This window comes from Peromyscus maniculatus, chromosome 11 (genome assembly GCF_049852395.1).
Source record: "Peromyscus maniculatus bairdii isolate BWxNUB_F1_BW_parent chromosome 11, HU_Pman_BW_mat_3.1, whole genome shotgun sequence".
Taxonomy (NCBI): domain Eukaryota; kingdom Metazoa; phylum Chordata; class Mammalia; order Rodentia; family Cricetidae; genus Peromyscus; species Peromyscus maniculatus.
The window spans coordinates 73,983,762-74,055,850 of NC_134862.1; the positions used below are offsets into that span (position 1 = coordinate 73,983,762).

Here is a 72,089-nt window from a genome sequence, read left to right on the forward strand (position 1 = left end):
CAGTGAGAAGACAGCATTGGAGCGGCACTCAGACTCTGGGGAAAAGACAGTCGATACCAGTGGCACCATTTCAGAACATGAAATGTCTGCCTGCCTGTACTGCCACTCCAAGAAGCCATCAAAGACAGGGAAGGCGTGATAAGCATTCGTTTACCAATTTCCCTTCATTAGCAAGAAGCCTGTGTCTCTCCTGGGGTAAGACAGAGATAGCTCATCTGCATTTTGATTGCTGCCTTTGGATAAGGACAACCGAAAATAGATTCTGAACTCCCCCTATGATCAGTTCCCATTAATTAGGCTTAATGATGTGACCCAAGCAAGGAAAAGAGATCTCCTTGCCTGTCCACGCATAAATCATATTCGAGTCATCACAGTGTGTTTTCTTCTCCTTCTCCTTGGTCTCTCCCCAACCCCATCACGTCACCGAGAGTTGCAACCCAGGAGCCCATCTGCCACACCTCATCTCCAGTCCCCCCAGTGGTGGCCTTGAGAAACTGGCAGTCTAATCTCAATTTAGCCCACGAATTGTTTGAGGGACATCATACTCATCCGTCTGTAAGTGACACCCAGTGTGGCTGTGGTTTGGTTTCTAAAGCTAGGAGAAAATTCCCCCAGGCTCTTCATTGGTCTATTTCTCATAATTGTCAAAGTGGTATGCAAAGTCACAACACTTACTTTTCTGCCATTCCGTGACAGAGACTGAAAATGTTAATATAGATATGGAGGGAATGGAAACCGATGGTGTTGGTATGGATACCAGCCTCTCAGGATCTTCATGGTGGAGATATGTTAGCCTAAATGGGACTCAGGGAATCTCGGAAGAGAAAGCTACACTATTCTGTGACCCACTAGCTTAGCACTGATTCATGTGTCTGGGGTCTAAGTCTCCTCTGCCCTTGGATCCTCCATACCTGCGGAGGCTGTGGTGCTTAGAGAGAAATCAATAGACAACAGCTTCTCTCTAAGCAGCCGGTCAGCAAAGGCCAGTGATTTCTCCAGGGATTTCTCCAATGCCTCACATCTTAAGGATGGTTGGTGGTCTTGCTCCTAGACACCCAAAATGTTTTTTAAGATGACATCACAAGCACAGCCTCTCCTCCAGTCATCCAATCAGCAGGCTTTTCACTTGGACATCTTTCCTGTCTCCAAGTCCAAAGGCGTGTGGTCCTCCGGCTCATCTTTAACGATGAAGGCCTGTTCAGTGGCAGAGTGGGCACGGCCAAGGGGTCTCCCTGGGACTGATTCTATCGGCTGTGCACCCTGGCTGCTATGATTGACCTAGTAGTTTTACAACTCTGAGGAACTAGACATTAAGTTTGAAGATTTAATGGCAAAGTAAATGGTTTTCATCTATAAAACATGTATTTTTGTCTGGAACAGATTTGATTTCCATCTTGTGAGAATGCAAAAGCGATTTCACACATTCTACTTTATTCCACTATAGGGTGTGTGTGTGTGTGTGTGTGTGTGTGTGTGTGTGTGTGTGTGTGTGTTGTGTGTTCTTCATAATTTTCCTTTGAACTCATTTGGCATCCTGCTCATTCCCTAATTATTTAATGGGTTATGTAAAATCTCCATCGTGTAGTCATGTGACATTTGTGAGTCATGATTTTATCTTGTTAAAAAGTGTGTTTTAGCACAAATTTTCCACTTAATATTGGTAGCTGTTATACTACATCAATAGTGATTCACTGTAGCAACTTCAGTTCCATTTTCTTAAAAGTGCCGGAAAAAGACAAAAGGTCATTTCGCAGATGAGGCGGTAAGCCAAGACACTTGCACAATACCAAGCAAGCCAGGGCCACGCGAATTGCTGTCGCCAAGGCTGTAATTTTAACGGAAAGCTTTCTCTGCCACGTTAAAAAGAGAGCAGCTATATTGATTGGGATAAATGAGGTGTACAGACAGCCTCGGCCCTACTGAAAACCCCATCGGATTTGCAGAGACCGGACGAAACGATCCACACCTTGTTCCCCTAAAACAGAAAAGCAGCCGCAGGGAAAGAGGCGATAGGTATAGGAACCTCCAGAAAAACACACCTCTTTGCATTTCCCCCAAGGCACTCTGGCGCTGTGTTCTGCAGAGGCTTCCTTATCCGGGCCTTGTCCTATTTCTTGTCACGCTCTAAGCCCTAGAGGGCAGCAGCGCGCCCTGAAGGACCTAGCCCAGTTCCTCCTGCAAAACGACTCAGTGAATCCTCAACACTCTCCCACACTGTACACCCCTCCCATTGTCACAAGCAAACCCCAACAAGGCAGCCCACCCGCAGCCCCGTGCCTGAGCATTGTGGGATTGGGCTCTGGGTTCCATCACTGTGTTGGTGGGCGCCCGCCGCGGGCTCCTGGGACCTCTGCACCGCTGCATTGCAGCGCCAGCTCCGCACTGTGCCGCCACCCCCGCAGCTCTGCGCAGCCGCCGCAGCCGCAGTTTACATAAGCCTGGCACACACACAGCCGAGAGCTCACCTTCTCGGGGATCGGGATGGAAACGCCCTCCGAGACAGTGAAAGCTGAACCGCAACTAGATTACAGCTCACATCACCCCCCAGGAACTGTCAAACGGTCATGTCCCGAAACTGCGAAGCCAGAGCAGGAAATACCTGGTGGCAAGATGGAAAACATCCCACCATGGACAGCGAACTCTTCTCCCTAAGGAAACAGCCACACTTGGCATGGCAGTACGCGCCTTGACCTCTGCTAAGGCAGCGTTTCCTCTAACCCGCTGCGACTGGCAGGGTTAAAGCCAGCCAAGGGCATCAAACCCAGTTTGCCAAGAAAAATGAAGGACAAACTGGTTTGTGCCGGATCCTCTTAACTACCTCACTTTACTGACTGACTGACCTTGTAGGTAATTTCCCCACCCTTCTCTCCTAGCTTTTCTAGAATGTTCAGTGGAAACAAGGAGAGTTTTTCCTGGGGCAATAGGCCCGTCCCAATTTCATGCTAACAACAATAAGTGGCACTACCATCTCCTCTCATCTCCAGCCAGCCTCAGCTGCTATCTCCCACTCCCAGAGGACTTGGAATCGCACCCCCAAGGAGCCTAGGCCCTAAAATCCTCTGCCTTCCGCCTCCATTCTTGCCCTACAGAGCTTTTAAGGGATGCAGATCAAACCACAGATGTGTGGTTCATCCCCTCCAAGGAAAAAGAAGGAATTCCTAATCAATACCATAGTGCCTAGTCAGGCAGTACCATAAATATGTTTTTCCAGGGAGATTGCTCAGCAGTGAACATGCTTGCCACAAAGCCTGACAACCTGAGTCCTATTCCTGGGACCCACATAGAGAGTACTCACTCCCACAGGTTGTCCTCTGGCTTCTACATCTGTACTTTGGCACACACACACACACACACACACACACACACACACACGTAAATAAATCATTAATTAATTTAAAATTTTAAATGGCATCTCCCTCTGCTAAGAACTAGGACTGCTATTTGCTATTATCAGGCTTTCTACTCCAGCAGGGTCAGATGGGGAGAACTTGGACCTGGTACAGAAAATCCGGGCTGCCCAATTTACCCTGGATTAAGGAGAGGACATGGGACCTTCAGCCTGGAATGTCATGGGCAGCCTGGGACAAGCTGGTCACCCGGGGCATGGTGCTAAATGGATTTTTTTTCTTCCCTTAGAAACTTGAGCTCTGGATTAAAAAGACTTTCATTTTTTCCCCCAAAATATATGAGTGTTTTCTTCCTGTGGAATTACAGTAAGACCGAAGACAATGCTCCATGAGCATTTTAGAAACTTGATCAACAGAAGCTAAAGAGAGCTGTAAACAGGGCAGAGTTCTAGAAGTAGGTGTCAAGACATCTAATGGGCTAATAATGTTCAGGACATTTAATCTTCAGCTATGCCTTGTTTATGCCAGTTGGAGTGCCACAGGCAGAAAAAAGAACTCCAAATCCAGGATGGCATCCCCACATATGCCCCTGGCTGCTGCTACCCCCACCTGAGACTTAGAATAGAAACGGCCATCTTCCGTGTGGCATTTCCTGGGCATCATCAGATGCCGTCTCTCAGAAGCAGCCAGATGCACCATCATGGAACGAGCAGCCCTGGCCTACATTCAAACACCTGAGTTCTATTTTCAGGCTGGTCCCTATGACTATATGACCTTAGTTAAGCACTTGACCTTCTCGGATGAACTATAAAATGTGGGATAAAATGCTTTCCATGCCCTCTTCTCCTCTTATTGTGAGGATTAAGTGAAATGAAATTGACTCCCAATGATTTGTAATGCCATAGACCTTAACCAACAATTCCAGGGTGTCTTAAGTCCTAGTTTTCCTGGATATCTTGTTTTTTGTCCCAGTTTTGGGAGTCATAGATCCACTGTAGGTGAATCTTTGATGGTTTTGAGCATTTTCTTCTTGTACATCTTCATCTTCTTAAATCAGAACCCTTTTACTCTGGTATTAAATCATTTCCTAGACTTCTGTGGATTGCATTCACACAACAGATCTTCAAATACCCAAATGAGAGCAGGGTGGTGGCCATTCATAACCAGAAGTTATGAGGTAACAACAGGGGCACTTGTAGAGATTGGTTGACCTTGTTAGATTTTCCTGGGACTTGAATCCCCAAAAGGATCAGCCTACAAAAGTTGAGCAAAGAATGTAAGGGCTTTGTAGGCTGTCTCTTCAACTTAGGGTGTGGACACTCTAAACAGGTTGTCAGTATCAAAACAGATTGGGTGGGGTGTATAGAAGGAATGGGTAGTATTCTGTCCAATTCAAGAGGCTGCCAGTACTAAATGAGATAGTGGAACAATTCATCATAAATTACTCAATGGAATCCCATTTACATGTGAAGATCAATGGAGGCTAGAGAGATGGCTCAGTGCTTGCTGCACAAGTATTAGGGCCAGAGTTCGAATCCCAGCGCTAATACAAGTCAGGCATCTCATACAAACTGGCAACCTTAGCTGTGAATGGAGTGGGAGGAGAGGCAGGAGGATTCCTGGGTCCTGGTGGCTTCCACTCTAGCTGAGAAAATCAGATTCCCTGGTTCTTAAGAGCCCTTACTTCAAGGATACGCAAAAGATGGTAGAGGAGGGCACCCAGTGCCTTTTTCTGGCCTCCACATGTGTGCTTTCAGACATGCACAGCTGTACACACAAGTACACATAACTCATAGGCAGATAAACATAAATAAATATTTTAAAAGATCAGAGTAAATAATTTTGTAGCTTTATATATAGTACAAATTTATAGCTACTGTTAATGTATAAATTGGTATCATTAATTGTATTCAAATATTATGCAAACAATATCATGATCTTTTCCCTTAACATTTTCAGTCATTCCAAACAAAAACTACCAATTTATTGCATTTAAACTACCTAGTTCCTGCCTTTAGCCCCAGATACATATAATCTACTTCTGTTTCTATGAACTTGCTAATTCTAGCTATTCCATAGAAGCAGACTAATAAGATCTGTTACATTCTGTCTGGGTTATTATGCTTGGCATAATATCTTCCTAGTCTCTCCATTTTTTGGTTGCTGGGTATCTGAATTGTTTTTACTTTGGGATTTTTATAAATATACTATGGTGAACATCAGCATGTGAGCATCGGTTCAAATTTTGTTTTCAATCCTTTTTTTCTTCGGATGCACTTCCTGGGTCATATGGTAATTCTATGTTTAGCTCTTTGCAAAACTGCCAAACTATTTCCCATGGGAGTTAAATCATTTTATATTCCCACCAGCAATGGGAGCTTTCCATTTTTTCTACACCCTGACCAATACCTATTATTTTCTGCTTTTACTTTGTATGGTGGTAAATGGTATACAGATGCTTAAAGGCACACAAACACATGTAATCAGGCAAGTAGGTAAAGGTCATCAATCAGTACATTCATGCAAATTGAGAATCAACTATACATAGGGTACTTCATTCATAAAATGCTTCCAAGGAAGGTACATTGCATGTCTACATAGGTGAGAAAGCTGGAGACAAAGATGGATGTGGAATTTGACCAGAAAGTTTGCCCCAACTGATCGTGCAGAAGAAAGACCTTTGCCAATACATATGGCTGTTGAACAAGGACTCAAGACTCCTGGGGGCTAAACCTGTTTTTTTGCATATAGTGCTAATCTAGAAAGCTTGTACCAGTCTTTATTCATTTGGACAGTAACTTGGAAAATTGTATTATAGTAATTGTTTGCTAGTTGTACGCTTGAGGTTGAATTCCTGAGTTTATAGATCCGCTGGTGTGTGTCTTTCGATGAAAGCCCCCATGGGCCGTCCGCATTAGCTTCTGTGACTTGTGAGATGAAAGTTAGATTATTATAACTGAGATGTTTTGTGGAGACCATCCCTGGTCATTCTTTACTTGCTGCATGGAGATCTGTCTTCCATTCCTCATCTCTTGGTTTCTTTCCTTGTTTCCTGAGATTTGGGTGCATCCTCCTTCTTCATTTGTCACAGAAAGTTGGTAAAGCAAACTCCCAGGCTCACAACTCCCCAGCTGCCTTGGAGTGTTATTCTCAGATCAATTGATCACCACACAGAGGCGTGCGACTAGAACAGAAAGCAGGGTGTGAGAACTTACAGCCATTTGAAGTCCAAGATGAATTTTAAGCATCTCGAAAGTATAATCTATGTCAATGGGAAAGCAGACTCTAATTAAAGGAAAGGGGGAAATAGCCGACCGTCCACACCACTGTGTTTACTATATAAAAGGGTAACATAAGCACTCCAGGAAAAAGAAACCGTGGGTAATTTCAGAACAGATATCACATCTTGTGCTTCCATGATTCCAGAATAGCTGCTTCTATTTTTTTCTTTCTACCTGTTCTTTATTTAGCTTTCTCATTTTTAGTCGAGAAATGATCACTTGGAATAAAGACTGCCTTTCTCAACCTTCTGTGAGGGCTGAGCCTACCAAGACTACTACACTTTGAGATTGCATATGCACTTCTGAAAATGTCTCTGGGAATAGAAAGTGAAAACCCTGGGTTCCAAGGATTTCACACCAGCCTTGGCCTGAGTGATCCCCAATTTATACTGCTAAGGAGAAAAAAGGAAAATAAGTTTGAGTTCCTACTGCTCTGGACTTCTGGCCACTATGGATAAACCTCTTCCTTGGTGATGGACACCTTCCATCTCTGGAAGAAAGTCTTTCATTCAACAGTTGCAGTTATGACTGTTACGGCTAACTAATATGCCAGGCGTGTTGTCTTTCTCATATATATGGAAGGTCAGTGTTTGAGATTCTCAGGGATACACATACACATATGTAAGGATTGAGACATGATTCATTCTAGTATGGTTAGCAAAGCAGACTGTGGAATACACACACACACACACACACACACACACACACACACACACCATGAGGTCTAGACAGATAGATAGGGTACTATGCAGTGCAGAATGTAGCAATCCAAAGGAAAAAAATCAAGGATTGTCACTGATTGCTGAAGTATAAATCGATGCAATTTTAGGGATCAACTTACTAATAATACACATTGTAATTTAAAGACCATCATCCTTTGTTCCACAGTACTTTAGGTTTTAGAGACCCACTCTAAGGAAATCATGTGGGAAAAGAGCGATGCTCAAAACTTTCACTGAAGCCCTAAGTAGAGAGATAGTTTCTGCATTCAGTCAATAAGTACATCTGTCAGAAGTGTAGGATTGGTGGCAAGCTGGCATCCTCCTTCCCCATAAGTTGGCTTTCATGAAGGAAGAGATTCCAAGAGGATAGAAAAAGAATTGAGATGGGGAATGGCAGGCATCTGCCTCCCACCCAGTCCGTAGTGCATCCTTACAATGGGAGAGGCTTACCTAGAGGCCAAAGAAGCTATTCCCAGAAATAAGGCAGTGTTGTTCAGTACTCAGGGATGAAATGAAAGACCATGTAAGAAGTCTTCACTTGGGGGAAGAAGCTCGGTTGGAGATATGCATTGCAAACCCCGGGGATCTGCAGCTATGAGGAGATGAAGAGGCCTGTTGGGAGACAGCCTCGCAGTGGAGGGCCGCAGCTGCAGTGGCAGTGAGCAGGTGCTGCCCCCAAGCGGCTCTGCAGGCAGCACACATGCTTCAGGGCAGGAGCCGCAAACCAGCTCCCTCCTGGTGTAAATCAAATGGGAGGAGTTGTTGCGGTGCATGCAGATGGGGGACATGAGCCAACTAGAGGTGTCGCCACAGGGGCTCGGTGCAGGGTGCCCAGCTAATCACGATTTGCCTCATGATCTGTGAGCCCATTGTCTACAGGGACTCAGTTTCCTTCCCTATTCGTCTCAGCTTTCTCCTGTCCGTCATCTCTTAGATTTCCAGGGCACGTGTCCATTTGCGCCTACTCAGAAAGCGGTACTTTGTGAGGTTCACAAGGCAGAAGGACGACAGGCCGCTGTTTCTGTTGGAAGATCTCTTCATATCTATGAGTATCGATACAGGGCAGACGAGGGGTCTGACCGGAAGCTCTCAGGTCTAGTAGTCAGCTGTGCTCAGCTGCAGAAGCAGCACTTACAATATTTGTGTATTTCAGTTTAAGTTCTTCCTGAACACTGCTTCCTTCTTTGTTTATTGTTTGAGAATTTCATACATGCTCTCTGATCAAATCCACACTGCTTTCCCTCCCTTCCAGTTCCTCCGCTGTCTTTTCCCACTCCACGTGCTCTTTTCTTAAGCCCACTGAGTCCTCTTAGAGCTACTCGTGGTGTGCAGGGGCATATGGAGATTGACTGGTGAATGTGTTACCTCTCAGGGGCTGCATCTCTGAAGAAAACTGATGAGGGTTGAGAGGTCTGTGGATCTATGGTTAGACCGTTAATAACATAGGGAGTTTATTATTATGTCCATTTAAAAGACTAATAGTACGGGAGGCGACATAATCGTTGTATAAGCCCTCCATTCTTTGTATGAATTTGTGGCTTAAAAAAAAATGGGAAATGCAATGGAGTCTGATTTTGTGACTGAAGTCGGACCACACGGCCTAGAGCTTGAGCACCTGAGCTACAGTATTACTCAGACTTGGTTCACACACCAGGTCTGCGTTTCTTTGTAATGAAATCTTAAGCAAGGCCCCATGCGATCTTACCCCAGCTTCTTCATATGTAAAATGGTAAAGGTGCCTACTTCACAGGACTGTCACGTGGATCAAATCAATGATATATGTGTATATAAAACCACTCGTAAACTATCATGAGGTGTCATAATTGAATATTACAAAATTAAAATGTGATGACTTCAGATACAAGGAGGTAAAATACATATACAGCCTAATCTTAACTATCTAAAATGCACATATGGAAATATACCAGTATCTTGGGCTTACTAATATACATCCAACATCTTCAGCAATTCATTTCCTCACTAAGTACTGAGTTTCCAGATGGTATCATATTCTTTAGTGCATTCTTTTATATTTTTCTAATTATCTGAAATGAGTATATAAGTGCTGCTATACAGAAAGCATACATGTGATATTAGAAAATGGCTTTCAGAAGTCACTTAAGTATAAATTCAGTCCCCAGAATCATTCACAAATCCAAAGCCTCCTGAAAAGAAGAAACACACCCAACCAATTCTGTTTCTTTGTTAAGGAAATTTCACCATCTTTCTAAAATACTTTTCCCACCAGGTGAAGTGTTGCTGGAAGGCTTCTCTCCAGGTTCCATCAAGCCCCGCAGTCCCACAATCCACGTATAAAAATCCACGGATAATCACTCAGACGCTATATCACTTATAAACTGTATGGCCGTGGCAGGCTTCTTGCTAACTGTTCTTTTATCTTAAATTAACCCATTTTTATAAATCTATACCTTGCCATGTGGCTGGTGGCTTACCGGCATCTTTACATGCTGCTTGTCCTGGTGGTGGCTGCAGTGTCTCTCCTCCTTCTTCCTGTTTCCCCAATTCTCCTCTCTCCTTGTCCCGCCTATACTTCCTGTCCGGTCACTGGCCATCAGTGTTTTATTTATATAGAACGGTATCCACAGTAGTGAAGAGCAAGTAAATGTTACTCCAGATCTGGTAATAGCAAGGCCCAGTTCAGGGAATTTACGAAAGTTCAAGTCTGGAGGGACAGTCAAGTTTGTGGGATAACTCTGGAGACAGTCTGTTTTACTCACTGCCGATGGGAAGAGAATTTGCAGGTGAAACTGATGTTTAACATCTCAGTTCAGGAACAGTTCTGGGACTTTGCATTTCAGCCTTTAAATCCTTTCTAGTCCCTCTGGTGGTCCTGAAAAACTAAAGTGGCTTATGTTCAGATCCACACCTCCTTTTGTCCCACCATAATTATGAATGGTGCTTTTGTTCTCAGAAGGTCTTTGTTTAGACAGCTAGGTGTGCATATGTGGGTCCTTACGCAAGACCTGTGCAAACAGCACTGCTCCATTAGAGTTTTTTTTTTTTTATTGAAAATAGCTTCTTCTCTCATACAATATGTCCTGACCACAGTTTCCCTCCCCTCCTCTCCTCCCAGCTCACCCCTACCTCCTGCTCCCCCAGATCCTAGATTTTAATAGCTGTCTGGACCCAGCAGTCTGTACGTTGTTGCTCCCTAACTACCCATGAACAGCCACTGGTTTGTTTTTGTCTCTGCCCTTGGATGTATTGGCTTGAGTGACTGAAGCTTACTTCCAGTCCAACTAATGCTACTGGGGTTTCTTCTCAAGAACCTGCTTTATACGGAAGGATTTGAGAAAAAGATGGTCTCTCTGCTTCTGACTATGTCTGACAAGCACGTGCACCTGACACATTCTGAGACCTCACGGCAGGTCTTACTGTTCTCTTCATCTTCAGGGCTGTGTAGTATGCATTTGTAGAAGTGTAGTGAATTTCTGGTGAAGCAAATTCAACTTGCTAAGGTTTACTAACAAAGAGAAGACAAGGATATCCACTCTTCACACTTACCCATCAATCACGTTCATGAAATTGTTTCCTAATCACATCTTCAGGAATTCATGTCTAGTTTTTTTAATTTCCTTTTCATCTCTTCATTGTATTTTGGAATTAGGTCAGCATACAGCAGAGGCCCCACCACTGGATGAACCACTGAACTCTCTGCTGATAGAAACATCTGGAAGACACCTGCAACAATGTTGCCTTTGAGTTTACAATACTAGGAGGTGTGTGTGTGAGTTTGAGTGTGTGTGTGTGTGAGTTTGAGTGTGTGTGAGTGAGTGTGCTGTGTGAGTGTGTGTGTGAGTTTGAGTGTGTGTGAGTGAGTGTGTGTGAGTGTGTGAGTGTGTGTGTGTGTGTGTGTGTGTGTGTGTGTGTGTGTGTGATGTTTTCACATACTCTTCCTAGGCCTGCGGCTGCTTTCTTCAGCTCTAGGAGAGAACATGAGTAAATTTGTTTTTAAAATGCAATACTACATTATTTGTGGACAAGTCAATGTTAATCTGAATGTAAAGAGAACAAAATTCATTTCTGTAATGTTCTGCATAGATTCATGGAAAGAGAGAGAAGATCTGTGCATAATCACTTCTAGAGATGAGTATTATAATTGTAAATGAGAAAGGCAGACTGCCTTTACAGTCGCAAGAGAGGACTCCTGAAGGACCTGAGATATGAACTAGACATTGGAAACTGGGACGAGCTTCCTGATGGCTCTTTCAAGGAGTGTAACAATATGTAGATAGGTCCTTTGGCCCCAAGTAGAAATTCTGGGACCCCTAACGAGGCACAAAAACAGCAGGATAACTTCAAACCTCAGAAGGAAAGAGTCCCAGGGGCTGGATTCCTGGATGTTGCATAGTGACTTGTGTGGAACAAGGGATGCCTTGTGAACGAAGGTTGGCTAGTGCCTTTCCCTGGTGAGTCAACTGTGCTCACAGCTCTTAAAAATGTAGCCTTCCCTCCTGGTGGGAATGGCAACAGGAAGGAAAGGCAGCAAAAATGTCTGGTCCTGGTGAGGAGCTCTTGAAACCAACCCCCCTAAACACTGAAAATTATCCCAGACCCAAAACCCATTAAAAAGACCAAAAAACCACCTGCCCCACACCACCTCTTTGGGAATGTGGGTGTCGTATTCTTAAAATTGCTTCCTGCTGGGTATGAGTGAAGGTTTCTTTATCCTGAAAGAAAAATTTTAGGTTAATTGTCAAATTCTAGGAGAGGTAACTATATCCTTCATTATCCAGTCTGTGTATAATGCCAAAGTTCAGGGTTTATCTCAAGTCAAGTTAAGTAGAGAACTGTCAAGTGGAGACAATTGTTAATGCTATACTTTTCCTGGCGGGGGGCACTAAGATGTGTGTGTGTGTGTGTGTGTGTGTGTGTGTGTGTGTGTGTGTGTGTGTGTGTTGGCAGTCAAATGACTGTGAACTTACCAACTGTGTGTGCTGCAGGCTTGAGGACAGAACAGGGTAGGTAGCACTGTCTCCGGGCCTTAGTGTGCCCAGGCCTTACCTGAGTTTGGCTTGTGAGAGGCCTGGGGGTTGGCAGGGAGGGGAAAGGGTCAAGAGAACTTCCAAGTCACAAGAAGGCAAACCCCAGTCCAGACACTTTCCTATTATTACCCAAGTGAACTTGGTACAAACTTGACCCAATCCGATTTGAGCTGCAGAACCGGGCCACAAATCTCAGAAAGGCAGCCAGCTTTACCTGTCAAATTGTCAAGACACCATTTGCCTCAGCTCCCGCTGAACCAAATGAACAGTTGTACCTGTGGTGCTTAATTTGACATTTCTGTTCTCAATCTAAGTACAGAGAAGTTGTTAAAATAGCAAAATGCCAAGGGTCAGTGAGACACGGGCATTCAAGAAATCCGCATGCAGAATGCCTTTACCAATAAACCTATTGGCATTAGTATATAATTTCCAAAAGTAAATATATGTTTTTGAGGAAAATTCCCATTAACGGTTTCTTATTACACCAGATTTTTGTGCCTAAATCTCTTGTCAACATAAAGCTGGTTAGCTAATTTCTTACATGAAGGGATTCTGACACAAGGAAGTCAAAGGCCTTCCAGTGGAATGAACAGCAGCTGAACTTGCTGCTCTCAAAAAAAATTATATATATATATATTTTATATATATATATATATATATATATATATATATATATATATATATATATATATATATATTGTCAACATCAACCTGGAAAATAGGTAAACCCTGTCTCCATAAATCCCCTTTTCTCAACTCTCTTGAAATAGGAGTCAGACAAGCCAGTTCAGGTTAGCCATGAATCACTGTGTAGACATCTCTGGGTAGAGATAGAAATCTCACTAAAATCAGAATCGTTGAGCGACGCTGATGATTTGTTCCTTCCCTCAATATCCCAGGGTTATGGAGACCCGACCAATCACAGCAACTGCCCACTTACTCACACAGAGTGAAGGCAAAGGGCTTCCATTACACTGAGGAAGGGCAGAAATGGAAAAACATCAACTCACAAGTTTTGTTTTATTGTTTTTGTTTTTCCCGTGGCTGTAGGTCAGGCTGTATGTCAGGCAGGAGTCAGTCTCTGAAGGAGATTCCAGGGTCCCTTCCAAGAGAAGAGTGACAGTAGCTGCTGTGCTTCCCCTATGGTATAATCTTACTTTTTATCTGTGCAATTCTTCAATCACAAGAATAATAAGGTCTTAAGGAAATACGTAGTTATAATTTAATATTTTTAGAATAAGTAAAAAAGATTACAGTAGTCTCCTTTTCTTTCTGCAGATTCAATTATCTTCAGCAAACCATGGTTTAAAAAATACGAAACGGAAAAATTCTAAAAATAAACAATTCACAAGTTTTAAATTGCATATCATTCCGAGTATCTTGATGGAACTCATGGCCTCCTGCTCCATCCTGCCTGGGACATGAATGATCCTTTTGTCCTGTGAATTCACACTGTATACACTACTCCCCCCATTGGTCATTTAGCAACCATCGTGGTTATCAGCTTGGCTGTTGCCAGATGGCAAAGGCTGTGCAGAGGATGCAGCATTTTCTAGTTAGCTGTCTTGGAACATTTCTCTATGGAGAAGGGGGCACCACTGTAGTCTGATCCTAATTCTATAATTCTATTTTTAAGAGTCCCAAAGGCATAGTAGGACGGCAATACAGAAACAGGAGCAACTCTGTCATATCTATAGATGGCAGAATTATAGGATTTTTTTTTAAACCGTTGTGTGCTCTCCAGGTTTACTACTATAATGATGCATTTAGCTTTTGTGTCTCAGGAAAAGGAAGAAATCTGTAAGTATCTGTGAGGGGGAAAATGTGCTTTAAAAACATAAATTTTCGGGTTGGAAAGATGGCTCCATGGATCAAAGTGCTCACCACACAAGCATGAGGCCCACGTTGAAATGTTCAGAACCCACATAGGAGTCTAGTGTAGCAGACTGTGCCAGGAGGCAGAGACAGGAAGATCCCACGAGCTTTGGGTAGCCAGCCAGTCTAGCTGAAATGACCAGTTCAAGTACAGTGAGAGAACCTGGCTCAAAAATAAGGTACAAAATAATAAGGAAGGAAGCCAATATCGACCTCTGACCTCTACATGCACACACACTGGTGAATGAACCCCCATACATGTACACTCATCATACACACACATGCGTACACACACACACACACACACACACACACACACACACACACACACACACAAACACACCATAAACTTTGGGTATTATTTCCATGCACACGGACATCACAGGTCCAGGTACATCACCATGAGAGGTTTATACCATATGACAGGGCTAGCAGAGGAAACAGCCCCCAGGCCAGAGCACACTGCATGGAGCAAATGGAATCATCAATTCGACTGGCTGCACAACAACTGAGATTCCGCAGGACAAAGATCCCAGCAAGACACACGCTGGGCTTTCAGAGTGCTGCAAAGGGTCCCTGGAGAGCTGCCCAGATCACTGTGGAAAGGGCTTTGCAGCAGTCCCAGGTGCTGTATTCGAGGGTGGGATCAAGAGCCAGCCTCAATCTACTGGAGCAGTATTAGACCTGAACACTTGACTCTGCCTGAGATGTCAGAGAACGCAACATCAGGCAAGAGAAGCTCGGTTTTCCTCCCTCTTCTGTGATGCGATGGCACAGAGGAAAGGGAGTTCAAAGTCACAAGAAGAGAATTCTGAGGAGAAATGCTGATTTGTAAGTTGCTTTGTGAGTACTCTGAATGATTGCTTTGTGTAAGTATGTGGGTGGTTGTATGTAATTAATTGTGTGTGTGTGTGTGTGTGTGTGTGTGTGTGTGTGTGTGTGTGCACGCGTGCACGTGCCCGCGCAGTCTTCTTCATTTAAAGTGGATGAATCTTGTGGTCTATAAGTCATGTTTCAACAAAGTATATTTAAATTATGGACAAAAATAAGTCCAGAATATGATCATTTCTGAGTCTGTCTCCTGCTCACCACTCCATCCATGACCATTTTTCTTTTTTTTTTCTTTTACAATACAATTCAGTTCTACATATCAGCCACGGATTCCCTTGTTCTCCCCCCTCCCGCTCCCTCCCCTTCCTCCCAGCTCACCCCCCCATTCCAACCTCCTCCAGGGCAAAGCTTCCCCCGAGGACTGAGGTCAACCTGGTAGACTCAGTCCAGGCAGGCCATGACCATTTCTTACCTAAGGTCATTTTAATAGTCTAATTGAAATCGCTGCTTCCACCATTTACCCCTTAGGCTCTACTCTTCACCGAATTAGCAGAAGGACACTTTTAAAATATAAAACCTTTGTAAGGTCTCTCTTTCCGCTATGAATGAACTTCAGCACCTTCCCGTGGCCAGCAAGATCCTGTGTACTTTGCTGTCTTCCTGTGGCCAGCAAGGCCCCAAGTGCATTGCCTACCAAGCGCCTGACATGGGCATTTGCAGAGTCTTCATCTGCCCAGAAAGTTTTTGCTACAGATACCCTTTTCCCTTTGGGGAATTACTTTTTGAGACAAGGTCTTACTCTGCAGCCCAGGTTAACCATATCTGACTTTTAACTTGAAGTAATCATCCTGCCTCATCTTCCTAGTATTACAGTTGTCTGCCACAACACTTGGCTTCTAGAAATAGCTTATGATCACTCTCACTTCGTTCTAGTACCCTGGTTATTCCCGGAGAATGCACCTGATTCTACTCTACTTAAAATAGAATGCTGCACCTTGCTTCTGATCCCCATATGACATCTCTACTCTACCCGACTACTCTCTCATTTTCTATATAGTATTCATCACCTTCTGAAACATTTTGACTGAGAAATGTGTGTGTGCATGTGTGTGTGTGCGCATGCGTGTGCATGCGTGTGTGTTTCTCACTATCCATCTAGAATGGAAGTCCCATGAGAACAAGGGTCTTACCTGTTACTGACTTGTCCCAACCCATATCTCATTTGAGGCCCATAGGCACCATGGAAGTTAGGTCATCTTATTTACAGAAGACAATGGGGCCCAGAGAGATAAAGTTGTTTATTAATAGTAACACAGCCAGTGATGATCCAGGCTAGTCTTAGAGGCTGGGGCTAGCTGACTCCTTAAGTTACACTCAATATATCAAGTGCTATGCACATCACACCAAGACAGCATCCAAAGAAAAGCAGCTAAGCCAGATCCCACTAAACAAAATTCTGTTATTCTGTCCCCATTAAATCATAGTTAATGCCATTCCTGACTCTGAATTCCTTGATTCAGTGCATGTGCTCAAGATCTATATAAAACACAAAGAGGCTATAATGACTTAGCTTCCTCACAGCCACCCCTTTCAAGAATCCAGCCCCTATCATCCTTTAACCTGAAACAAACATACTTCAGAAGAATTAAACATTCTGCACACTCACAAATCCAATTTAACATCAAGATCATATGGGCAGAGATAAGAAAGATAGATGACCCCAGTTCATCACAATTTTTCCTCCCTTCAGAGGCTAATACATCACATATCTTCATAGCAATCTGTGTGATTTATTTGTGTAATCAGAAGAGAACCACACTTTCAAAGTTGTATCTTTGGTCAAATCTGTAAATACAAAATGTAATCAAGAAAATTATAATGTTATTTAGACCCACTCTCATTACATGGGAAGGGACTCTGTTCTGGGTTTCCTTTCTTCAGTGTCTTTTTATATGGTGTGTGTGTGTGTGTGTGTGTGTGTGTGTGTGTGTGTGTGTGTGTGTGTGTGTAGGCCAGAGGACATTCCTTGGGAAGCACACATCTTTTTTTGCTGAGACAGGTTCTCCCATTAGCCTGGTGCTCCCTTAGTAGGATGGGTTATCTAGCCAGCAAGTCTTAAATATCCTCCTGTCTCTTTCTCCTCCATGCTGGGATCACAAAATCATGCCCATCGATCACTCCCATGAGTGGCTTTTTTAGATATGTTCTGAGATCTAACTCAGGTCTTCTTGATTGCATGGTAAGCTGCATCCCCAGTGCCTTTGTGTTTTCAATAGCTACAATATAGAGATATACCAGGGACCATGATCCTAAGATGGCCTGACCATTTCAGTGATGGAGAAAAAAAAAATACAACACCCATGGCAATGGCAGCATGGTCTACCTCCCCAACACTCACGTAGAAAGCCATTACTGTTTCTATGGAAGGGCTGTGCTTGCACTAAATCTTGAATCTACAGATACAGTCCTAATCAGAAAATGGTCTGCCTACAGGATCTCACCAATTCTGTAGAAACATAAGCAAATTCTTCTTCCTTCATCTCCTCTAGAAAGTAGGGGATAAGATAATGGAACTGAAGCTGAAAGTCATCACTATGGTTACCTCTGGAGTAAGAATGAGCATCCTTCAACCAACCAATCCCAGTCCTTAAGTAAGAACTTGGCACAAATCAAACATGATGCTTAATATATATGTGCATCATGCCATAATCACAGCTGATGAGGAAAAAGCTGATTATATATTTCAGAGTTACTGGATTCTCCGCCAAAAAAGATCATTTCCCCTCTTCTTAAGCTACAACTATCTTTATAAAATAGTTTAAGCTCTTTGCAGAACATTCATATGGAGTCTCTAGCGTTCTTCTCTCAGGGTCCCTCAGAGTCGGCCTGCTATGAAGACAAAGGCTGACATCATGGATTCTTTCCCAAAAAGAGAATAAAAGAAACTACATTCTGACAGAAAGCAAGGAATCAACCTTGATGGTAGCGGTTGTCAGAACTCGTTGCCCCTTCCCATTAACTGGTCATCCCTAATCCACTCACTTGATCCGGCTGTGCTGTTTGGGGGGGGGGGTTACTTCCCCATAGTTGCACACGAACTTCGGCATCTTGGGTCATCAAAGCTTCAAACATAGAATGTTTTCCAGTATCTCAAGGGAAAGCATAATGCAAGAGCTATTGCAGCTCTTCTTATGGTTAGCAAAACCTAGCCCACCCCAATTTCCGGGAAAAATATCACAGAGGAAGAGATCACAAATCAGGGGGAAGGCTTTGTTGACGATCTCCAATGTCCACGGCACCTAGCGTTCTGCTTTGTAAATAGTGGAAACTCAATATAAGTGTGTGTGTGTATGTGTGTGTGTGTGTGTGTGTGTGTGTGTGTGTGTGTGTGTGTGTGTGTGTTGTGAGGCAACTCTTACTTACATTTTTTCTATTTATAAAAATAATAGAGAGATAGAGAGGTTTGGTTCCCAACACTCAAATGGCAGCAACTCCAGTCCCAGAAGATCCGGTGTGGCATTCTGGACTCCATGAGCAACAAGCACACTGGCAGTGGCACTTACGTATATGCAGGCAAAACACTTATAGACATAAAAATAAACAAATCTTTAAAACACAATAAATACTTAGTGCAATATAATTGAAAAACTGTGGACCAGCAAGATGGCTGTGGATAAAGGCACTTGCTACTTGCAAGCCCAATGACATGAGTTCTATTCCCCAAAACAGTATAAAGGTAGCAGGAGATACTGATTCCCAAAAGCCCCTCCCTGGCCTGGCCTGGCCTGCACATGCATGCTGCAGCACACATTCCCACATATGCATCGTGACTGCGTTTTTGTCTTGACTCTGTAGCCTGGAACAAGCTGCTCACCTCCCTTTCTCTTTATCTACAAACATTACCATTACTACTCTTCCTACATCTTCTCTCCTGCCTTTTGCTGTGAAGCTTTGGGGGATTAATCTAAGTCCAAAAGACACTTGTAGACAAGGGCACTGGACATTCCTTATTTTCAGGGCATCAAGATAATGTACCGGCAAGGTGTGCTGGGACCTTTTCAGTTGCATGCAATTTTCTTTTGTTTACTGACCTTGCTCCATATTGACAAGATAGATGGAGAAACACATCAGCAGGCAAAATGAAAAAGACTCTTAATCTTTCATCTTTACCCACAATTCTGTTCTATCTGAAGCACATGGGTGATTATGATTAATAACACACTAACACCATGAAATTATTTTTTCAAAGTAAATATGACTCAAAATTAGCTTCTCTGCATTTCCCACAACCCTACACCTTGAAAATAATTGCCTAACCTCAGTTAGGTCACCTTCAACTATGTCCTTAGTGAATTCCAGTCTTGAGCGTAATAAAAAACACAGGGAATTAAGCTGCCAATCCCTTTCAACTTTTTGTTAAAGTACAATATGCAAGTTAGGAAGCATACATATATAGATGTAACCAACCGTCTTATTAAATAAGAAACACAGAAACAATGCAAAAGAGAAAGCCGAGAGGTCAGAGCTCAGAGCTAAAATCTCACCCTTCCGCCTGCGGTGTCCCAGCTTCCCGAATGAGGGTTCTATTTCCTGTCTGTTCGTCTATTTAAAGTATTTTGTTCTGCCTTCTCATTGGTTGTAAACCCAAACACGTGACTGCCTCGTCACTGTCTGAATGTACAGCCCCCTAGGTCTTAAAGGCATATGTCTCCAATGCTGGCTATATCCCTGAACACACAGATATCTATGGGATTAAAGGCGTGTGCCACCACCGCCACACTCTTGCTATGGCTCTAATAGCTCTGACCCCCGGGCAACTTTATTTATTAACATACAATCAAAATCACATTTCATTACAATTAGATTACCACCACATTTCCCCTTTTCTATTTTAATAAAAAGAAAAAAAAAAGCAAAAGGTTATAACTAACAAAAGAAAAACTATATACAAAAGTACAATAACTATATACAATATATACAAATAATAAATACCTAAACAGGTATTGGACAAATCAGAGAAAATAATTCCATTATCTATCCTATTTTGGTAAATCCAAGATGTATCTAATGCACTTTCTATCCTAATTAATTTTTCAACTATAAGTAACTAATCTTCAACCATAACTAACTAATCTTCAACTCCCTCAGAGACCCAAGAAGGAAATAATATTAGCTAACAAAAATAAAAAACAGGAAGTGCATGCAAGCAACTTCCAAAAAATTTGTGAGTTGACAGAAACAGCCAGCTGCCTGGGCAGTCACCTGAGGTTTCTCCGCAGTGTTGGGGCATCATCTTCAGCCTATAGGCTTAGTGTATCTGACAGACTCATTTGTGAAGTAGGATGTACACAAGGTCAACAGTTCAATCTCACATTGGGTGAGAGCAGTCCATGTACCAGAAACACCTGAATTCCACTAGTGTCCTGTCATGATTCAGGATTTTAAATTCTGGAAATTGTTGACAGTTTTTTAATTCAGCTGTCCATTCTTCTTGGCTGTGTATATATGGCTTCATCTCAGCATCCCCTTCTTCTCCACATCCCTCTATTAAATGCCAGTCTACTTTCGAGAGGCATGAACTTTCAGCTGCTGTTCCATTGCACAACAGAAGCCATCGGCCCTCTGCCTATTAAGCTGCCTTCGAAGAAAAGGGCACCGTACCTTTTCTGGATGCGAAGGCCACTTCAGGGATGGGGCCATATTGTCCTGGCCTCAGAAGATGCCTTTTGATAAAGCCATAACCACACTTGTTTTGGCAAGAATCAGTAGTCCCTTGTTTTGTGTTCTGTCTGTCCATTTTGTCCTGTTGATTTGAGGATACTTTGTTGTCCAGTGGCTAACTTTTGCCACAAGGAAAGTTGACTCCATATGCAGTTTCTTCAATGCCCATATTTTCTCTGAAGTAGATTAGTACTGCCAGGAGCTGACATGTCTCAAAAAAGAAAAATTTTCTAAGTTATTAAAACATTTTAAATGCCATATTCTGTAGATCTCTGAAGGGTTTGAAGATGACCTGTCTAAAACATCTCTGCTCAATTTTTAAAACATATCTAATATGACTACAAGTTCTATCGTAATGTCTAACTACTAACTTTCATTTCTTTATATCCTAGTAGTTGGTAATAATAACATTCAAGGATCAGAAATTTGTATTACATTGTTAAATGAATGGTATAAATACAATTAGAAATATACATATAACATTTTCTAACAATATCAGTTTCAAATTTGTATACAATATAAAACAATTCAATCCAATGTAAAGTATTAGTAATTGTCTTTTTCTTTTCTTTCTTTCTTTCTCTCTTTTTTTTTTAAACAAGAACCTTAAATCTAATCTCCTTTGCTTAGCCTTTTTCTTAACCCTTGACAATAACTTGTAACCAACCCCCCTAAATACTGAAAATTATCCCAGACCCAAAACCCATTAAAAAGACCAAAAAACCACCCGCCCCACACCACCTCTTTGGGAATGTGGGCGACGTAGTCTTAAAATTGCTTCCTGCTGGGTATGGGCGAAGTTTTCTTTATCCTGAAAGAATGCTCTGAGCATCTTGTAGTTCAAAGCTGATCTGTGGATGATGTTTGTCAGCTTAATGATATCATTATTGTCCACGTGGAATTGTTGTTGTTGTGGGGCCCCATCTTCTTTCTGGAGACTTCAGTTGATGTTAGGCCTGGCCATGATTTCCTGCAGAAAACTGATAAGAGACTCGAACACAAAAACATATATATGCAGCTAGCCTTTTTTCTAGAATTAGTTAGTACTCTATATGACCATTCATATCTTAACAAAGTTTAAAATGTATATATATCTATATATCTTTATATGTTAATCTTGTAAATTTTGATATAAAATTCATACTTTAAGAAAAGTTTAAAGAATCAGAATAGAATCAAAGAGTTGAGATTAGTAATAGAATAGTCCCTTAATTAATTTTGCTTTTGTCTTGTACCATAGCAGAAGATGGCTCTTATTCTGGCATGATACAGGGAGTTTGCATTTTCCTTTTAACAACATGCTTGATTTTAAAGAAGGAGAGAGCCATTCTCCAACTCCAAAGTCAGCTTTAAATTTTAATTGAACTGGGACTATTAGAAAACCAATAGTGTTAAATCTTTAGAGAAAAGCAGAAACAAACATTTAGGAAGACATAAAAATTTTTTAGATAATATATACCCATACACCGTTTCATTCTGTTTCTTGGGATAGATGATTTGTCCCTTTTCTTCAGTTGTCTCATTTGTCCAGTGTTCTTCAGATTCCTTAACCTTCATTCTCCTAAAAGACAAAAACAAAAACCTTTCCCCAAGACTAATTTTGGGGATGTTTCCTTTTGACAAGTTATTATCTGATTAAATGAAAAGGCATGTGTTATTGATACAAGTTAGTTTAAATTGGATGTTCATGCTAGTTGATGAACTATCACCTCCTTAATTAAGAGGTCTCTCTTGTTCAAATCGAACCTTTATCAATTTTGATGGTACCCACAGCTTATCTTCTCCTGTAGAAACAAAAGCAAAACCTCATCCCCAATGTAATACATACCCTGGTTTCCATTCTGAGGTCAGCACATCCTTAAAGTATATAGGCTGATTTAATTCTGTAGTTTTTTCTATTATCCAATGTCTCTCTGCAGCTGTTGTTCCTTTCTCATTGGCATTCAGAAAATTCAAAGTTAGAAGAGCATTATGCAGTCTATTTCTGGGGGTTTTTGTTACCCATTTCTGTTTATTTAGCATATCCTTTAGAGTTCTGTTTGATCTTTCTATAACTTCACTGTTAATTTCTTCTGTCTGAATTTTTACAGGTTTAACAGGTTTTTCTAAAGCTGTTATCCTGGCACTTAAATCGACTATCTTTTTAAATAGTAAAATGAGAATAAGCATGGTGATAAACTGCATAATTCCCATAATACTAATCTTTTCATATAGTTGTTCCATTGTCAGACTGCCTAAAATTTCAAACAAAACCCATTCTTCCAATGTACACAGGAAACCCATTTTTTTTTAAATGTGGAAAAAAATTGTCTTTTAAATAGTTTCCTTTATGACTTACCAAATCTGCATAGAACAGTAGAAATCCCAGTGAATTAAATCTGCGTAGAACAGTAGAAATCCGAGGGGATTTTCAAAACAGCCACCTAGTGTCCCAGGTGTAAATCCAAAGAGAAAGAGAGAGAGAGAGAGAGAGAGAGAGAGAGAGAGAGAGAGAGAGAGAGAGAAAGAGAGAACAAGAAAGCGTAGCTGGCTAAAGTTCAAATGCAGCCACGTGTTCCCTTTTGTGCCTAGTCAAGACTTGGGTCTGGCTTCCTTAAACTCCGACCACGTGCGTTGGCTTTACAGGCAGAGCCCTGTTCGGCAGGGCAGGTCTGAGTTGTTTGTAGCACCGGCTTTAAGCAAGCTGCTCACAGACCTAGGCCCGGGCTAGAAGCTGCCGCTTGGACTAGGAAGCCGGCAGCTCGGACTAGGTAGCCGGCAGCTCGGACTAGGAAGCCGGCAGCTTGGACTAGGAAGCCGGCCGCCCGGTCTGCCGCCCTTGCAGGAAAGCAGACCTGCCGCCAAGCCAAGCGGTTTTTAATGGATTCTTGTCACGTTGGGCGCCAGATATAGATGTAACCAACCGTCTTATTAAATAAGAAACACAGAAACAATGCAAAAGAGAAAGCCGAGAGGTCAGAGCTCAGAGCTAAAATCTCACCCTTCCGCCTGCGGTGTCCCAGCTTCCCGAATGAGGGTTCTATTTCCTGTCTGTTCGTCTATTTAAAGTATTTTGTTCTGCCTTCTCATTGGTTGTAAACCCAAACACGTGACTGCCTCGTCACTGTCTGAATGTACAGCCCCCTAGGTCTTAAAGGCATATGTCTCCAATGCTGGCTATATCCCTGAACACACAGATATCTATGGGATTAAAGGCGTGTGCCACCACCACCACACTCTTGCTATGGCTCTAATAGCTCTGACCCCCGGGCAACTTTATTTATTAACATACAATCAAAATCACATTTCAGTACAATTAGATTACCACCACATACATATGTCCAAAATAGGTGACTCTTATGATCTGAACTGGCCTGTGCAAGTAGCTTCACATCAAAAACAAAACTTAAACCACATCATGCAATTCGCTTGTATGTGTCAGGCTTAATTTTAGGCCACCAACCAGCTCCCAAATCATGTCAGAGAGACTTCTTATTAGTTGTAAATGGTCCGCATTATCTTAGCTCTTATTTTAAGTTGTTTCTCTTTATCTATGTTTTGCTGCAGGGAATTTTAACCAACCTTCCTTCCTTCCTTCCTTCCTTCCTTCCTTCCTTCCTTCCTTCCTTCCTTCCTTCCTTCCTTTCTTTCTTTCTTTCTTTCTTTCTTTCTTTCTTTCTTTCTTTCTTTCTTTCTGTATATCCTACTTTTCTGCTTCTTGTGTCTGGCTGGCAGTTGCCTGGCTTCTGGCCCTGGACATGGCCCTCTCTTTCTCCCTCATCTCTTCTCCCTCTTCTCCCATACTTTTTGAGCCTAGATTTCTCCTCCTATTTATTCTGTCTGCCTATCAGTCGTCCCACCTGTCCCTCTCCTGCCTAGCTATTGGCCATTTAGCTTTTTATTAGAACAATCAGGTGCCTTAGGCAGGCAAGGTGAAACAAATGCAACACATCTTTACATAGTTAAACAAATGCAGCATAAACTATGTAACACATCTTTACTTAATTAAACAAATGCAGCATAAACAAATGTAACACATCTTTGCTTAACTGAACAAATGCAGCATAAACAAACGTAACATATCTTTACATAGTTAAAGTAATACTCCGCAGCACAAACAAATGTAACATACCTTTACACAATTAAAGTCATATTCCACAGCATAAACAAATGTAACACATCTTTGCCTAGTTAAAATAATATTCCACAACACTTGTGAATTTGACATTCATCACCTCCTGTATCAACCAATGCAGACCTATCACACAAAATGCAAGCTTTTGTCATCATGCAGATCAGTTTTCTGTCACTGTGACAAAATATCTGAGATAATCAACTTAAAGCAGGAGAGCTGTATTTAGATCATAGTTTCAGAGATTTTGGTCGATGGCTACTGGGCCTCATTTTCTGGACTTGTGATATCGCAAAACATCAAGGTGGAAGGTGCCTGGTGGACAAAGCTGTCTATCTCATAGCAACTAGAAGCCAAGAAAGACCAATGAAGAGACCAGGACAAAGTATACCCTTCCAAGGCATACCTCCAGTTACCTACTTCCTCCACCCAGCTCCTACCTCCTACTGTTTCTACCACCTCTCAAAGGCCAGTTTGATTATGTATCAGTGAACAAATCTATTGATGGGATCAGAACCCTCAGGATCCATTTCCCTCTGAAAGTGTTCATCTGTGAACACAGCTGCATTAGGGACCAGGATTTTATCACTCACTTTAGCACCAATGTGAGCTTTGGGGGCCATTTCAGATTCAAACAGAACCACATATTCATTTCTTGCTGTGCAAATGTAAGTTATCAATCAAATATGCAAAGCACAGCTTCACTAATAAATATCAAAGGATTGCTGGTCTGAATCGTTGCAGGCATAAGACACTTCTGCTGTTAGCAACCAAAGTTTTGAATAATTCTGATTCCTTGAGACTCAAAACAACTTCCTCCAAATAAACCTAGCATAAAATGTGAATATTATAATATGCTAATAATCTGGGGAAATTTCAGTCAGTGAAGAAGAACAGAATAACCACAAAAATAATTCAGATAACTGTGGCATTATACTAATAATCAACTTCCTATCCTATAAGTTTTGTAACAACGCCAGGACTTTTATCTACTCTAGGGGTCAAGTTAATGGCTCCTCTCCATCCACTTAGTGATTGTGCTGGGAAGTTTTATGTCAACTTGATACAAACTAAAGTCATCTGAAAGGAAGGAATCTCAACTAAGAAAATGCCTCCATAAGATCCGACAGTAAGCAAATCTGCAAGGCATTTTCTTAATTAGTGATTGATGCAGGAAGGCCCAGCCCATTTTGGGTGGTGTCACCCCTGGCCTGGTGGTTCTGGGTTCTATACAAAAGCAGGCTGAGCAAACCATGTGGAGTAAATCAGTAAGCATCACCTCCTCATGGCCTCTGCATCAGCTTCTATCTGTAAGTTCCAGCCCTGCTTGAGTTCTTATCCTGACTTCCTTCAGTGATATGCTCTGATGTAGAAGTGTAAGCCAAATAAACCCTTTCCTCACCAACTTGCTTTTGGTCCTGGTGTTTCATCATAGCAATATCAACCCTAACCAAGACAGTGATATACACCTCAAAGCTTAGCAGTATAGACAGCTCTTGCATGAGATTGCTCTGAGGTGCAAAATGAATCTTATTTCTGAACTGGACAGCAGCATCTCTGCCAGTGAGGACAGGAAACAGGATTCAAGTCCTAGGTTTCTCTGTTGGTTCAAGTATGTCTGACGTCTGTAGACCACCAGAAAATGGTCTGCTTATCTGAGACATGATTGCCCTGGGGTACCCAGAACATTAGCCTCACTGAGCATCTACAAAGGTTTATCAGGATGTCCACAATTCCTTCCAACTGTGGATCTTACTGGGGAAGACAAAGTCATGTGATTCCGTGATGAAGCCAACCATAGAAAATTACTCTAAATTCTTACCTTGCTTCATCTGTAAGACTAACTGTTCAACTGCCACTGACATCAAAATGGTCCTAAAGTTTTCCCCTAAACTATTTCAACTCTTTGGAATTGGAGAGATAACTCAGCAGTTAAGGGCACTTATTGTTCTGGGCGGCGGCGGCGGTGGCGGCGGCGGCGGCGGCAGCAGCAGCAGCAGCAGCGGCAGCGGCGGCGGCGGTGCACGCCTTTAATCTCAGCACTTGGGAGGCAGAGGCAGGCGGATCTCTGTGAGTTTAAGGCCAGCCTGGTCTACAAATCAAGTTCCAGGACAGCTATGACTGTTACACAGAGAAACCCTTTCTCGGGGGGGGGGGGGGGGGGGGAAGAGCACTTACTGCTTTTGCAAAGGAGTTGAGTTTGGTTCTCAGCACCCACGTGGTATACATAAACTCGTGCGGGGTCATACATACACACATTTAAAAATGATATTTAAAATGCCTAGGGGGTAAAGTTGGGTCTCAGGAATATTTCCCTAAACAACTCTTTGTTCTATCAATACTTGTGCATCTTTATTACTAACTAGTTGTCATCTTAATTCTGCTGGCCATATACCCCCTCAGTGCATTTTTACTGAATATTTGCCTTGTAACATGCACAAATTAAAAAATGAGCCTTGCCTTTATGAAGGTTATAGTCTGAGAGGCAAACTGATCAAAGAAACAACAAGCCTGTCTTGGTCTTTTTTTGCCTCTATAGTTTTTACCTCTCTTTTCTCATTTTGCTTTGGTTCAAATCTTACCTTCCATGATCCAGCTAAAAATCTCGTTATCCAAACTTATATGCTGACCAACCCAGCCATTTCAGCATGGCCCGAACCTTTGCCGAGACCCATACATCAACAGGCACCAAATTTACAGGAAGATCTAAGTGCAAACCACCACAGACAACTCAGCTCAAGACAGGCCTCAGCAACTGATCACAGAATTCTTCCTCCCAAGCCAGGAAGTAACCCCAAGATCTCAGGCAACACAGAAAGCCAGGCAGTCACTGCTAACCAAGAGGAATGGATTCTTTGAAAATGTACTATCATCCATAGTCCATTCCACTTTCTTTGTCCCTGGTCTCTGTCCACATACAGCTACCATCAAAATGACCTATCATGGACCATATCGATGGTCCTTTTAGTATCTCTAATATGGCAACAGTGTTGAGCAGAGACCCAGGGGAAGGCTTTGTAAGTATAGATTACTAAACTAAGAACTTCTGATCTTCTGAGGCATGAAAACTCCACAAATGTTTATCATTTGGGGCAGAATAAAATGAATGCTACAAGATAGGCCTGGAAGGTGACAAAACTCCTTTCCTGTTATCTATGCTATAGTTTGTCCAACTCTCCTATCCCCTCCTGTGCCCCTCTCCTCTACCCATCCCCTCCATTCAGTCTGCTTCCTTTATGACACATTTAGTAAGGTTAATTGTCAGCTAACTCTGGCCATGGTCTTTATTTCCTCATATTACACTGTGAAACTTCTCTTAACCATTTGGTTAAAAACTCAGACTTCCTGAGCAATGTCCCACGCTTCAGGAGTGTGCTGTTTTTTTTTTTTTTTTTTTTTTTTTTTTTTTTTTTTTTTTTTTTTAATCATGATCAAATATTTGGAAGGAAATTTAAAGTAAGAGGAGTAATTTTTGTTTCCTGGTCTCGGTTCATGGTTCACTGGCTCCATTACCTGGGGTCTGGGGGGGGGGGCAGAATATTATGGGAATGGGAGGGGGAGAACTGATCACTTCATGGTGATCAGGTAGCACAAAGACAAGGCTCAGGGCACAAAATGTATCTTTCTAGTTTTAAAGACGCCCCCCCCCCATGTCATCATCTCATGAACACATCAAGGGGTGAATCTGCTCATTAGGTCAGAACCTTCGGAACGCAACCAAGTCATCCATTAATGAGACTGTTGGGGGGCAGGGCCGATTGGAGTCCAAGAGAAAGATGATTATGCAGTCTCAATAATGATGCCCAGCAACAAACACAGTTTGACAGGAACTCAAGACACATGTCCTGCCTTTGGCCCTCCGTACTCTGATCTAATGTATACTACCTCCCACCCGGGGGGGGGGGGGGGGGGGGAGAACTCTGTGCCTCCCTCCTCCCGATCACCACCCCACCTCCCAGTCCTGCACTGGCATTCCCGATGCCCATGCCAGCCCTTTGCTTTCACCTCAGTTCTCTTTTCTCTCATTACAGATTCATCTCTTGGCTCCCGTTTGCCTCCCACTGCTGCATGACAAATCCCTTCTAAAATAACACCGGTGACTCACCCGTGGATACTTGATTCCATTTATAAGTCCCTTCCCCCAACCCCCAAAGGGCATGAAGAGTTTCACAGATACTGGGTCTTTTTCTAACCCCATTCTTCTAAAAGGGATGGCCTGGGAAAAGGGAGTGAGGATGGAGCTTGGGCTCTGTTTGAACTGCCTGCATATCAAGCTGCTATGCATTGCTTCTCTTCCGACTCTCCCTCTTCCTGATGGCTATACTTCCCAATGGGTTTACCAGAACAGAACCGACAGCAGCAATTAGACCAAAATCATATCAATCTGCTGTGGATTCTTAACCACTCACCCCAGCTGAAAACCTCAGAGGAGCCTCGGTTTATCTATTAAGTTCATTCCACATCCAGTAGGTAGCCAGATCCATTGCAGCCTTGTGCATATTCCTACACCTCTCCCTGGCTCTAACTCACACCAATGAACCAATCACCTCTCTGGTCCCCACTGTCCTCAACCATTTTCTACCTCCCTTTAAGTCAGTGGTTCTCAACCTTCCTAATGCTGAGACCCTTTAAAATAGTTCCTCCTGTTGTGGTGAACCCCCCACAACCATAAAATTATTTCCATTGTGACTTCATAAGTGTAATTTTGCTACTGCTCTGAATCACAATGTGAATATCTGTGTTTTCCGATGGTCTTAAGTGACCCCTGTGAAAGGCTCATTCAACCCCTGACGGGTCACAACCTGCAGGTTGAGAACCACTGCTCTAAGTGACTGTTCTAAACTTGGAGGCATTATGGTGTCCTCTGAGCACCCTCACCCCTATTAAATCTTGCCTTGCCCTTCTGCTCGGGGCCTTTCAAATCTGACCTCCAGCTACTTTTCCTCTCTGAGCTCTTTTGCCCTCTCATCCATAAGCAGTTTCCCTTGGGTGCCTCCATGATTTCTTTCACGCGGTTCTTCTGGCAAGAATACCCACACTGCCATTTATTCCTGGCAAGTTCCTTTTTGGCTTAAAGGCACAATTCTTATGTCACCTCTTCTGCAGAACTTTTATTTTGAACTTTCCAAGAGTGTATTTAAGTACACACACGGCACAACTCTCCTTGAAGTTATTATATGGATCTCACCTATGTCATGTTCTCAGTAGTAAAATCTGAGTCACACCCCAACTTCCTGACTTGGGTCCAGCTCCCTCCTTTGTGGTTCTTCAACCACTCTACATCAAGTATTTATTAGATAGATATATGTGTTTGTGTGTATCCTGACCCTGGCAGCAAGAGAAACTGGAGAGTTGTTTGTTGACCTGGGCACTTGGCATGGGCAGCTGAGCCTGCCAGGTCAAGTTCAAAGGTCACTAAGTCCAGGGTCACCTGCTAATTGGCTTCTTGGCCCTTGTCTTGCTCTCTGTACTCTGAACCCATCAGCCTGTGGAATTCCTCACAGACTTTCAAATGAAGCACATATTCATTGGTCTGAAAGACAGAACCTTCCTGTGTCTCCAGTGTCTCTCCAGCCTCTCTTTGCCCCTTTGCACTGCTGGGTGGCCTCCATTTTGTCTCTCAGATGTAGTCAATGCTCACACTTCCTTAGCACATCAAGATCACTCTCATCAGCAATCTTTCATAAGTGCTGCTTGTTTCCCTTGCCGGGAACATACTGGAACTGGATGATTCTGACTCATCCTTCTGGTCTCAGATCTAGTCTCAAGGTAAAAGCTGCCCAGGCCTTCCCTACAAGGCAATATCTAAACAGGTTTGTTGCTTTGCACCCAAGGATCTGCATTCCCTGGAAATCCACACATTACCCTGCATACTTTTATGTTATCCCCACTGCAAGCTTCTGTCAGTTCGGGGCCCAAAGACAAGATGTCTGGTTTCACCTCTGCATTGCTGTGCTCAGCAAAGCCCTGGGAACGCAACAAGCTGGACGAATAGCTAGAGGAAGCCTCCTATTCCAGAGTGAAGGGAAAGAGGGGAGGACCTAGGAGAATGAAAGAGAACTTCTTCTGTTCACTGCTAAATGTTCAGGAACATATAAGACCCTCAGTAAGTGCTTATCAAATAAATTAATTTATAAAGTAAGTAAGCAGGTTGCATAGAGTATTGCGTTTACTTGGGTCACCTGGTCAATATGCCTTCCTGTTAGCAAGGTCATGGGGGAAGTGACTTCTGAAGAGAAGGCGGGCTCCACAGCTCCAGAGCTCAACCCGGGAGCCCAGCTTCCAACTGTGCAGTCTGAACTCTGCCTATCAATGAGCAACGGCCCTTAAGAAAGTTCATGAACCTCTTTTATGTCTGTTGTTTTGTCTTTAATTGAGATGTGTTGCATGGCTAGGTGAGCCATCACCAGCTAAGCAAGAAAGTATCCTTCATTGCTTAATAAAAACAAAGTATTTGTTAAACAAAAGTCTTTAAAACTGAGAAATCAAGGACTATCCATCTTTTTCATTCGTCTTATTGCCATTATGATCCCCTAGGGTCTGAGAGTCATTTTGGAAGCACAAATATATAATTAACCAGAAAAGTCAGGGGTCGAGAGATGGCAGAGTGGTGTCGAGCTTGGTGAAGAACTTGCTGTTCTTCCAGAGGACCCAGGTTCATTTTCCAGCACCCAGGTTCATTTTCCAGCACCCACATTAGGTATCTCACCACTGCATATAATTTCACTTCCAGGGCATCTGATGCCCTCTGGTCTCCTTAAGCATCTGCATACATGTGGTTCACATAAACTCACAAAGGCCACACATGTGTATACATAAATTATAAGTGAATTAATAAATTATTTTTTAAAAATAAAAAAAAATCACTCTGCTCATCTTCTGTGACTCTTAGTTTCCCACCTCCTAAGGAAGCTGCTGCTGCTTACTAAGGTCTTGTTTTGTCTAACACATCTTTGAAAATCATTATGAAGAAATGGCAATGGGAAAGAATAGGGGACTGGATCTTTTGCTGGAAAGTGACATGTTAGTGGTTTCTATTCTGGTTCTCTGTATGGACAGGAGTAAACTGGCCCAACAAGATGCCGTAAATGAATGCCCAAAGGTTCTTAATATTGTTCAGTATCTCCTCAGGAATTTTTCTTACTCAACTACCAGGGTAAGGTCAGTTCTTGCTCTTCAGACAGCTTAACAAACACAGAGTAAACCATCAGCTTCTTGGATAGCAGAACCATAAACTGGAGTCCAATCAGCCATTTGATAAGGACACAAGAAAGTATAAGTTTGGGGTATTGAGTGACCAGACAAATAATTAAACAAAAAAATGTACTGTAAATCATGGTCCCATTGAGAGAGATCCCATGTGACAATGTTTGGGAGCATTGAGAGCCCATAGGTACTAACGCAGAGCTTAGACAATAGTAACCAGGGTGCCAACAGCAACAGAACCCATCCTAAGGTACTGGGAATATTACCTAATTCACAAAGCATTGACTTTTACTTGACCAACCGACCAAGAGGTAAGAGGATTTGCTCAAGTCGAGCCAGAGTGGAGCCCCTTTCTGAGCTGTTACCCCTCAGAATAGTAATGTGAGGACAGCTGGATGATTTCTCACTGCTTTTATAAATAATACTCTACTATGAAACTGAAATAGATCATGAATTGTCACTGGCACAGTTATAATTTGTAACTCACTTTTGGAGAACTATTCCAAGCTGAACCTAAGAGTGATGAAGCCAGCTTTCATCTTCAATAAATACTGGTCCACATGTCTCCCATCATGGGGACCAGAGATAAGAGAGAGCGAGAGAGAGGGAGGGGGAGATCAATGGGACAGAAGTAAATGATATATTACCTTTCCCTTTATATAATAAATCAAATATAGAACTGTCCTCAATAATAAATATTTATTACTTATAACATTAAAAATAAATGTCATTTAAAAAAATAAAAACAACTTTATTCGTGTAACATTTTCATAAAAGGTAAATATAGCACAGTTAGTCCGTGAGCCTGGGAGCTGAGATGAGCTCTCGGGCTGTGGAGGAGACGCTGTCCTGGAGACTGCTATCCAGACAGAGCCATGGCTGGGCTGGTGGACCTCTGGACTCGTGTGGGAGCTTCAGTCATGTTCTTTTTGGTACGGATCCTTCTGTCCACAGTTTTGATCGCTGCTTTCACCCATTTGGCATGTGGATCAGCACAGATTTTCACTCCTCGTTTGGTGACAAAACTATGAAGCAAGGAAAAGATAATGTCAGCCATCTTGTCCAATGAAAGAGAATTTGTACAGAAATTAGCAGCAGAGGAAACCAACTTTCAGAACCCTGAAACCATCTATAAGCACCTTCATTTTGTCAGCTAATTTAGTAAGGTAATTTGACTGCCTTCAGGTGGCAGCCAGCTCCTGGTGACTGTAATTCTTTTTTTGTTTGTTTGTTTGCTTTGTTTTGTTTTCAAGACAGGGTTTCTCTATGTAACAGATGTCCTGGAACTCAATTTGTAAACAAGGCTGGCCTTGAACTCATTGAGATCCACCTGCCTCTGTGCTGGGATTAAAGGCGTGTACCACCACTGCCCAGCGGTGACTGTAATTCACCATGTACCAAATACAGGAGCTAAACTGGACTCTTGGTACCATCTAGTTCAATTGTTCCATACCTCCTTCCTTTCCCAACCTGAAACTACTAACCTCTTTGGGGAAATTAGAGGTAATTTCTGTGAATTTCTAAGAGTGAAACTCTAAATATGCATCAGAGAGAGAAAGCTGCTCCTTCTGAACAGGGAATTCTGGAAGACAATGTAGGAAAGTTCTAGCTGTGTATACAGGATTCTGGAAGACAGTGTAGGAAAGTTCTAGATGTGTTTCTTGAGGTGTAGCACATATAAGGTGTGCCACCCTACACAGTAAGTATCCTACATTAGTGTGACTATTTGGGCAAGTCCTAGCCGTGGCTGGCCAGCAAAACTGGACACAGTGTCCATCTATTTTCTAGTCAGACTCATCTGTTGAGCAAAAGGGGGGAAAGGGGTGTATGTTCTTTTATTTTTCTTTCAATAATTGTCATTGGACAGGACAGTAAGAAGACAATATTAATATAGACAGAATGGACTGTTGGCTAAGCTGAGCTTTCCTCCACGGTGCCCTATTTTTCCTGAGGAGAGCAGCATTCCTTCCTACTACATTTCTAGGTAGAAACGATATCTTTGAGCAGACACTCACATTACTGCTTTCAGTATGCCCTCCCTGATGGTATAGGTCTTGATTCTTTGAACTGGCAGTGGCTGGGTTGTCAAGCTCACACAGAAAGTCTCCTCTAGGACTTCAGTCCCCACACCTAGAAAAAGAAGAAGAAAACATAAATAAAACTGTAACTCAACAAGTATCAAGTTCAGAAGTCATTTATTAAAATACTCTAAAATGTAATAGGAGTATAAAACCACTTGTTCCTTTGAGGAAAAAAATAATTCACATTGGCACCCTGAGTCACTTGTGCGTTATGTACTGTGGTAAATGTTTGGCTGATTTTAAAAGATCAGTAGTGTTGTCTCAGGAATTTCATAGTAAAAGTAATAAGATGGCCAGGCATGGTGGTGCACTCCTTTAGTCCCAGCATTGGGGGTCAGAGGCAGGTGACTCTCTGTCTGGTCTACACAATGAGTTTTGGGCCAGCCAGAATTGTGTCAGTGAGACATTGTCTCAAAAATAAATACGTAGTAACAGGGTGGTATCCATCTTTGTATATTTCTTTCATTAAGACAACTATGATAGCAGAATCCTCAGGGACACTCTGAACAGCTACTTACTACATAGCAATGTCCTTTTGGTCCCTTTTGTGCCAAAGGCACTAATTCAGATGGGCATTGACCCTGTTTTATGAAGTACATGTTATAGTGAGGTAGCCAGGAAAACAGAGAGGCAAAGGAAATCATTTCAAATACTAACCTTGCTATAAATTAGATAAAAGAGTGATGGGATAAAGGGTGATTTGAGAAAGCTATCATTCAAGGGAAGAACACAGTCCATTTTTGACTGAACAAATACACATGTTCTCATTTTTAATAGTCACATGTGAAACATTTCCATGGAAGAGATTCCTCAGGGTTTGTCACTAAAGGACTGGACCGAGCGGGGATTAAACTCTTAAGTTCCTAACACCACCTTCCACTGCACAAGGAAAAATATCCTAGGAGAGTGAACCAGATTAAGGAGTTGGTAAAATCTAAAAAGGCCAAGTTTCTAAGTGCAAACTCCCTCGCTAGCTGGAGCTGCTGCTGTGTGCTTCACAGCTGCCAGAGGTCTCAAGCAACCTTGATAACGATCAAGTTCGCACTGGACTGCTGCTGCCATGGGAAGGCATTTGTCTACAATATGGAAGCAGAAGCCATCTGCTCACACTGCTTTCCTTCATGGCTCCTTTCCTTTTCTCTCAATACCAATCTGCACCTTCCTCACCCTCTCTCTGCCTCTGCCAGTATCGCTTCATGCTGGACTTCTCTGGACTCAGAGAAAATCTGGCCTCTTTTAGCATTCGTCACCAGTCACCACTTAAGAACAATATGTCTCTGTGTCAGGTGTACATGGATGCCGAGGGCCAACAGAACTCTATCGTCCTCACTAGGACTTCTGCTGCTTCTCAGCAATGTCAGGTGGCCTGTCAAAGCATTGCTTCCCATCTGCTGCAGAACTAAGTCAAAGCAAAGATTCCCTTTTGCCCCATGTTGGCACCAGTAAGACACCAGCAAGGTCTTTTAAAACTCTTGCAAGAGGAAAACATGGGAATCTGAGAGCAAGTCAAGAGTTCCCTAGCTCTACAGACTGCACCTGCTCTGGTCTGAGCCCCAGCAGGGCTCAAGAAACAAATAAACAAAAGCAACTGAGAAGTACCCCTCTCATCTCAGCAAAATGCCAGTCGTTTAATGGCATGATACCTAATTGAATATTCTTGAAGGTTTTTTCCCTTCATCAATATTTCTTCTTTTGCCCAATGTCAAGGATTTCCAGATTGTGTTCCCTTTCTTCCCTAAATGTCCTTGTAGAATGTATGATGAAGTTATGGTATTATAGTCTAAGTATATAGAACAGAATACAAATAGGTCTATAAATTAACTCCAGCCAGTAGGAAAAGGTGACCCTGTAGAAAACATCGACTGAACATTCAGCTACAGCTCAGTGCATCTGCATCTCACCTGGGTATATCTTCCAGGTTCATTAGTTAACAGAATGCGCATTATCTGTTCCACTTAATAGCAAAGGCTGCCTTACAAACTCAAGAAGTCCATCAAAAGTGATAGATTCACAGCAATATTGGCAGACTCCTCTGCTTAGTTGAGGATAATATTGATTTTCTTGATATGAAGATATGAGCTTCTGGTTATTTTTTTGTTTGACGTTTTCAAGTAGAAAACATAGATTTGCTTCCAAACATGAGTCTTTGAGCTCATTCCCCAGTGTGATGAAACTTTAAAAGTCTGAGAATTAATCAGATCAATAGTAAGTAAACAAAAGCAAGCAACCCATTTGTAATCATTGCCAGCATTAATAAAATATCATTATGAGAAGATTTGATGTGCTTAAATAGTCATCAGTAAAAAAAATCAGATTGATTCCATTTTAATTCCAGCTCACAGTGTTCAATGTATAGACAAAATATAACACTCAATTTTAAATAAATAACCGTGAGTCCAGAATGGCTGAGAGTTGAAACTAGCATTCCTTTTTTGCATATGGGAAGTTTGAGGCTCACCTGGACAAAGCAGTTTATTCTAGTCAAAACCCAAGTCAAACCTAGATGCGAGCCTGCCTGTTCCTTGTCCCATTCGCAGCTGTTCGGCTTACCTTCCACAGTGTAGGTGGTGAGGCAGCAGACTCCCAGGAAAGTCAGGAGGAGAAGTCTCATGGCTGAGGTCTTGCTGAGCTGTGCAAGAAGAGTGTGGACCAGACTCCTCAGGCGCCCTTTTATTTCCCTCACTTCCTGTGCTCAGGGGGCTTTCAGGGTGGGTGTGGAATCATGGAAAGTCTTTGCAGCGCTGATGATTTTTTTCTTTAAACAAAAGTTCCTTTGCTGTGTTCATACCAACATGATACCTTGTGGCCTTCCCCGCCCCCCAATGTGGTCAATGTGACAGTGAGACTAAATGAGTCCCTGAGATAAAACGTACTTTACTCCTTCACAGCTGTGGGTCTGCAGTCAGATCTTCCGTCCCAAAGGCTAGTCAGTGACATGATTCAGTGTGATAACAGGGCAGAGGAAATGAGGTGGTGTGGTCACTGCGGTCCATCCTACCTGCCTCCTGTGACAGAAAGCATCTACAACCACAGATCAGCAGCTGCTGATACCCCTGCCTGACTCCCCAGGAAAGCAAAAGAACACTTCAGATACCCTGGATTCCCTGCCTTTTCTTCTCATTCTTCTCCCCTACCCTTACTCAGTTTACCCCCATTTCTTTGAACTACTGGAGGAGGAACATTTAAATAAATTTTTACAGCATATTCTCTATGCATGTTTGCTATTTGGGGGAAACACACACGCAAATATATTTAAGCTTATTGAAAAATCGTTCTACAATCTTATTTTAAAGAAACATGAGAGAAAACTAGCACCTTTCAGGGGAGCTGGATCCATGGTTAAGAGTGCTTGCTGCTCTTTCAGAAGATGAGAGTTTTGTTTCCAGCACCCAAGTCATGCAGTTCACAACCACACGTAACTCCAGCTCCAGGGATCTGATCCCCTCTACTGATCTCCAGGAGTATCTGAACACAGGTTCGAGTAGACTCACACACGTATAAATAAATACAGTAATCATTTCAATAGCTTTCCTTTTATTAGTATTCATATGTTTACACAATCGTAGTAGGCTTTTTCTTTTGAGCTGCTAACCAGCTCCAAAATCATGACATGGAGACTTCTTATTAGTTATGAATGCTCAACTTTATCTTATGCTTGTCCCAGTAGGTATGATAACTTACCCTGTTTCTCTTCGTCTATGTTTTGCCTTGGGGCTTCTTACCTCTCTTTCCTTCTGTACATCTTCCTTTCACTGCTTCTCATGTCTGGCTGGTGGCTGCCTGGCTTCTGGCCTCAGGTGTGTCCCTCTCTGTCTCCCTCATTCTCTCCTTTCCTTCTTCTCTCATTCTCCAGAGCCTAGATTCCTCCTCCTCCTTATTCTCTCTGCCCACCAGTCACCAGTCCCGACTATCCTTTCTCTGCCTAGCTATTGACCATTTATCTCTCTCTTTTTTTTTTTTTTTTTTTTTTTTTTTTTTGGTTTTTTTGAGACAGGGTTTCTCTGTGTAGCTTTGCGCCTTTCCTGGAACTCACTTGGTAGCCCAGGCTGGCCTCGAACTCACAGAGATCCACCTGGCTCTGCCTCCCAAGTACTGGGATTAAAGGCGTGCGCCACCACCGCCCGGCTACCATTTATCTCTTTATCAGACCAATCAGGTGCCTTAGGCAGGCAAGGTAAAATAAATGCAACACATTTTCACATAATTAAACAGATGCAGCACAAGCAAATGTAACACACCTTTACATTGTTAATAAAGGCAGCAGAAACAAATGTAACACACCTTCACATAGTTAAAGTCACATTCCGCAGCATAAGCAAATGTAACATACCTTTACATTGTTAATAAAGGCAGCAGAAACACATGTAACACAGTTTCACATAGTTAAAGTCATATTCCACAGCATAAGCAAATGTAACACATCTTTGCCTAGTTAAAATAATATTCCACAACACACAATGATTGCTGTTTTAACATCCATTTAAATAGCTTCTCAGGTTTCTTCCACTTTCTCTTTTCTACTTTGAAAAAGCACACACACACATTAAATACTCTCTTCTGTTATTGCCACATAGATCCTATCATCAGTAATACAATCTTGTCTGATTCCTTTAATAATTTGGAAGATGAATACTGAGTGAAATCATATCACTATATTTATAGTTCTTGTAATTTCTGTATAATCTTTCCAAACTATAGCTTTCATTTGCAATGCCTTCAGTAGAATTTGAGTATATCAGTTACACCAAACTTTCTGGTACTCCATTTTGGTTTTGCTTCTTATGTAGCTATCAATAAAATACATTTATTGAACACGTATCCTGAAAGATTTTGCTACTAATATTAGAAATATGAAAATAAATTTATATTTCCATGATCATCCTAAGTTAATCTCTAAGAAATGTTTCATTTTTGGCATTTAATCTTCAAGGCAGACTTCACTCCGAACTCTCAGAATGTATTTTAAACTATTTCCACAGCTTGGCCATTGGTCTTCAACTCTGAACACATTTCCCATTCAAACTGCTTCTTCTCCTTGACTAAGTAATGCTTTGTCCCAATTCCCAAATACAAACATGTGGGGGTCACTTTAGACTCCCTTAAGACACTCTTGCATGTTGTTAATAGGAACGCTGGTTACTATCACCATTATGGAGAACAGTGTGGGGGGATGCCTGGGAAAGCTAAAGCTACTGTATGACCCTGAAATCCATTACTCTCAAAGTGACTATGTGACAGGGGCATCTGCACATCAACATTCATTTTGGCCTTGTTAGCAATAACCAAGACATGAAATCAACCTCAGTGTCTATCAGTGCATGAATGGATATAGAAAATGTAATAAGTGAACCTATAGTGTATCATAAGTGACATAAGCCAGGCACAGAAAGACACATACTCTGTGACCTTACTCACATGTTGGATATAAAAAAGTTGATCTTATAGAAACAGAGAGTAGAATGATGGTCAAGAAGGACTGAGAAGGACTGGAGCGACACTAGTCATAGGACACCCAATATCAGTTGACAGGAGAATAATTTCAGGCAATCTATTGTACAATGTGGTGAGTATAGTAACAATATATTATATTCTTGAATAATCCTGAGAGTGAATGTAAAGTGTTCTCACTTAAAAATAACTGTGTGAGGTAATGCATATCTTAATTAATTTTAAAAGTATATAGACTTCAAAACCATGTTGCACATGGCAAATACATGCAACTATGTCTTGCAATTTAAAAGATAAAAAAGTAATAAAAATGGAAACAAAGTATGAAGATTACTGTGGCTTTACATGTGGTAATAAAAATAGACAATGTGACTGATGGCTGACCTCAACCTTACCATATTAAAATGGAAATTTTTAAGCACTCAATATGATTCTTCACTTTGTGTTTGCCAAATCAAATGGTAGAGTCTCTGGCACAAGGCAACTAAGTAACAAGGAAGACAACAGACCCCTGGTGCAAAGGGAGCATCAAACTGAAGAATTTGTCAGTAGCAGCCATGAAAATGGAAATCAGGGTATCTGTGACCCCCATATTTCCCTACGTAAGTGGCAAAAATTAATAACTATGATAATAGTACTGTGATGCCAGATATGGAGCAGCATATCACTTAGGATATTAGAAATTGATATATGTTTTCATAACCCGCTGGAAAAAAAGAAACTGATAATCTAGTTGGAGAGAAATTCATCATTGTCATATAAAGGCAAATATTCATGTGTTACCAGGTTCAAAAATTCTGCCTCTAGTTCTAAACTTGAAACACACTAAAATATTTTGAGTGTTCAAGTGCTCTGACTTGAAATATATTCATCGGTGGCACATTGTGCAATGTAATTAATTGAATAGTAAATAAATAAGATCACATATAGGCCAGTAGGAATGATGTATATAGAATGATATCATTCAGATTAGACTGACACAAAAATCAAGGCAAGTAGTCCTAGTCAGTTGTGTGCTTGGAGGAGCTCTAACACACAGTGGTACAGGAAGCTGGGCTGCTTCTACTCTTGGTGCCTGGAAGGACAGTGCAGCATAGAAAAGACACACCTACGTTAACCACCAGGAGGATGCACTCCTTGGTTACATTCCATTAGTGAGAAGCACTTACCTGGTGCCATCTAGAAATAAGGACAGAAAGGAAGAATGGGCCATAAGGGTATAGCTGGGAAATGCAATCCAGATTTGTGCCCAGAACAAAGAGGAAATAAAGTCTACCATTTCCTGCCACAACTACATGTTATAATTGATCCAATTGTGTACTTAAAGTTTAGTTTTTTAGAGAACAAAAATCAAAGAAAGATGATTGAGGTCATCATTTTCTTTGAAATATACCCCTATATCATAGCTCTTAAATCATAGCTACTTTCACTCCTAAAGAGTTTGGTTTTATCTTTTCTGATAAATATAGTATGATTACTATGAAGAAAGATTAGACACTGTAGGAGTTGGTGTGTGTGTGTGTGTGTGTGTGTGTGTGTGTGTGTGTGAGAGAGAGAGAGAGAGAGAGAGAGAGAGAGAGAGAGAGAGAGAGAGAGAGAGAGAGAGAGAGAGGGAGGGAGGGAAGGAGGGAGAGAGAGGAGGGAGGAGAAGAAGGAGGTGGAGGAGGAGGAGGAGGAGGAGGAGGAGGAGGAGGAGGAGGAGGAGAGAAGGAGATGGGAAGGGCGAGAATGCCATGTGTGTAGGTGCCTGCAGAGTCCAGAAATGGGCTTCAGATTTCCTGGATCTGGAATTACAGGCTGTGTGAACTACCTAACCTGAGTGCTTGGGATTAAACTCGGGTCCTCTGAAAGAGTAACAAGTGCTCTTAATCACTGAGCAATCTCTCCAAAAGCTAGAAAAGTTTTCTGTTTCATTGTTTTGTTTTGTTTTGTTTTTAAGTAATATTGATCCAAATCCCACTACCCAGAGGTAACCACTTAACCACTGTGGATGGACCTTCCTCTAAACTTCTCTTAGATAAATATGCCCATGTATGCATCATCCTACACTCTCTCTATAGCATTCAATGGCTCTAGATTTATCATATACGTACAGTGTGTGGGGCTTTGTGCTAACACTAAAGAGCATTAGCCATTTCATTCTCCAAGAAATATGGTGCATTAAGTTGAATTCTTATCTACATTTTATAAAAAAGAAGCTGCATCTTGTAGACATTAAGAGTTGAGTCACCTGAGATACCACCTTACACCTGTTAGAATGGCTAAGATCAAAAACACCAATGACAACCAATGTTGGAGAGGATGTGGAGCAAAGGGAACACTCCTCCACTGTTGGTGGGAATGTAAACTTGTACAACCACTATGGAAATCAGTATGGCGGTTTCTCAGAAAATTAGGAATCGAACTACCTCAAGACCCAGCCATCCCACTCTTGGGCATATACCCAAGGAATGCTGATACATACCATAAAGATACATGCTCAGCTATGTTCATAGCAGCACTATTTGTAATAGCCAGAACCTGGAAACAACCTAGATGCCCATCAACGGAAGAATGGATGAAAAAAATGTGGTACATATACACAATGGAGTACTACTCAGCAGAGAAAAACAATGAAAGCATGAAATTTGCAGGCAAATGGATGGAACTAGAAAATATCATCCTGAGTGAGGTAACCCAAACCCAGAAAGACAGTTATGGTATGTACTCACTCATTGGTGGATTCTAGATATAAAATGAACAATCAGACCACAACCCATAGAACCATAGAGGCTATATATATAGCATGGAGGTCCCTAGGACGACTGTGGCATATAATAAATTTCAGTTTTACTCAATTATTGAAAAAAAAATAGCCCAATGAATGGAAACACATGAACTATGAACCAAAGACTGAGGGGCTCCCAGCTGGATCAGGCCCTCTGAATAGGTGAGACAGTTGATCGGCTTGATCAGTTTGGGAGGCATCTAGGCAGTGGGACCAAGTCCTGTGCTCATTCCATGAGTTGGCTGTTTGAAACCAGGAACTTATGCAGGGACACTTGGCTTAGTCTGGGAGGAAGGGACTGGACCTCCCTGGACTGATTCTACCAAGTCGATCACAGTCCTCGGGGGAGGACTTGTCCTGGAGGAGGTGGGAATGGAGGGTGGGCTGGGGGTAAGGGGAGGGCGTGGGAGGGGGGAGAATAGGGGAACCCATGGCTGATATGTAGAACTGAATGGTATTGTAAAATAAAAAATATATATCACAAAAAAAAAAAAAAAGAAAGAAAACAATGAATGGATATGGTAAATAAATATTTGGGAAGCAAACAAAAAAAAAAAAAAAAAAAAAAAAAAAGAGTTGAGTCACCCACATGCTCTCCCAAAGCTCAAGAAGGTAGAGTGAAGATTTAAACCTACGTCTGCCAGACTCTAATGCCAAACCACCAAGTCCTACTGTGCTCTCAGATAATCTCTGACATAGTGCATCCCTTTTGATGGGTCTTCCCATTGTTCCTTTTATTTAACCCACAATCACATAACAATGAGAATATACATTTCTTAAAACTGTCTGTACTTATCTGAAAGGTCTCTTTAATATTCCCCCAGGAAGTTTACTCCCTTTAATCTGAGACAGGCCACTTTCTTTAAATGCCATGTAAAGGTACGTGTGTAAAAATAACATTGTCTGAAAGATAGCTGTTAGTGATCAAGGCTTGTCTACGGATCCAACAGAGCCAAACTTGTGATGTGAAAGCCCTCCACTCAGGGCTCAGATAACCCCGCAGAAGCAGAGGCAGAAAGAGTGTAAGAGCCAGGAAGGATGCTGACACCAAGAAAACAAGGCCCTCTAAATCAACATGATCAAAACTCTTCTGAACTCACAGCAACTGAAGCAGCAGGCTCAGGGCCAGCGCAGGTCTGCACCATGTCTTCGGCTTCCAGTTTAGTATTTTTATGGGACTCCTGAGTGTGAACTAGTGACTCTCTAATTCTTGTGCTTTCTCTTAGGTTCTTTTCCTTCTGTTTGTCTTGTCCAACCCTAAGGTTTTGTTTTACTTTATTGTATTTTATTGTTATCTCTTTAAAAAGAAAGACAATTTATGGATACTGGCATTATCATATGACACTCCAGCTTTCTAGTTTGGTCTAATAACGTTTAATTTACACGCCTACTAATAAAATATGCAAGGGTCTGTTTCTCCACTCCTTACTAATACTGGATTTCAATAAGCCAATTTAGCCATTGCAAAAATATGTAATAGATTATAGATAATTCCTCATTGCTGCTCAATCTTAACCGTTCCAACAGTAAAGTTAATATTTTTATGAATTCCTTATGAACTCTGTTTTCATTACTGTTTACCATTTTCTCTTTTTTTCCTTTATGAAAGAGCTTTTTATCACAACTATGTTTCTGTTAAATTTCAAACAACGGTATGCTAGGAATACATAAAAAATAAAGGCCCTAGGTATACATCTTGTTTGTAATAGGAACCTCATACACTACCAACAAACTTCAACAATGTCTGTTCTAACTGAAATTTTCAGCCTTAAGAACATAGATACATATTTTTTTCATTATTTCCTCCCTGAGATCTAGACCAGGAATTTCTATAAAAGAAATTTTAAAATTTCTATAAAATTTCCCATAGCTCTGACATTTGGAGGGAAAAGTGTCCTCAAATCTCTGAGGCACAGGACACTTTGTTTACTTAAAGCTTTTCTACACTGGGTCTGTTGTTAAGCAGGTGACCCATCACAAAGAAAGCCCGCTGAACTTGGAAACAAGAAAGTCTAGACCATAACTACCGGGGGAAGTTCTATCTCAAATGGGCTTTAAGGAATCATTCAGTCTTTGGGGCTCTCAGTGCTGTAGTACTCCCATCTTTATACTTGAAACTGAATTTGTCCACATCATGGTATAAACCAGGATCTTTTTGTATAATGAACATATGTGGCGTATAAATCCACGTTAAAGGATCAGAAGTCTTATAGCAAAGTGTGGCCAGCCTAGCATTTCCTAAAGTTTATTGACTACAACAGCCTTTCTTCGTAGATGTCAGCTAGAAAAACATTCATAAACATTTATCAGGCGCGTGGACTCTGTCTCCTAAGGTTACATTAAAATTGTACATGATGAGTGGATCACTAATCATGGTAGTCCAGACTGGGGCCTGCCTTGGAGCAAGAGAAACTAGAGAGAGCTTGGTGAACTCAGCATAACTGGGGGTAAGAACTTGATATGCATTAGAGGTCAGTTGGATTATAAATTTATCTGTAGAGTTCCCCAGCCTGGGGACAAATCCTAGTTTTATTGCATCTTTCCATGGTGGTAGTGGTGGTGGTGGTGATAATGATGACGGTTTTTTTTTTGTTTTGTTTTGTTTTGTTTTGTTTTGTTTTGTTTTTTTTGCAGTACCAGGTAATGTGTAATTGCCCTTATATTTCTCAGGGTTGACAAAATTCCTAGTCTTACTCTGTAACCAGATGAGCTGGTTGTTCCAGAAATTGTAGATAGTAAGTGACTTAAGTGGACTTTACATCTTGATTTCCTTTTAATTTTACCTGGAATACTGTAAAAAGAGAAGTGATATTTCTCCAAAGAAATCAAGAGTCTTGTAGAAAAAGAGTCACTAATAGTAAAACCTGTAGAATTATATTTAATAACTTAGGTTTGTTTAAATTACAGCTTTAGTGAACTATGTCAGACATGCCTGTAACTTGCAGATAGTGTCTACAATGAGACCATACACAGAATGTAGCACAAGTCCCAGCATCCACCAAATGGATTTTGCAAAGGAAGTTTCATTAGAATCCAGCAGTGCACATTTGCTTACGTATCTGCTCTGGTAGCACGCACACTACAATGGCAGTGTTGATTAATTGTGTGGTTTTTGGAGCATAAAATATTTTTGACATCTAGTTCTTCACAAAAAATTCTAACTTCTGTTGACTTGTATTTATTATGATACCCAGATACGTTTAACAAGATTTCAACTCTGTGAAATATGTGGAGAGAAGGAAAAGACTAAGAAAATACACAAAGGCATTTTAAAACAGAGTTCTCTGGAAAAGTGTGGTTGGGGTGGCAGGGAACTCAGTGAGAAGCAACTACTCACATTTCAGGCCCTTTTACTGGCACTTATTTATTTGTATATTTATTATAGTTCTGCTTGCATGTCATTAGTGAATGTATGTGGTATTAACATTCACCTTGATTTTTTGATAAAAGATATACAGCCACCAAAAACAAACAAGTTTCTGGAGTGCCACATGGTTATGAAGATATTAAAGTGCTGTTCTGCCCTGTACAGTCATGAATTACTCAGCACCAGAAACTAGCAAGATCAGGAGAGGAGAGGAAAAACTGCATGTCTACCACCACACAGAAACTGCTTAAAGCAGTGTTGGTTACACTGTCCATTGTTCACAGGTCAACAGAGAGTCTGGACAGAACCAGCAACAAATACAATGGATATAACTGTCTCCAGGAAAAATGAGGTTGGAAGGAAGAAAGGCAGCTTGTCTCTAGCATGTCAAGCCAATCATGTGTCAGGAAATTAATATTATTAAGCAGACAGTTGAGTTTCTTTTAGATTTCTGTCTTATTTATTTTTATTGATGTGCATGTGTCTGTATCTGTGTATGTATGCCTGAGCGCAGGTGCCCATGGAGTCCAAAAGTGTAAACTCTCCCTGGAGCTGGAGTTACACAGTCTGTAGGCACCTGATCTGGTTGCTAGGAATCTCTTTCAGAGATTCCGAACCTCTGGGAGAGCAGCATGCATTCTTAACAACTGAACCATCAATCCAGCCTATAGACTTTCTTTTTCTCTTTTTCTTTAACACATAAAATGCCATAGACATGAAATCTACTGTGGTACATAATTAAAGGTATTTCTAGATATCCTAATCTGGTTATCAAACAGACTCAATTTGTCTGTGAAAGAAAAATACACCAGCCAGGACCTGAAGCCAGCATTATTGGTTAATACCACAGTGTGCTAAATATCATTCTTTGCTTGAGAAGCCATATTGTTCCAGGACTTGTAAGCTGTGAAACCAGATGTTCGCATCCTTCTTCTGGCTCAGCTACTAAAAGTGGTACCCAAAAGAGAATCAAAATCATCCTACCTCATAATCATCACAGTTAGGAACAGAACATTCAATATGTCTCATTTCTAGGAAGGGATCAATAAGTAGCAGTAATTAGAACCAAAAGACAGACACTGAAGCCATTAGACTCTGACACTGGGGACATCAGGGACAAGAGAGCAACATGTGGTTTTCATTGGAGGTTCTAATTTTATTTTGTTTAATAATGATTGATGATTTGATATCAGCTAGTCCATGATTTTCTAATTCCCCATACATGACTTCCTTCCCGTATCTGAAATACCAGCATCCATATCACTCACTGGACACTTTGACCTCAATCTGGAGGACATTTCCATCTTTCCAATGAAAGGATCAGTCACAAAAACGGGCTTTTCTACAGTAGAACAACGAGGTCATGAAGTATCATGAATCACTCAATTTTTAGATTAATTAAATGACTGTCATCTGTATCGTTATAGGAATTTCAGTACTTTTTCCAGTAGAACATAATAAAAACATTAAACGTTGATGGCAGATGTTTTCTTAGTTGCCCCAGACCAATAACCTGTTGCACAGAGCATAGGATTCTGAGGAACATGCATTAACTTAGAAGGTACTTGACACTGGAATGAATCTGAGTAGGACCCCGAGATAATCCATCAAAGTCCACCCCCCCCCAGCGCCTCATGGACTGGCACAACAGCCCCCACGCCATTGCTAAAGTGCTTATCTGCTTTGTGGTCATTCACAAACCTTGCCACCAACACCTGACCGTTTTTATCCTGTATTTGGCATAGTTCTGCTCTCTCTCTTCACAAATTTGAAGTCTATGAGAAACAAGACATTATCCATTACTAAATCTGCCCATCCTTTATGTATAGGAACATAGCAAATATTTGTTGACTGAATAAATGCAAGTATCCCGATTTCCTTGTCTTTTCCTCCTTTCTCCTGAGAACTGAGGCAGAAGCACTGTTCCAAGTACTATGCACTTTACCTTGCTGATAATTTATACATATTCCCCAAACGCGAAAACGATGTGAGGGGAAAGAGCATACGAGTTACAGCAGACCTTGAAGTTATCCAGACAGTTCACTGTCCTTAATAAACGGGCAAACATAACAGTTATTGGCAATGTCCTGAAACAAAGGTCTATCCTGTCACATCCATCAGCAGGGCTCAGTGCAAGGCAGAAAACAAACCGCCACCACCAAACGGATGATCTCTGTAGGAGACAAGATAATTGCCTCTGTTCTCTGTTCTCCGGGCCACGTAAGACAGAATCGACTCTTGAAAGGACTGAAGTAAAAGATCAGTGGGCCTGGAGGATCTGCTTATCCCAGCCTCTTCAGAGTCCTTGATAAAGTGAGTCCACAAGAGGAGTGCTCATTCAACATGCACGAAGTCTCAGATTTTATTTCAAGTACTACAGAAAATATTAGACTGAATTCAATTTAAATGAAAGAAAACCCCCCAGTTTCCTTTTGTCTAGTTGTCCCCATACTCTGCTGTACTTGCCCAGGATAGACCTCAAAGTAAGACAAATGCCAAAAGGCAGCACAGCCTGGGGTAGCCAGCATATCTACTTTCTGCCATCTGTAAGCAATATTATATGAGTAGCTTTTTAAATATTCAAAGTGTTGGCCACCATATTCCTCTTACAAACTGTGTTTAACTACCATAATTTATCAGAAAGTATTTAATATCTTTCAAGATGATCCATAAATGTAAAAATATACCCACTTCCCAACATGACCTGTTAGAGTTTTGTAATCCTCTTAGCTCCTTAAGATTTCTCTCTCTCTCTCTCTCTCCCATATATATTTATATATACAAGTTATATAAAATACTACTATATGTAAAAACTTACTTCACATAGCATAGTGTCCTCAGTTCTTATCCATGCTGTTCTTATATATGATACATATCATATAGACACTATATGATATGCTTTATATCAGATGTGTATGTATTTTTATCATGTACTTCATATATATGATATGTAATGTCTTTTGTTTAAGCGTGGTGAGATCACTTCTTATGAGATCTACCCTCTCAACCAAATATAGAACACAAGGGTATTATTAAATATAAATATTATATTTTGCAGAAAGTATCTATAATTTATTCATCTTATATACTCTCCACCCACCCTCAGATGCTCTTGGTAACCATTCTACTTTCTGTTTCTATGAGTCTATTTTATTTTTCAGACTGTTAATGTGAGGTATGGGGGTGCAAGCCATGGAGCATATAGAGGTCAGAGAACAGCTTTGTGAAGTCAATTCTCTCATTGCCCCTTTACACAAACTCTGGGAATTCACTCATGTCATCAGAGCTGAATTATCAGGTAGCTGGTTTCCATTCCCAGCACCCACAGGACAGCTCACAACCATGAGCTGTATAACTCTAGTTTCAGGGGAGCTGACACCCTCACACAGACATGAATGCAAAAAAAAAAAAAAAACAGCATGCATAAAATAAATTAAATTATGAAAAAAATATTTAATGAAAGTTGTTTCCCCCATACTGATGGACATGGAGGTCATTTACACAGGGAGAGGCATTACTGAGACTTCAGTAAGCACTCCATATATTTCTGTGCAGTTATCTAATTATTTCTTTGGGCAAACTCATGGAGGCACAACTGCTGGGTTTAATAAATGATAGCTATTGGTTTCCACATAAGAGAATTATTATACTCCCAGAATTCACCTCAGTGAAAAAGAAGAAGTCTTGGGTTAGATTTTTGGTGCATTTATTTATTTGTTTGTTTGCCTGCCTCTGTCTGTTTATCTATCTATCTATCTATCTATCTATCTATCTATCTATCTATCTATCTATCTATCTATCTATCTATCTATCTAATCTATCTATTTGAGGATGGGAAACATGCCACAGCACACATGTGAAAATCATAGGGTCAACACAAGTTGGTTCCCCGACCTACAGATCCTGAAGCTCAGACCCAGGTCTCTGAGCTTGACAGCCAGTTTTTCACCTCCGGAGCCATCTCACCAGCCCTACGGTTGTTTTTTTATAAAGCAGCATGGGATAGTCGCAGTGACCATATGCGCACTGTCAGTGCTGCTGGAGCCTCGTTCATCCTGAGAGAGTGGCATTAACCCCACTGACAGCAAAGAGGCAACTCACACTACGTCTGTGTATCAGTTTCAATTCTCTGACTTTCTGGTTCTCTCTGTCTGTTTCTGTTTCTCCCTCCCTCCCTCCCTCCCTCCCTCCCTCCCTCCCTCCCTCTCCCTCTCCCTCTCCCTCTCCCTCTCCCTCTCCCTCTCCCTCTCCCTCTCCCTCTCCCTCTCCCTCTCCCTCTCCCTCTCCCTCTCCCTCTCCTCTCTCTCTCTCTCTCTCTCTCTCTCTCTCTCTCTCTCTCTCTCTCTCTCTCATACACACACACACACACACACACACACACAAATACACACACAGCCTCTTTACAAAGTCCTGCTGATGCACACTGTCTTGAGAACTAACTAAATCACATTAGTGGAATCCACAGTATGTCTGTGTGGTTTATTAAAAGTAACCAAGGCTGCAGTGAAATGTCGTCACCAGTAGTGATGAATGCTTTCACAACCAGTAGCTCTTAAACTCAGACCTCCATCAGACCTTCCACGGAGACTAAACTTAGTCACGTGAGAGAAACTTTCTCCAGCCACATCTTGCTATCTCTACCATCAGTGGTCAATAAAGCCGGATTTCTCATCTTAATGTATCTGTTGCCTCTGTCTATTCCCATGAGTTCTAACACCAGGCTATATACGTACAAGTTAGAACAAGCTATTCCTATACCAAGGTTAACTCTTGAAATGGGGAATTTGTAAAGATAAAAGGGTAAAATATTCAAGAATATACTTTTATTTAGCTTAGAATCAGTGAAGGTAAAGATATACAATTTATTTTCATAATAAAAACCTTACACTTAAATCTTCAAGAAGAAAATCAGGCATTTTTTAAAACATTTTACTGCCAAGAACTGGTATGCAAAGAGCAGTGTACATAGAACCACCATAGAAAATTACAAGACTTCTCCATTCCAAATACCCACGTGCGAAGGCTTTCTTGCTACTATCCTGTAATAGGCCCTATTTGTTTTTTCAACTGAGCATGCATTGAAGTTCTGCAATGGGAAGTTTCCACAGGTGTATGTCCAAGGAGATGGCTTCAATGCACATTCACAGAACACAAACATAATGTAAATATTTCTGAAAACTAGAGGGTTGTGTGGGAAGGATGGAAATGTTTGGGCCAAAGCCAGGAGGGCCTCAGGACAGAGTCTAATTCACCCAGCACTGCAAAGGGATTACCCATTGTTTACCCACTTCACTAGATCAGCCGAGGCTGAGGAAAAGAAAGTGATAGCAACAGTCTAGCAACCTGACCTAGATCCACTTCCTAGATGTATGAAATAGAAAGGAACAGGGTTCACATAAAGTGCCGTGATGTGAAGTCATTTCATCAAACAGTTAAAACCAAGAAGTCTACTCAAGTTGTAAAACTCTAATGTGGTTTCAGACTCCAGAACACCCGGTTTACACTATCGTTTATTCAATCACTTAGTACTGTCTTGTTAATTTGCAGAAGACCTACCTCTAAGAGGTGGCCAGCCAGAGTGGTTAAGAACCCAGGTTCTGGAACAAGAACTGTGATGTTCACACCTGGCTTGGTCATTTCACAGCTGCATGGCCTTCTGTGAATCCCCTAAAGTCTTTAACTTCTGTGTCTCAGTTTCTCTGTTGGTTCAAAACACAAGTAATATTGCTAAATATCATCTGGGATGACTGGAAGAATTAAATGAGGTAGCACATACAAAATACTAGAAATTGTTCTTGATGTGTATTCAGCCCTCCACATTGGTTCACATTATTTTATAATTTTTATTACATTTTATTTATGGAAGACACATATGCCTCTAGCACAGTGGTTCTCATCCTTCCTAACTCTGTGACCCTTTAACACAGGTCCTCATGTTGTGGTGACCCCCAGCCATAAAATTCCTTCACTGCTTCTTCAAAACTGTAATTTCACTACTGTTATGAATTGCAATGTAAGTATCTGATACACAACACCACGGGGTCGTGACCCACAAGTTGAGAACCACTGAAGTTTAGCATGTGTGTGGCGGTCAGAGGACAACTTTCAGGAGTCAGTTCTCTCCTTCCAACATGTGGCTCTCAGGAATCAAAGTCAGATTGTCAGGCTTAGGAGCAGGTGTCCTTACCTACTGAACCACCCCTCTATCCCTGGCTCAGGTAATCAATACAGTTTAATTTGATGCAAAGTCATAATGTATCTGAGAATGAAAGTTCTTGAAAGAGTGTTTTAGAATCATGCATGCTATGTGAAGAAAAGCACCAACTCCTTTCAGTGGAGGGAAGACACCACACTGCTTTTTTAAAATAATTGAACAACTGGCTAGCAGCTCTCCCTGGCTCCCCATCATTCTTTTCTAGATTTAGGTTTCCAATCAGCATCAAAGCACAAAAACATGATTGTGCATCTCCACAAAGGAAGCTAGAAGAAGATATCTACCATTTCTCTCCCAACCCTATGGACTCAAGGGAGATTTAATTAAGTGACTAATTCTTCCTAAAGTTCTAAATCTACAGGGAATGAAAGTGTGGTTCAGCTGGCGGGTGGTGGCGCATGCCTTTAATCCCAGCACTCGGGAGGCAGAGGCACGCGGATCTCTGTGAGTTCGAGGCCAGCCTGGTCTACAGAGTGAGTTCCAGGAAAGGCGCAAAGCTACACAGAGAAACCCTGTCTTGGAAAAGAAAAAAAAAAGTATGGTTCAGGACAGTCAGAGATTACTCATGGTTACTGTGCCCACCTTAGACATTGAGACAGCCATTGCTGAGGCACAGTGACATTCAGTGTTGATGGACAAGAATTTAGAGGTGGCTCTTGGCTGCCTGTTTTCTGTGATTAGTTCTCTGGAGCTGCTGGCAATTTGGTGAGTTAGTCAGTAGACTTCTTTTCCTATATTATCTACAGCTCATTCCTTTCTTCTCTCCTTCCTTGAAGAGAACAGCTGCCATGCTGTTGCCCTTCCATGCTAGAACATCCCATTTTCAGGCCATGGCTGTTCTTATTTTGTACTTCCTGTAGCTCTTGGCAAATCTCGACCCATGGAAGAAGTTTTAAGTAAAGCCTAATTCCTCCTTCATATGCAGGCCACAGAGATGTGAAAATACATCTGAGACCCCATGACATTGTTCTAGGACATTCTGTTTAGATTTAGTAGCTGAATCATAATTGAATTTGTGCCATATTGTAAATATGGACCCACCCAGACCACTGAAACTTGAGCATCTTATTTCTTCTTTCTCACGTCGGTATGAGATGTGAGATGTCTCAAGAACACTTGCCCCTTTGTGGAGAACAACATATGAACTGTTATTGTTCATATATGAATCTAAATATGATCTAAACAATTACAGAAAGGCAATGAAAAGCATTGAATATTGTTTCCATTTTCAAGTGTAAAGGCATGGTAGGTTCCAGAGCAACATAGAGTTCAGTTTGATCCAGCTCCCAGATTAGTAAATAAATTATTTGTGAGTATTTAGAAAAATGAGCTCTGATTAGCATAAATAGATTAGATTCACTAAAAAATGTCACATTAACCTAGTTATATACTTCAAAGATTTTCAGTATAATACGTAAATGTGGTTTTCAAAATGTCAAATAGCCCTCAAAAGCAATAATTTATAATGAAAATAGGAATGTTTGATTCATCTATTTTTCTTGCACTTTTATGTTGCTGTGATAAAATACCCTTACAAAACTAATTTAAGAGGAAGAGTTTTCATTTGGATCATAGTTTCAGGGTACAGTCCATCACTGGAGGGGCATTATAGCGGTAGGAGCTCAAAGAGGCAGCTGGTCATCACATCCTCAGTCTAGAAGCGGAGGGAACAATGAATGCTTGTGTATGTGCAGTCCACTTTATTCTTTTTATAGAGCCCAGGATCCAAGGGAATGATCCACCCACAGTGGGCAGATCTTTCTATCTCAATTAACCTAAGTCAGGTAGTCACTCACAGGTAAGGCCAGAAACCCATTTTCCAGGTAATTCTGGAGCTCATCAAGTTGAAAAATCTCAATTTTCAACTTGAAAATCAATCTCATCCTCAGCTCCAAAGAAAGCACTTCATTCAACTCTTCCAGCTATTTATTCTGCAGTTATAACCACCTCTCCTTTTCTTTCATAAACTTAAATTTATACTGTTGTTTACCAGTGTTAATGAATTTAAAACATCTATTGACTTGGTTTATAATTTTCTTTTATTTTTTCTTGTAATTTTTCTTCATGTACATTGTCTTTCTAACAGAGAAATACAGACTGATTCAATAATTGCTTATGTTATTATGAGTTGTGAGCATTGGTCATAAGTCAAGTAATGTATAACTATTACATTTCTTTGGCTTTTATTTTCCTCATATTTGTTTTGTTTTATAATATTTTATTTTTTTCTTTTGGATTCTTTTCTTTTTCTCTTGAGATGACAGCATCTCACTATATAACCCAGGCAGTCCTTGAGCACGCAACTCTCCTTCCTCAGCCTCCCAGATGCTGGGGTGACAGACAGATGAGTACCCCCATGCTCAGCAACTTGGAGAGATGTTATTTAGCCTAAAACCCTAGGACATTTTTTATTTGTTTAGTTAATAATTTGACCATGCATATAAGGTATCTTGATCAAATCCACCCCCATTCCTTCCTTTCTGATTCCCCTCCTAGCCCCTACCACTTCTCCCTGTCAAGTGCTCTCTCTTTAAAAAAAAAAAAAATCCACCAAATCCACTGAGTACTGCCTGAGCAGTTGTAGAGCCATCTATTGGGTTTCTAATAGATCTTTCTTTTAAAGTTCATGAGCCTCAATCCCTTGCAGCAAAGGCTGCACATGGCAGGTATCTAGTATGTGGAAGGTCCCTGCAGGCTTTACAGCCAACAGGGAAAACGAACCTGGTGAGGGAAGAATGAAACTCAGCTCAGCCTGATTTTGTTTCTGGTGCTGAACCACAACTTCTTGAGTCTGACACCAGATGGTTTACTTTATCTATATTGAAGCACAGCACATTTTTGGGGGGTGGGGAAGATTTTCTGATAACAATTAACTCAGTGAGTAGCAGCAGAGCCTAAGACATGTTCACACTGAAATTCTTTACAAAGTACATCTTTCTTCTTTCACAAAGATGGTTTCTGTTGACTCGGAGATGGTGCCCAAGATTTACAGTCTAGGGAGATTGGCTGAGATAAACATAATGCCTGTGAGCATCAGGATTGGCCTGGCCCTAAGATAGCGTAGGCCACTGTAAAATACAAGTGACATCATCACTCGTAAGGATGGGTTTTATGGTCTAGAAAGAAGCAATGCTCAAGATTTAGGGGGAAAGGGTCTGGGATGAGTGAAATATAAATTCTGGAAGATGTCGGTGGAGCCTGGCTCATCAGACAGCAAAGGATCACCAAGCTGTAAATTACATCCATTCCCAGCATTCCAGGAGGAACAGGTTAAACATCTCTTTCTTTTGAAGGATGCCTGCAAGTTTAACTTCCCTGACTTTTCCAGTGCTTATCTCTGGGCACAAGGACGTTTCACCCTCTACATACTGAATCGCTCTTCTTCTGAGAGCCCTCTTCTCGGGTTATTTTAAGGCTTCCACTGCTGCTGTCTAGAGTCAAGCCCATTATTTCTTGGGGCCCACTTCTTCCTCTTTCTTAGTTTATCTCCTTTGTTTTGTTGGAGCTTATCATCAAAAAGCTTTGTAAGAAAAGATTCATGAAGAGGAGGATGAAAAAAAAGTTGTGTAATAGCTAATTCTGAGTTCTTTTCATAGAGCATCTCTGGACTAGTGATGTAATAATTATATGCTGGGTAACAGTGCTCTGTGTGAAAAAAAAGCAAAAGAAACTATGGAGTGCAGTTTGTCCCTTAAGCAATTTATTACCACGTATTACTACATGGCCACCATTCTAAGCTATCTATCTACTTCTCACATTTTTAGCATTTCTAAAACAGGAGTTAGTTTTATATTTACATTGAATGGAGGAGCATTTTCCCCCTAAAATATCCTATTAAATAGAAGCCATGGCATTGGTTTTCATTCAGAACAGAATAAAGGTGGTGTTTTAATCAGACATTTGGACCCTTTGACATATAGAAGGGCTCTGAGAATCTTCAGATCCCCCCATCACGCCAACTCACAAGTTGCCATAGTAATGCAAACAGAAATCTGAGCTAGAAGAATGGGGAGCGGGGATGAAGGAAAAAAGGGAAGAAGGAAGGAGGAGGGAGGGAGAGAGGGAAGGAGGAAGGAAGAAAGGGAAAGAAAACACTTTGCTGAGGCAAAAAAAAATTGGCTAAGAAGAGGCAAGGGTAGAATATAACGATCAGTGCTGATGAGGGTGCAATAACAGAAAACCTTGTAGAACTAGCCTTTAAAAGGACAGGATCGTTATAAGTGAATGTTTTTGCTCACAGACACCCTAGGCATCTGCACCAGACAGAGAACCAGCTGATTGGCCTGAAGCGATGTAGTGAGTCAGGCACTTTCTCTCTTCCTCCTTTCACTTGCAGCAGAATAGCAGCGGCATCCTTGGCCTCACGAAGGAAGGACCACATAGTATATCAGCTTCCATTTTATGTGGTTGAAGTCCCAGACAGATTGGACTTGAATTTTTCTTGGGTCCACTCATAAGTTCCTGGGAGCCAGAGAGAGTCCTGAATCAAATGCCCATTTCTGAACCAATCTGCTGCTGCCAGTGGAATTAGACTCCAACTGCTTAGCTCCAGGTCTTTGCTATTGTTAAATCAGTTTACTAGTGCCATCGCCTGGTCCACTCTGCTAACCTTACCTGGTCCACTCTGCTAACCTTACCTGGTCCACTCTGCTAACCTTACCTGGTCCACTCTGATAACTTTACCTGGTCCACTCTGATAATCTTACCTGGTCCACTCTGCTAACCTTACCTGGTCCACTCTGATAACCTTACCTGGTCCACTCTGCTAACCTTACCTGGTCCACTCTGATTAACCTTACCTGCTCACTTTCAGTTGTTGTCCTGCCTATGGGCAACACATGAGGCTGTTACTCAATGCCCAAGTTCATGACCCTTAGAGAAGTTGTCCCTTATCCCATTCAGCTCTTAATCATGACTTATTATCTCCTTCCTTGTGTACAATCTATGAACAGTTAAGTATTTCAAAGTTTGTGGCTATCTTCAGGAGGCAGCTGAGCATCCCTGCCATTTCTCTCACTCCTTATCAGTAAAATAATAATAATAATAATAATAATAATAATAATAATAATAATAAATAGTTCTCAGCATCTAGGTTCTTTCTGGGGAATAATCTCATCAGCTCTCTTTCTCTCATTTGGTTCTGTATTTGGAATTTCTGAGTAACCACTAGTGGTAGGTTCAAAAGTACAGAGCATAAATTTCCCCCAGACAAAGCTCCCAGACCACTGATGCTTCTGTCCCTCCATGACACTCAGATGCATGAGGGCAGTGTGTTGTTTTCAGAGCCCACCTTCCAAAGCATTTCCTCTTCATGCTCAACAAAGAGGAAAGCAAAGAGCCGAAGAGGTGTATTAAGAGCACTGGCTGCTCTTCCAGAGGACCTGGGTTCATTCCCCAGCACCCACATGGTGCCTCACAGTTGTCTGTACAGGGGATCCAAGGGCACTAAGAACACAATGGAGACAAAACACCCACTTGCATAAAATAAATAAGTAAATGACTTTTAAAAGGTCAAAGCAGTACTTTCAATGGCCCTTCCTAGGCTAGAGTTTCCTCAGCTTGGCATGCAGCCTGGCAGGAAGGTTGGTGACTCCCTCATTGTCAGTCAGAGTGTCTGTGGTAGACCACCGTAAAGCTGAGGTTGGGGGCGGGGTGTAGGGTGGAAATAGTTTCTATTTTGAGTGGAGGAGAGCTAGAAGGGAAAACTCTGACCTGCTCCTTGGCCCCCCGAGTTTCTCAGCGCCTCGTTGACTTAAGTCTTACTCATTACACTTTCCATGGTGGACTGCAGGGTTCCCAAGACCCTCTGTGGGACTAGCTGTTTCCCCCGGGTGTGGGACTACCAGCACAGCCACTTAACCTGAAGGCTGGGGATGGGACGTGTGCAGAGGGTGGGCTGTCGAGAGAAACCAGGGGTCCGAGTGGAAAATCTGATCTCTGTTCCATTTGCCACCATTCAAGGGTCACATTATGAATCTCTCTTCATGGAACTTCATTATATGGTGGTGGGTTACAGCACTCTGATTCCATTTGTTTGCTAGGTAATGTATTATTCTGTGGAGTGCTTATGGGTAGTGAAGAGAAACTCCTCTGATATTCCTATGGCTTCCTGATAGATACTTTTAAAAAATATGATTTGTTATATTTTTTAAATTAAATTATAATTACATCATTTCCCCAATCTCTTTCCTCTCTCCAACCTTATACCCCCCTACCCCACCCCACCCTTCTCTCTCTTGTCTCTGTGTGTGTGTGTGTGTGTGTGTGTGTGTGTCTTTCTCAAATTCATGGCCTCTTTTTTAATTTGTGTGTGTGTAACTTGCTTAATCTGTATAATCTCACTTGTATGCATATGATTTCAGAACCGACCACTTGGTTTTGGATAACCAGTTGGAGGGCTCCTCCCTGGGGAGGACTGCTTCTCCCACTCTCAGAATTCCTTGGTGATCTATAGTTGTTGTTTAGGGTTGGGACTCCCTTCCATGTTAGCACGTCTGTTGGTGTCTTGTTCAGGTCTTGTTTAGGCAGCCATGTTTTTGAGATCTCCCTGTCATTTCTAGGAACCATATCTCACAGGAACTTCCTGTTCCTCTGGCACTTAAAATCCTCGCCCCTCTTCAGCGCTGTTTCCCTGAGGCTCGGGTGCAGCAGCTGTGTTGTGGACGGGGCAGGTGGGGCCTGGCACCACGCCATCTCTTGTTCGCTGCATTTGGATGTGCTGTGGTTTTTGGTAATGGTCTCCACCTGTTACAGTTACAAAGGGAAGTTTCTTTGGTGAGCGGGGAGGGCTACGTTTGTCTGTAGGTAGAAGGACAAATGGTCAGAATGCAGTTGGGAATGACGCTGGCTTAAGAAAGTGGCAGTTGTAAGTTCTCCTCCAGGATCCATGGTTTCCAGAACGAGCCATGGGTTCCCTCTTGCTGAGTGAGCCTTCAGTCTGACTGAAGAGCTGTTGACTACCAAGCTGGCTGCTTGTGTGTGGCCCTGAAACTGTTGCTAAAGCACCTCAGAGCTCCACTCTGAGAATATTCCTGACATACTCCTAATGCCAGGTGAGTTATGATGCTCCTTAAATCATTCAAACTACCCTGCTCATCCCAAAGTGTACAAAGGACTCGCGGGTCAGTGTGAGAGCTGAGGCTGTGTTTCTGGAGCTGCTGCATATTCACTGTATGTTAAGTTTCATCCTTCATGCCACACTGAAAGTGTTGTGTTAATCATTGTCCCACAGCTTGCAATTCACTCACTCCTGGAATCAACATTTTATTGAGCATTTGACAATTTTAAGCCCTGTAGCATCATTCAGGACAATAGATGCATCAAAACAGAACAATTTAGAAACTGCAAAAAGCAAAGAGTTTAGAGGGATAACAGAGAAGAGGCATCTCCCCGAGTAAGGATGGGAAAGGAAAGATCTTAAAGGACTGACTGTTTAGGCAGTCTCAAAGGCTGAGGCAGGATTATCCAGAAAAAGAATGGAAGGGAGCACCATGGCTCCAGATAAAGGAAGACACAAGAGTAAAGGGTGGATGGGGAGGTGACAGGTGCAGATATTGGTGGACAAACCAAGAGAACAGAGGTGGGAAGGGCTTTAAAGGAAGGCACAGGGAGCCAGCAGTGGTGACATCTCAACTGTAATCATGGGCCTCAGTAAACTGAGGTAGGGAGATCGTGAGTTCAAAGCCAATCTGGGCTACATAGTAAGATCCTGACTCAAAGAAATAAAACAGAGAGGAAGGGGGGAAGAGTGAAAGCAAGGGGGGGAGAGAAAACCAACAGGTGTGCATTTTAACCTCAAAGTGTCTAGAAGCCACAGCTGACGTCTATAAACAACAGTAGTGAAAGCAGAGGCCTGGGGAAGTGATGCTGTCAATCATCCCACCAAAACTGAGGCTCACTCCAGCTCCCTTATATTCCCCTGAGTATCAGGCATGTGACAGAAGCCTTGTGGTGACTTGTTGATCTAAATGACTCCTATTTGAAGGTTCAGCTTCTTTGGCCACTCCCGAAGCTTGAACATCTATCTTGTCATCTCACTTTGTATAGGAGACTTTTAAAAAGAGCTTGGACTTCTCCGTGATTCTGCACATCTCCATGGTCTCTGTTAACCCCTTCACAGTGGTAGGAGAAAGTATGTTAGAAGGCAGGGCAGCTTGAACCCAGCCAGGAACACCAGCACTGCAAAGAGCAGAGAGCAGGTTATGTGAAGCGTGAAGGCTACCTGCCACAGGACACATTCTCCAAAAGAGAGTTGGTGAGGGGACCAGAAATAAAGTGTGTGATGCACTTCTACCTCATTGTATCATCTTAGACAGATCACAGCAAAGAAGTCTCAGCCTCCTTCTGAATGCTGGGAAGAATAATGTCCATGCTGCCCACCAACTGTGTTTTCAAAAAGAAATGCTGCCTGAGAAGGTGCTTTGTATGCAATAAGGGATCATAAAAGGCAGCATATGACTGTAGTTGTTTGTGGCTCTGCATTTATAGTCAATTAAAACTGCTCATGCATGCTATAATCACATTCTGCCATCCGTAGCTTCCTTTATGAACTCTAGGCTTATCCTACCCCCCCTACCCCACCCCCAGCAAGCTGAGAGTAATGGATAGCAAATGTTCCAAACTGGCACAAAGCACACAAACCAGGGTTAATATCACATAGCCGTTCTTCCTAGTGAAACTGATTTTTCTTGTCATGGTATCAGGATCATGCATATATTGAATGTTCATACAGGTTCCAACAACTCAGAGGGGTGTGTGTGTGTGTGTGTGTGTGTGTGTGTGTGTGTGTGTGTGTGACATTCTCCTCTAACAGAGGAGACCAGAATTCAGAGAGCTTTTTGTGACTAGCAGAGTCACATGGTTGCTAAGTTATAACTATTTTCACCGAGTCTATAGTAACAATTCACTGGATGTTCAGATGGGCACTTAGTAACTGGCTAAAACAGATAACTATCATTACTGCTCTTCTTTAGGTCATTAGGTCATTTAAAACTCTATTAGCTAAAGATTGCAATAGTTCTATGGCTATTAATGGCAAAAAATTATTCAAGTTAAGAGGATAATAGAACACGTGTAAAAATGTATCTTTGGAAATAACAGCGTGGGCTAGAGTTCTGAGAAATGCTTTATCTTTGCCTGTAACTTAGTTCCATCCATTTTCACCATGAATATTAATTGAGGCCCACAGCATGTCATCTACTGTTTTTAAGAACAAAATGTCTACATAGCTAAATAAAACAAATCCTTTGCTGAGCAAGCATTCTGGTGGGAAGAAAAGGGAACAGGCCATGTATATCAGATGCCACAAAGTAGTTAAGTATTGAGGAGAAAAGATGAAGAGTGGAAGAGGGAAACCTGGGAAGGAGTAAGTGAGACTTTAGATAGGCTATCTAGGAAAATAAGACTCGGCTGGAGAGATGGCTGGGTGCTTGTGAGCACTGGCTGTTCTTTCAAAGAACCCAAGTTTGATACCCAGAACCCACACGGCAGCTCACAACTGTCTGTAACTCCAGATCTGGGAGATTTGACTCCCTCTTCTGGCTTCCGTGAGCACTTTAAAAATGTGGTATATGCACTCAGGCACACACAGATGCACAGACATATATAAAGAAAAGAAGCCTCGTGGAGAATCTTTGCAGGGAAAAACCACTGGAGAAATGGCAGCACTGTGCACACAGACACACACAGACGGGCTGGGGAAGAGCAATCCAGGCAGACAAAGGGAAAAACACACACAGGCTCCCCTAGCAGGAGTGCACCCAGCACAGATAGCCAAAGTGGCTGGTTTGAGAAATCAAAGGAGAGGGTGATAGAAGATCAATTCAGAGAGGTGACATGGAACAAAACCTTTCTGAGCCTTAGAGACAGAGGTCAAATCATTGGCCTTTCGTCTGAGAAAGAAATCAGATCATTGGAATGTGCCATGATCTGACCTAGGCTTCAACAGGTCACGCTGGCTGCTAGGCAGTGCATGGATTGCAAGGTGATCAAAATAAACCCAGAAGACCATGTGGGAGACTACTGCAATAATCCCTGTGGGAGACAACAGTGGATTGGATCAGACTTGTACCGGGGGTTGGTGAGAGAGGGTCAAGAGTTAGTTCTCCCTCGAACATAAAACTTAGACAATGTGTGGGGAAACTGGGTGTACAATAGATATGAGGACAGGAAAGCTTTGTTATCAAAGCTTTGTTTGGAGTCCCCAGAACAGTATTGCTGTTAACTGAGGTAGACAGGGAAGTATTGGAGTTTCTGGCTTGGGAGGTGTGAGCTCATGTTTATGACATGTTAAGTGTGAGATGATTAGTGGACACCCAAGTGGGAATGTCAAGTAGGTACCTATGGATCAGGAGTCCAGGGGAAATGTTTGGTTAGCCATGGTCCCTTCAGAGTCTTCAGAATATGCATGGCTCTTAAAGCCATGATATTGGGCAAAACACATAGGTCATGAGAGGTGATAGAAAAGAGAATCCTAAAGAGAGATCTCAGGATTCTCTGAAGTCCTCATGTTGGAAGCAGAGGAAGAAGCAGCAAGGGAAGAGGAGAGAGGTCTGGAGGGAGGTGGAAGACCAGCCTGGTGCAGTGTGCTGGAGACTGAGATAAGGGAATGCAGAGCTGGAGTGAGCAGCGCTCTCAAATGATGTGGGGTGTCAGAAAACAGGGACTCCGAAATGACAGCTGACTTCAGCAAGGTGGGAATCACAAATGACTCAAGAGCAGGGGGTACGCTAGATTTCGGGGAACAGAAAGCTTCGTGAAGAGGGTGCAAGAAGGCGTGGGAGACTTAGTGACAACGTAGACAACTATTTGAAGAGAATATTCTAGACCAAACTCATCTTGTGTCACTGTAGAGGCTTAAAGAGATACAGGACCACAGCTGAAGGAGAAAGTGGAGTCAACCAGAGGGCACTTTGATTTTTAGGTAATGGAAATAGTGTCAAGTGTGTATGTACACTTGTGGAGCTGGCCCAACGGGAAGCTTGACAGTCAATATCACACTTGGCACATTGACCATACCCATTATCTTTCCAATGATGTGAATTCACAAATGCTTGTCCCTCAGAAAATTGTAATATATTCCCGGTTCTTTTTTTTCCCCCCTTTATTTTATTTTACAATATCATTCAGTTCTACATAACAGCCACAGATTCCCTTGTTCTCCCCCTTCCTGCCTCCCTCCCCTTCCCCCAAGCCCACCCCCCATTTCCACCTCCTCCAGGGCAAAGCCTCCCCCGAGGACTGAGATCAACCTGGTAGACTCAGTCCAGGCAGGTCCAGTCCCCTCCTCCCAGACTGAGCCAAGTGTCCCTGCATAAGCCCCAGGTTTCAAACAGCCAACTCATGCAATGAGCACAGGACCTGGTACCACTGCCTAGATGCCTCCCAAACAGATCAAGCCAATCAACTGTCTCACCTGTTCAGAGGGCCTGATCCAGTTGGGGGCCCCTCAGCCTTTGGTTCATAGTTCATGTGTTTCTATTCGTTTGGCTATGTATTCCCGGTTCTTAATACTTTCAGTCATATTACTTCCACCTAACTATTCATACAAGCAATTTGGTTTATAGTTACTTTTTTTTCCTTGTATGAACAAGAGAAACAAACAATATCTTGGTAGCATCTGTAATAGTTACTGCTTCTTCACTTAAAGTATGACTTCATTTAAGGTACCTCACAAACAGACAATAACAGGAATTATCTACTCCTGTATTTTAACAATTGAAGGGATCACTGTTGATTCTAAAACCAAAAGGGAATTCGCCTCTGGGTGAGACTGAGTCTTCTCTACCCATTTTCAGCTGCTGCTGTTGGGTATCTGACTTGACGCTGGATGTTCATACAAAGAACCATGGCTGTGGAGCTGACTTCTCCTCGAAGCCACACGTGACCATGCTTCTCCTAATGGGAGGAGCTTTAGCTTCTGAGGTGGTTTAAAGCAGTGGTTCCCCTCCCCAGCAGTCACTTTCACCAGCATTAGCACTGCTGCTTGCTCACCGAGGTGCCTCGCCAATTCCTTCAAGCAACTGTCCTCCTCAAAGTCGCGGTTCCCTGCCGCTTTGTGACACAGACACAATAAGCCACCCTGCAACTCTTCCTTGCTATTCCTTCCGCCTTTGTCCCAAGTCAAAAGTAGTCAAGACTCTGCCGAGTATCTGCTACTGAGTTTCTCTCTCAAGTCACGAGCCCTGCTTTCCCTCCGGGTGTGGTTCCTTAGGTCACAAAGGTTTCATGATTCTCACTCGAAGCTCTTTATTTCCTTTCTATTAAACACTCACTCTCACGCCAGTTTGCTCTTTGTACCATTGCCTCCTTGTATCCTTTTATAGCCATTTCAGTTCCCTTTCTTAGTGAGTCTATCTCCCCTCCTGCCTGTGAGCTTTGAAAAATAATTATGTATTTTGAACAGGAATAATGTTGAACTAAGTTGCCTCACAAGAGTGAGATGCTGTCTGATAAAGGAAACTTTCCTCTCTGCCTTTCACTTACAGGTACCTATACAAGTGTACCCATTTTCATGTGTTGAGCTCGGCAAACAGCTTAAAACTGCTCATGACCGTAGCTCCTTTTCTAAGCGCTCACACAGTATCTGGCAGTCTGTTGGCATCGCTGTGCATTGCCTGACTGAATTCCTCATCGTATTACAGACAATCGGGAATGAAGGGGTGAAGGCATCTGCCCATGGTTACACAGCTAATAAACAACTGACGGGGGTTCGGATACAACTGATCTGACTTTAGTGCTCCCAGAATTGACTACTCAGACAAGAGAGAGTCTCAGGGGAAATATGTAAGGGCAATACTCCCCAAACTTATCTAGTCCAGCTTCAAAGACAAAGAAAGTTCTTTCAAAGGTGAGATCTTGGTGGGAGAGAGTTAAAATATATCAGTGTGCAATTCTTTGAAGTCTCAAAATTTACCTTAAAATTCATGACAATTCTGCATCTGTTCCATAATATGTCCATATTACTTTCTATCAAAGGAATAGTTAATTCTCCCAAAGGATACAAACAGCATTTATGAAATAGATGACAAACGTTATAAAGAATCCACGTTCCTCCAAATGGATATAATTTCTATGAAAAATCTCCAGAGACTTTTGAGAGAAATTTTTCTACCTCTCTCCTCCCACCAGGAATATCCAGTGAAGCAGTATGATGAAGGTCCCTGCAGAACACTGGACTGTCTCAACTCTAGACGTTAAAGAAAGCTTGTCCAGTAAAGGAAGCATTGGACAGGTGTTTATTTGTGGAACAGTCAGATGTACACATCTACTCTCCATCCTAAGCACCATGTCCATCCATAAAGACCCCACTCAAAAGCTGAAAGACCAGAGAAGAAAAAGCCAGTCTCCCTTGTCCTCCCATTAAGAGGTTTGGTCTTGCACATGAAGACACTTTAAGAGTTTTACTCTAGTGGCTCTCTCTCTCTCTCTCTCTCTCTCTCTCTCTCTCTCTCTCTCTCTCTCTCTCTCTCAGAAAAACCTAGCCCCTGTTGTTGCTTTCCTGTTTTGTATTTATTTGTTTAAATGTGACCCTATGAGAGGCCCTAGAATTATAGAGGAAAAACAGAGACCCTAGGAAAGTCTGAGCACAGCTACATAGTGCTTAGAAGTTATATTCTTATAGTACTGAGAACTTGGCCAGCTGTCTAGTGACGGGTTTACTACAGAGCCCTTCGGCGCCACAACCACTCCACTCATGGGATGCTCCCTAGAGAAATGGAAGATAAAGTGGGCATGTGTCCATTTTGTTTATGACCAGACTGGGATGGAGCCAGGATGAAGCAACTGGCCTGAATTAGTCGCTGTGGCGAAGCTAGGCCTCCATGCAGGCTACCATCACCACCTCATTGATATACCCCCCCCACACACACACACACACACAAAGATCCTATCAGGTTGCCAGGAGGTGCTTCTATCTGAGTCAGACTGAGCAACACTAAGGGATGATCACGCGTGGCTCATTAGCTGTGGAAGAACAGCAGTGCTGCAGAGTTCTCTGAAATGCTAAAGGAATGAGAACATCAGGCAGGCCTGATGTAGTTGATGTAATTCCTGACACATTTTGTACCACTTAAATTCTATCAGTGGTCTGAATCTGGACTCGCTCCACCACTGGCCATCTGTGAGGCAATCAATACAGCAGAACACAAACGGCAGGGGATTGGAAGTCTAAAGAACTGGGAAGCTATGTCCTCTAGAAAGCTGAGTTCACCTCTCCAGACACTGCCTTCTTCACCTACAAAATAAGTAAACAGAATAATCTCCAGTGTTCCATGAAGTTCTAAAATGCAAAGTCCTTTTTTACACATGGCAAATTAGATGGCTAAACATTGTGCTTTCTAAAATCCGTTCTTGTCCTAACATTTCAAAGTTTCATAAACATATTTTCTGAGTCATTTCTCTCTTGAGCTAAACATATGGTCTCTAGTTTTCCAAGAGGTCCTGTGCAATAAACATAAGCCCCGTGGGTTGCACTGAATTGGGAGTGTTGTGGTCAGCAATACCATCTGTCAGTTTCTGTCACCTTCGTGCAAATTTTAAAGTGGCATCTTTGGACAAATTGAAGCAGGATGCCCTCCCAAAGTCCTGTAGACAGAGGCTTGACATAATAACTCTCTGACTTAATACCAGCTTCCGTTTCTCTCCTCAGCTGGATACAGATATCCAGTGTTCAAGCTGAGCTATGAAATAATAGCCCTGAGAAATAAAAAATAAATAAAAAGAATTTGTCTAAAGCCAAAGCCAAACTTTCGGAGGAAAATACTTAAGGTCGACTCTGGTGACACACAATCTCTAAGCTATCTGAGCTGGACAAAGACCGTCCTAGGAATGGAAGGACTCCATGCTTCCAATACACACCTGCCACTGATGGACTGTATAACACCACCAGCCTCTGGTCTGCTGCACACAATTATAAAATTGCAATCTCCATGGTCCATGTTGTCTAGAACAGTAAGCTCGCCTTTAAAAGACCATGAACTCCTCCAGGGAGTTGATGGGTGTCTCTTTCGTTTTTATAGTTCCAGAATTGACCACTGTTGGGTACAAAGCAGGTATAGGTTAGAAAATTATCAGTTGAAGTTGATTTGATTCAATGATTCCAAGGCTAGAAACAATGGGTATAAATGACATGGTGACGTTAATGTGGCATTGGGAAAAGTCACCCTGCAGTCCTGGTTCCCCCTGCGTTTTCTCTTCTAGACACTGATGGCTTGTCACAGCCTTTCCTACTCTGTGCCTCATCCCATCACATGAGGTACTTTAAAGGGTTGAAATTCTCTAAACATTAAAAGTTAAAAAGAGTCTGGGAATATAGATTAGTGGTAGAGTACTTGCCTAACAAGCCAAAGATTCTAGGTTCAATTCTCCCCACATCCCTCAAAATTATCAGATCAGTACCTTTACACCCCCAACCCACAGTCTCCCATGAGTCACTCTTGCTCTCCGCTTTGCTCCCTCATTCTGTTCTTTATTATGGGACCTAGAAGTTAGGAAGAACATTTCATTACATGAGCGTGAAGCCACGCCCTCCAAATCCAGGCAGTTTGTCAAAGTGTTTCTTCCAAACAAACACAGCACTCTCTCTAAAAAGAAAATTTGGCGAATGAAGTCTTTGTCTCCAGTTCATTGCATCCATTTGTATGATTGATGTGGAGACAGAGTCTGAATATACAATGGAAGAGTCTTTGATAGACGTGATTAACCCAGCCATTAGTGTTCGGCTCGGCGACATTGGCTTTCCCCCTTCATATCAATATGAAAGATGGAAAAAAAGAGAGCCCACATCATTTCGTGTGGAAAATCAAGAAACAGACTACATTATGAAGAATGGGTTTCTTTTAAGCAAGTAAGCACCATGGTTTCCAGCCCCACTACCCCTCGGTGTTGAGGGGGTTCACAACCTGCATCATTCATCCTACCCCATTAAATGAAAGCCCTGCCCATAAGATGTCCTAAAAGGTCAACGGAAGAGAATGAGAGGGAGGCCAGCGAGAGTGTGGTGACTTTTACAAGTGGCGCAAAGGCTGGGACAGTATAAAATTAGAAGCGGTTAGATGGCGTGACAGGGAAACCCACCATTCCCCGCGCCCAGACTCCACTGAGATGACACCCCGTGACACACGCGTACCCATTCACTCGGTCACACTCACAGCTGCCTGCTTCGAAGCCACAGAGTCTTTCACTGCAGCACCTCCTGACTTCCTACACATGTTCCCTCGGTGAAGAAAGAATTGGGGGGTGGTTGCTGTGACGTGGGACTGCTGCAAAGCCGGCACAGTAGCATCAGAAGATCAAAGCTCAGGAAGCAGCGTGAGATACAAGGGAAGGGTCACCATGCAAGATCATGTCTGTCCCCTGCCTTCGCCACAAACTTTTCATTTCTGTCCTCCCCCGGGCTTCCTGTATGGTCACCTGATCTGCTTTACCCAAGAAGGTGATAATGAAACGGTGCAGCCACAGGAAATTGCACCTTTAAGGTGTGTTCCTGTGAAATATCTGCAGCCTGGAGGTCTGGAACTCATTTTACAGATAAGCCCAGATATTACATGTGTTGAGATAATACATGGTGAGAAAATTAAGTGTAACAAGTGAGAAGAAGGATAATAAAGAAGGAACAGGCTCTTATCCCAGAAATGACTACCTTCTTTCCTCTGCTACCTGTCCCAATCATCATGTCTCGTATGATTTTCCAAACTCCCTAAGACCAGGAGCCACAAAGGAAGAGGAGAGGGGCCACATCTATCTTTGGTTGCATGGCCAGAAACAGCTTTAAAAACCTTTCTTTTTAGATATGAAGCTAGTGAGTTAAGAACCTGAAGAAGAGAAGGTGGACATAAACTAGTACATGAGGATAGCTCTCAGCCTCTGGGGATGTAAGATAGTGTGACATTGATGGAGGAATGGGGAAACAGGAGTGCCTAGAAACACCAAGTGAACCTCTACCCAACAGGGCATTGCTGACCCATGGAGGACGACAACACAGAATGCCATGCAGGACTCTGGCATTGCTCCTGCTTTCCTGTCAAACTCTTTGAACTCCCAAATGGGAACTTGTAATAGATAATGTTTAAAAAATTAGATGGCATTCCAAAACTACTGAGAGCGAGGAAGAGATAAATACGTGCATGGTCACATTATCTTGAAGGTTCTCATGAGCTTCGTCTCGATGACTGCATCATGGAATCAGAGAGCAAAGGAGGATAGAACTCAAATTTTTAGTTTTGACTTAATGGATCTAAGAGTTTGAGTTTTTGGCTTGTGGATTTTTGAATAAAGTTGATCTATATGATATTTGGTCAGCATGGCCTCTATGATGAACTAAAATTTCAAAAGTACTTCCAGGACTCTCAAATGATGTTCATACTTAGACTATTATTTCTAGTAACTGTAGAAGGAAGAGAAGGGGGGATCTAAAGTGAGCATCATTGTTGCACAAGGCAGAGAAGCAACTTATTGAAATGTTAATAAGCCGCACAAAATAGGATTAAGAATAGTTTTATACATAGCCCACTGTTCCCAAAAGTCCACTGCATTAAATACTGTGTTAATTGTCCCTAGTTGTCATATAGACAAACAGGGTGCTCTAACACCCTCAACACACTTGATTAAAAGTCAAGATAATCTTGCTGCAGGAACTTTCCAAGAAGATTCTTGGACCATGAATCAGCAGCCTCAGCCAGATGCCTTGAAACTCTGCAGCTGATTATCTCTTTTCATTTATTCTGTTAGATTTCTGGAGTGAGCACTTTCCTATACTATGGAATATTCCTTAAAAGTCACACTTAGGACTCTATAGTGCTCTTCATAGTGAGGTAGGATAGAGAGACAGGAAAAATTAAGAAGATAGTCAGAGGAAAAGAACACATTAAGCGGTTGACAGCATGGTGATATCATTGCCCAAATCAACAGGGTTTTTTTTGTTTTGTTTTGTTTTGTTTTGTTTTTTCCCTTTTTGTGAAGCCTAAAGCTTTCGGTGATTAAAATACAACAGAGTGATGGCTACAAGTTTTGACTAATCTGAGCAAGAAGAAAAACAAAAATTTTACCCTGGTAACTGATGACCTTGACAAAAGCAGGTCAGTCTTTCATTTCGTTTTGTTTTCTGAGTGATGAAGGAAAAAGAAACTTGATAGTGGTGCATTCAGGATACAGGGTGATAAGAGGAAATGAAGATAGTAGAGATAACCCCTCTGAAGAACGCAGCCACAAAGGTGAGCAGAGAAAAAAACCAATAGTTCAAGGGACATGGGCCTTCAAATGAGACTTCTTCTAGACAGGAGGCTGCAGTTTGTGCTTAGATGCTGAACGGAAAATCCAGAAAAGGAAAAGATCCTGAGGAGGCAGAAATCAAGCTAGAATGAGGTTTTTGGTGGTATTAGGGGTGAGGAGATATTTTTCCTCCAAGTTCCTGCCAATCACAACCATGGTCATCTTATTTCTGTGTTCCCAATGGAGAAGAGTTCACATCAGGCCTAGTACAGTGAACCAATAACCAAGATTCTTCAGCAGCCGAGAAAGTAAAAGCAGAAAGTATGTTAGATCTCAAGACTGGAAGGCACACAGCTCTGAACAGCAACAATCAAGGGCCACCTCTGCCATCTGCACGGGCAAAGCCTGAACTACCGTTCTTCCGACTTTTGCATACTCTTGGGTGGTCTGTGGTGTTCTCTTTCCTGAAATCAGCAAAGGCTTTCCTAGGGCTGTCCTTACCCACATTAAATCTGTTACAATCAAATGCATTAGATACCAAATTTTGTACAAAGGTATAACTACCCATAAAGTTGGGTTTACTCCTCAGTGAAAAGACAGTAGAGCATTGGGTATGCTTAGGTGGGCTGGGTCTTCATGAAAGTCAATTAGAAACTACAAGAACTCACTCTGGGTCTTTTGTTTGTTTTTGTTTGTTTGTTTGTTTGTTTGTTTGTTTGTTTGTTTTCAGAGCCCTGCCCTTATCTAGTAGCTTGGCTATCTCACACTCAACCACAGGCCGCCAATGTTCTTGATCTTTCCATTTTAACTCTCACGTTCATTTTAACTCGAACATTCATTTTGTTAAAAGTGCAGTGGAGAGCATGGATGCTGCGGGAGCGTGCTTTGGGAAAAGCAGGCTTTGGTGCATAAAGGGGGAGGTTGATGGAGAGAAGAAGTGTCTAGATGTGTGGACTTTCTCCTTTGGTTGTTTTTATTTTCTTGGTGGCTCCAGAAACCAGGTCAAGAATTCAGCCAAGTAGAAAGCATTCTGACTTCAGCAATACGGACTCAGGCAACCCAGGCTAAATTGCTTTTCTCCACTCCAGCTAGTTCAACTCCATTGGAACCTCCTAACACCAACAGATGTCATGCAACTTAAGGGTGAAGAGACCACTTTGAGTGGCTGATTTTGTCAATTGGATATGATGAAGAAACTCCCGGGGGATTGATGAAACTGTCCTCTCTCTCTGTCTCTCTCTGTCTCTGTCTCTCTCTCTGTCTCTGTCTCTGTCTCTGTCTCTCTCTCTCTCTCTCTGTGTCTCTCTCTCTCTCTCTCTGTGTGTGTGTGTGTGTGTGTGTGTGTGTGTGTGTGTGTGTAATAGTTTCCAGATAATTAGACCATGAGGGTTCCAACCTAATCAATGGATTAAGTCCCCTCAATAGATTCACAATACAAAGGCATTATTCACTATTAGGAGGTGGCAAATGGCAAGCGATGGGGTCTAGTTAAAGGAAGTATGTCACTGGGATCACGCGTTTGCAGACTGTCTGCCTTGGCCTATTCCTAGATTCCCTTCTCTCTCCTGGTCCATCATGTCCTAAACTGTTCCGCTTTGCCATGCCCTTTCCTGCCAAGGTGGACTGACACCTTTTAAACTGTAAGCCAAATAAATAATTCCTCCCATTAAGCAGCTTATATGACAGACCATGTACCAGACATTAAAAAGGTTACTAATATATATCTCTCAAGTCAGGCCATTACGAGAACAGGAGAAGACATTTGGGTGGCCCATGAAGTGACTCCTAGAAGGATAAACTGTAGACATGGGGTGATTTCTCTGTCTCAAAAAGAGAAGAAACAGTAGGGAGTGACACTCTTGATCTCACAAGAGGCTGGATGCATCACTCTAAGGACAAATTCTC

General features: G+C 42.0%; 1 protein-coding gene across 1 annotated transcript; it reads right to left on the reverse strand.

Moving 5' to 3' along the window:
- Positions 1-32,780: 32,780 nt before the first annotated feature.
- Positions 32,781-36,976, reverse strand: Xcl1 (X-C motif chemokine ligand 1). The gene is made up of 3 exons (XM_006974769.4): positions 36,732-36,976; positions 34,116-34,230; positions 32,781-33,125 (listed from the first exon to the last, which is right to left on the reverse strand). The coding sequence occupies exons 1-3, from the start codon at positions 36,790-36,792 to the stop codon at positions 32,960-32,962; spliced, it is 342 nt and encodes a 113-aa protein (XP_006974831.2). The 5' UTR covers positions 36,793-36,976; the 3' UTR covers positions 32,781-32,959.
- Positions 36,977-72,089: the final 35,113 nt, after the last annotated feature.

Excerpts from the sequence above, each read along its gene's own strand:
- Xcl1 (XM_006974769.4), bottom strand. The coding sequence starts at position 36,792 with ATGAGACTTCTCCTCCTGACTTTCCTGGGAGTCTGCTGCCTCACCACC. Across the intron at positions 34,231-36,731 it reads CACCACCTACACTGTGGAAG|GTGTGGGGACTGAAGTCCTA; the intron begins GTAAGCCGAACA and ends TTCTTTTTCTAG. Across the intron at positions 33,126-34,115 it reads GGCATACTGAAAGCAGTAAT|TTTTGTCACCAAACGAGGAG; the intron begins GTGAGTGTCTGC and ends CTTGCTTCATAG.